Source organism: Anabrus simplex, chromosome 14, assembly GCF_040414725.1.
Source record: "Anabrus simplex isolate iqAnaSimp1 chromosome 14, ASM4041472v1, whole genome shotgun sequence".
NCBI lineage: Eukaryota > Metazoa > Arthropoda > Insecta > Orthoptera > Tettigoniidae > Anabrus > Anabrus simplex.
In genome coordinates, this window is record NC_090278.1 from 18327263 (window position 1) to 18399351 (window position 72089).

Sequence of the window (72089 nt, forward strand, 5' to 3'; positions counted from 1 at the left end):
CCCCTAGGTGCCCTCATAATAGCCTATATATAGCCGCCATCTTGCTCAAGCGCCCTTAATCCGTCTCATAAGGGTCTATGTATAGCCCTATCTTGCGCAAGCGCCTTTAGGCCTTCTCATGAGAGCTTATGTATAGCCGCCATCTTGTGCCGTAGGCCCCTGGGCCAGCTTTCTCCATAAGAGCCTGTGTACTGCTGCCATCTGTCGCAAGCGCCCTTAGGCCGTCTCGTAAAAGCCTATAATTGGCCGCCATCTTGCACAAGAGGCCCTGGGCCAGATTTCTCCATAAGATTCTGCGTATAATCGCCATTTTGCGCAAGCGCCCAGAGGCCGTTTTAAGAGCCTGTGTGTATCAGCCATCTTGAGTAGTAGGCCCCCGGGCCAGCTTTCACCATAAGAGAGTGTGTATAGCCGCCAACTTGCGCAAGCGCCCGTAGTCCGTCTCATAACAGCCTGTATATAACCGCCATCTCTCGCAAGCGCCCATATGCCGCCTCATAAGAGCTGGTGTATAGCCGCCATCTTGCGAAAGTGCCCTTAGTCCGTCACATAAGAGCCTATGTATAGCCGCCATCTTGCGAAAGTGCCCTTAGGCCGTCTCATAAGAGCCTGTGTATAGCCGCCATTTTGTACAGTAGGCCCTGGGCCAGCTTTCTCCACAAGGGCCTGTGTATAGCCGCCATCATGCGCAAACCCCCCTGGGACGTCTAATAAGAGTCTGCGCATAGCCTCCACCTTGAGCAGGCGCCCCTGCGCCGTCTCATACGAGCCTATGTATAGCCGCCAACTTGTGGAAGCGCTCTTAATCCGTCTCATAAGAGCCTATGTATAGCCGCCATTTTGCACAGAAGGCCCTGGGCCAACTTCCTCCATAAGAGCCTGTGTATAGCCGCCATTTTGCACAGAAGGCCCTGGGCCAACTTCCTCCATAAGAGCCTGTGTATAGCCGCCATTTTGCACAGAAGGCCCTGGGCCAGCTTCCTCCATAAGAGCCTGTGTATAGCCGCCATCTTTCGCAAGCGCCCCTAGGCCGTCTAATAGGAGCCTGTGTATAGCCACAATCATGATTAGTAGGCCCTTGGGCCAGCTTTCTCCATAAAAGCCTGGGTATAGCCGCCATCTTGCGCTAGCGCTCTTAGGCCGTCTCATAAGGGCCTGTGTATAGCCGCCATCGTGCGCAAGTACCCATAGGCCGTCTCATAAGTGCCTGTGTATAGCCGCCATCTAGTGCAAATGCCCCTAGGCGGCCTCATGAGACCTATGTATAAACGCCATCTGCAGGAAGTGCCCCTGGGCCCTCTCATATGAGTCTATGTATAGCCGCCACCTTACACAAGCTATAGAATTTGCTGATTACCTTATAATTGCAGTCAGGGCTGAATTTGAAACTGAAGCAGAAAATATTGTGAATATGGAATTACGGAAAGTTACTAAGTGGTCAGCAGACAACAAAACCCGTTTCAATGAAAGTAAGTCAAAAGTTATGAAAATTCAAGAAGAAGAAAAGCAAAGAAGACAATTGACATCTTTATGAATTGGAAACGTCTTGAACAAGTAGATAAGATGGAATATCTAAATGACCATATCAATAACGTCAGTGAAACATGTATTAAATTAATAAACGCATTATCAAAATCGGCAAGAATAAGATCGGGTCTAAAACACCAGGCTTTGGAAATAATATATAAAGGAGCAATATTACCAATGCTGATATATGCTGCACCGATCTGGATAGAATCCCAGGAAAAGAAATGCAATCTGATTAATTACGTGAGAGTGGAAAGGCTTTTTCCATCGAGAATAGCAAGATCGTACCGTACTGTATCTTATGAGGCTCTGTGCATCATCACAGGAATTACTCCAATAGATATCAAGGCTAGAGAGGATGTCACTCTATACAATATCAAATCAGGCAAAACAACTATGAATTTTGTCATTGATCACGCAGAAATACCTTTGAGATGGCTCCACCCAGCCAAGTTTCCTGGTACCGAAGATCCAAGAATAGCATCAAATGAATATATCCAATGGAAAATGTACACATATGGAAGCAAAAGTGAAGAAGGAGTGAGAGCTGGCATAGCTATATACAGATCTCATTAATTAATAGATCAATTGAAATTTAAATTGCAAGACAACTGTTCGAATAATCAGGCGGAGCAATTAGCCATATTAAAATCTCTGGAATTCTTAGTAACTACTAGGACAGAGGATGATGAAGATAAGAAAGCAATTATTTACACAGATAGTAAGATAGCAATTGACTCCATTGCGGACTTCAGAAATCATAACCAACTGATTGAGAATATAAAAAGACTACAGCTATTCTAAAAAGAAATCATTGGAGAATAAAATTTGAATGGGTTAAGGCACATATAGGAGTTGAAGGCAATGAACTGGCTGATACAATTGCAAAGGAGGCTGCAAAATTAAGTGAAATCTGTTTCGATAGAATACCCATCTCTACATTAAAGAAAAACCTCAGAGAAGAATCATTTCATGAATGGCAGCAAAAATGGGAACAACTTCAAAAGGCACACTTACAAACGAATTCTTTCCAACAGTTGCAGGCAGATTAAAATCCAAAATCAACTTAACACCAAATATGACTACAATACTGACTGGACATGGAAATATATTGCTTCGTACTTATGCAGACTTAAAATTATACGTAACTCCGAGTGTTCCTGTACCAGCATTCCTCAGACAATAGATCATATAATTTTCGAGTGCAGTGAAGTGAAAAATATTAGGCAATTCTTAATAAATAGTGTTAATAGAGGTGATAATTGGCCAATGCAGAAATCTGTGCTATTAAAAATGCATTTAAAGGAATTTTCCAAATTTGTTAATGCTCTGGACTTTCAAGCTCTTAGGAAAAAGGAAGACTGATATTGATTGATATTGGTAAGATTAACAGTCATCTAGAAATTTAATTATTCAAATGTAATTTATGTTTGTGCATTTGTAAGGAAATGTATTGTAAGTGCATGTAATACTACTCATGTAGTGGTGCATGCAGAGAGTATGTACAGTAAATGAAAAAAATACTAATAATATCACTTTGTTTTATTCACAGAATTATGAAAATTGAGCAGTTGTTGCACATCTGCATGTCACAGGTCATTTAGCATCAAATATACAAATTTCTCTCACTGTTTTACAGACACAACCAAAAGGGATAAAACTGAACACTTTTAGTGCTTTACAAATTTATAGACATCAGTTAACAGATCCTTAACACATAATCAGATAATATTGAAAATGAGTATATAAAACCAAGCTTTAGCAGTAACTTAGTATTTCTGAGATGACACACACCTGTAGTTGACTCAACTAACTCACAATGTACGTAGCCCCTTCTGTGGCAGCACCAGCGTGTATCACAGAACTTTAATTGTACTCCTTGGATCTCTTTGGTAGGAGCGAGTGCTGTTTGTTTCTGTGTGTAATCTTCGTTGTATCAAACCTGTATTTTAGAAGTTCTGTTCATATAGCATCAAACCAAACCAAACCAAACCCCATGGCACTACAGCCCTTGAAGGGCCTTGGCCTACCAAGCGACCGCTGCTCACCCCGAAATCCTGCAGATTACGAGGTGTCGTGTAGTCAGCACGACGAATCCTCTCGGCCGTTACTCTGGGCTTCCTAAAACCGGGGTTCATATAGTATGGGGCGGAATAATAAAATATAGATTAAATAAAAAGTATAAAGGGGTTATCTGTTAACTGCTTAATCGTAGGATATATCAAATTCGGCGACCGCGACCGGACACGTCTGTTGTATTGGAGTTGCTGTTTCACTGAACCTTGTTTGTGCTATCGGGTTTGGTTGTTATGGACTCTCGTCTATTCTTTCGGATTAGATTTGTTTTTCCGGCCATCGCGATGACGACTGTGGGAAAAGACATTTGTAAATCAGCCGTGAAGAAGCGTGGAATTTTAAGGTCAGTATTCACGAAGCACTATAATGCCGTCATTAGTAAGAAAGTCACTGTAGACGAAGTTTTCTGTACTTGAGATCAGGTATGACGATATTTAAGCGAGTGTACCGACGAGATAATCTTACAAGAGTTGGAGACAGTTGATGGGTATAAAGAGAAGTATTGTACACTGAAAGGCGAGGTTGGTGAACTGAAGAAGTCCCAAGTGAATGTGGCACGATCTGTATCCGAGTCATGTGATTCGGTAAGACATCGGCGTAGGTTACTAAAGTTGGCATTGGCGAGATCTCCCTGTGGATTGGATTCTGGGCACAGTTTTCCCACATTGGTACCTACCCGGAACTTAATAACGAGGAAAAATTCCAAATGTTGCAGGCTACAGTAGCTAAATTAAGGCCCAGATCCATTGTAGAAAGATTTCCACCTTCAGGCGAGAATTATGACAAAGCGATTCAATCACTGAAGGAGAGGTTCGGTAGTAAGGATATCTTGGTACAACATTACATTAGGGAATTGTTAAAACTAGTTACTGATCATAGGAACATGAAACTGTCAGTACTTTATGACAGATTGGAAACACAGCTACGTGCATTAGTATCGTTGCAGATAAAATCCGATAATTACGCTGCCATTCTCTTCCCGTTAGTGGAGTCATGTTTGCCACTAGAAACGTTTAAGTAGTGGGAGCGTACCAATGGAGATTGTGATAGGACCTTAGAGGAACAGATGGATAATTTAATTACTTTTGTCAAGAGAGAAGTACAGACGGAAGAGCGCGTGGCCCTTGCTAGTACCCGTTTCGTTACTTCTAACTCGCAACCGATGGATAGAAGAAATTATTCTCCTTGTGAGACTCAGCTATGTGCTACCGCAGCTGACTTAGCCAATCTCAGTCTTACGAATCAGTGCCTATTTCGTGAAGGCGAATATAGTACCACTGACTGCCAGAGGGACGTGACCATGTCTGTTGATGAGAAAAGGAAGCTTCCGGCTCAGGCTGGTTGTTGTTTCGCCTGCACCAAGAAGGCCATCTTGCAAATCGATGTCGGGCGAGGTGTAGTTCTTGTAGAGGGCGACACATGCTGGTGATGTGTAGCAAAGTCACGGCCAGTTCAGAGGTAGAAAAGGGAAACGTTGTGGCACATCCTTCTTCGGAATTGGATCTCCTTGCTATTAATCATAACTTGATGATTGGTGTCTCAAATGAAGTGTTCTTGCAGTCCTTCGCTGCTATTCTGTACAATGGTGATATGCACCGATGGGTTCCTGTTTTAATAGACAATGGGTCACAACGTTCCTAAGTAGCTTGGCGAGTGAAATGAAGTATAATGTCATTGGTGAAGAAAGTCTGATTCATTCTCTATTTGGAGGCTGTAACCTCGGATTGGTGAGGCACCGACGTTATAAAGCTCATCTACCAGGGTTAGATAGAGACTTTGCCTGTAGGTTTCCAGTACTGGACCAAGCGAACATCGCTTCGTTTATCCCGTTGTCCAGGCCCAGCTGGAAATGGAGGAAGAGCTTCAACAACTAGGTTTCAAGCTCATTGAAGACATGCCTGGGCCCATATATATACTGATAGGAACTGATATAGCGGGCAAGATCTGGTCAGGCTTGGCTGTTGAAACTTTATTTGGCTGGACTCTGATGGGCAGTGAGAAGAAGACACCCATTGCCAGCTGCTGTACCAATCTTGCCACAACCTACACTATAGTTTACGGGGACATTTTTGGTCTGCGGAAATTTGAGGCCATTGGTATCTGTGACTCTGTTGAGAAGCAGGATCGAAAAGCTAAGTGATCAGCCGTTTTGGAACATTTTAAGAGTACTGTTGAATATGTGGACCGTCGATACCAGGTTCGACTTCCGTGGTCCCTTGTTTCAGAATGCCCTCTAATCTTGAAGTGGCAGATTGTCGGCTGGTGAGCACAATAAGAAAAATGCGCCGTTCCAACAATTTATTTGAGGATTACGATTCAATATTTCGTGAATGGTTGAAGCTTAACATCACTGAGAAGGCGAAGGAGAATGGTTAGGGACACTACATGCCCCGTCGTCCAGTGGTAAAAGAGACTAACAATACCACAAAGGTGGTATTGCTAGTCTTTGACGCCTCTGCAAAAATTGCTGGTTTTCCTTCTCTTAATGAATGCTTGGAACAAGGACTGAATCTCATTAAACTGTTACCCGACATTTTGATGCGATTTCGAGAGAAAACCGTGGGTGTCTCAGCGGATATAGAGAAAGCCTTTCTACAGATTGCGATTCATCCTGTTGATAGTGTACCAGGAATTGATAGTGGGTTTTGGGCATGAGAAGGATCTCAGGTAGTGTACGGTGTTTTTGGAGCCGATACAGAGAAGGATAGAATCGCATGGCGAATAATAGATGGTGATACTTTTTCTATAAAATTTATTAATAATATCAAAAGATAGAATCCCCTGCAATCTTACTGTAGAACTCAAATCTATCATCAATATTTGTCAAAATCAAAGATTTATATCGTGGCCTTCTTCAAATCAGTTTTAAAATAAATATCACTCTTTCATGGGACACTAATATCCCACAGTCTTTATAAATCTCGTGAAAACATAAGATATCAATTTTGCTCCTAGAGTCTTTCTAAGTTTTAAATCGCACAAAAAATGAACACACACATTTATCATGGAAAAAAGTTGAGTAAAATATTTAAACTCTTGTGGAGTGTCTCTCAGTTTGGATTATAAGAAATGATAATAAAACACTTGAAAACCCTAAAGTTTATCTAGGTAACGTGATTTGAATTACTTATTAACTTTGAAATAAATTTATCACAGAATGTGAACTTCTTTGATATGACGAGAAAGTTATGGAATACTTTTCACACGAAGCACTTATAATATCACTGTATTGGATTATCTGTTTGGTAAAAGTGAGGCAGTTCGTAATTACTCACTCAGAATAGAAATATCTGCTTACGAATGTGGAAGTTGGAGACTCGGTGTCTGGAACATTCCGCGGAGTGCGGAAGAAGACTCGAACTCGGCGATGTTCCGTGAAGAGACCATGTTGACGTCCCTCGATGGGTACCATAGATGAAGAAATGATGTCCGATGTAGCAGGATTTAGTACTTCGCCAAGGTTTCCGTCACTCTTGGAGGTGATATTAGCACACGGAAAGTTCAATTGGCACTATTCAGTTCAGTAATGACGGAAATTATTACCACTCACTGTCGTGATACACAGTTCTGTTCTAACTCTAATTTTACGATATTAAACTAATATTTACAGTCCTTGCGGCACAAAACACAGTTCATAATCGTCACTGATTACGTCTGAAATTATGATTGCGAAGTAATAAGCACAGTTCAAATACTTGAAAATGTAACTTACAGTAGTTTTTATCACAGTCTCTGAACAATTGTTGTAGGCAGATTAAGATGATTTTATGGTCGTGTTTATACAACACTAGTCTGAATTATTTAATATAAGCATAAAAAGTTCTTAATATTCTCTGTGTTTTTTATAGTGTTGATCGAAAAATCGAGATAGTTCACTGGGAAAAATAGCAAAGTCTTGTCCTGTTATGGAACAAATGTTAAGAAAATAAGGTTACACACAGTTCCCTGTTATATTGTCTTAAAAGAATATGTCCTAGAATGATTAAAATTGTCGTAAATTATGATTTTCGTTTTGCCACACACGATAATTTAAAATATCGTCATAGTTCATAATTACACGAAATTAGTGAAGTGTACCAGTCCGTAAAATCTCAGATACTTGAATTCTCACTCCAAAATACGGTCTAATTCAGTTAATAATTTCACAAATGTTATACTAAGGAAACGTCTAGAATTTTACCGTCATCGCGGCGTGTTGGAACTTCACGTACGGTACTAATTCAACGGCGTTCGATCATGGCCTTAACCACGTCCTCGCGAATCGCGACCGAGCATACTCCCTTCACTAACGAGACTGCACTGACAGACTGTACTCGCCACACGGGTCAGACTGCTCTCTCTCTGGCCTTGGCCCAGGGGCATATATATACACGCCAGGTGGGCGGTGCTATGAATAAGCTGAAGAAGGGGTGTTCATTCTTCCCAAATTTTAAATCGTTATATTTCGAAAACTACTGGATGGATTGACTTGAAATTTGCAGGGCATTACTTCCATAATGTTAGCTATAATTCAGGGTTGGTCTCATTTAAACCGGTCCAGGCGTTAAAAAGTTAATGAGAAACGTCCAGAACTATCTGTAGGGGAAGTAAGCTGTAAGCGGCGGTGACGTCACTTTGCTTGCTTGCCTTGCTCGTGCAGTGTGGTAGGTACTAGAACATTCCTTCACACAGCTGCTCACGTATCGGAGTGTAATTGTATGCTGGAAATAAAGTTTTTAATTTATATGTGCCAGGACCTTGGCCTTCCTGGTACAATAGAGACTATCTCAAGTTCCTGTGGTGGGAACGTGATGGCAGGTTAATGAGATTGGGACACTCGCGCGTGGTTTTTGGGGTGACCTGTAGCCCTTTCCTTTAAGCCGCTGTTCTCGATCACCATTTCAGTAAATGTGTTGAGAGTTATCCTGTAGAAGATAGTGCAATGTTGAACAAGTTGAAGACCGGATTCTATGTCGATAATTTAGCTATGAGTGTAGGCAGTCCTTCAGAGGCTGAGTATCTGCGGACTATTGCTACATGTGTTATGGCTAAAGCAGGATTTAATTTCAGAGGGTGGGAGTTCTCAGGTGACTCTTCTGAAGAGTCGGCTCCTATGCTACGACTGAAATAGGATCGTAAGAGTGACAAGCTCAGTCTAAACATCAGTTGGTGGGAGAAAGCTACTCAGATGGGCTGTCTTACGAAGATGAGCGTTATCCCCACGACACAATGAATATTCGACCCAATTGGCTTTAGTGGACCTGCAACTTGGAGTTTGAAGCTGATGTTACAGAACCTATGGGAGAATAAATTGGACTGGAACGACCCTATAGATGATGAAAACGAAAATATTTTTAAAGCTTGGTTTCAACAAGTTCCTCTGCTCAAAACAATTACCATCCCTCGAAATATTGGGACGTCTCATAATCGTTCACTGCACCTTTTCGTTGACGCAAGTTACAAGGCGTATGCTGCGTGCGTATTTTTGCGCAGTGAAACTGAAGAAGGAGATGTTAATGTCAACTTGGTGCTGTCTAAGTCGAGGGATGCGCCATGTTTGAAACTTGCGATACCACGATTATAGTTGATGGCAGCTACCATCGGGGCGAGATTGCTGACTTCTGTTCAAGAGGCCACTGGTTGGACCACAAACCCATTCATGCATGGAGTGATTCGAGCACAGTGCTTGCCTGGATACAAAGAGAAGTCAGAAGTGGTCAGCTCTTGTCAGGAATCGCGTCAAGGAGATACGAAAATTAACTCAGGTTGTTGAGTGCAAGCACATTCCTGGACCTTTGAATCCCGTTGACCTCCCTTCTAGAGGATGTACAATTGAGCATCTCGTCGCTTCACATTGGTGGGTTGGGCCCCCATGGTTGAGACAACATCACGATTCTTGGCCACTGTCTTTTTGTATATACGTTGAGGAAGAAGTGATCAGTGAAATGCTTTACTGCATTCCTCGTTGCGCGGCTGGTTGTATCGCTACTTCAGCAAATATGAACAAATTGTTCGCATGGTGATCTGGATATTTCGCTTAAAGCATAATGCCGTTTGTCGGAATAAGAAGAGGCATGGACCGTTGTCAGCAGAAGAAGTTCTATTCGCTGAGAGTACTGTTTGGAGACTTGTACAAGAAGAAACTTTTCATTCAATAGATGACCACAGGATCTGCAACCTTTCTCCCTTCAAAGATGAAGCAAGTCTGATACATGTTAAGGCGCGGTTGACGGAACGGGATGATGCCTGCTCATTTGACACTCCTGTCGTGATTCCTCATGACCACCCGATTTTGAAGCGTTTCATTCTCCATCGCCACATAAAGGAAAAGCATGTTGGTGCTCTTACGCTGTGATCAATTTTAAGAGAAATGTGTGGATACTGAAAGGACGTCAGGCAACACGTCAAGTAGTGAGAAAGTGCGTTGTCCATCGACGCCATGCTTGTAAGAATTTCGACGCTGATTCTCCGCCGCTCCCTGCATCCAGAGTAAATGACGCCGCAGTGTTTGAGGTGTGTGGGATAGATTATGCCGGTCCTCTCATTCTGAAAGGCGGCCAAAAGGCATGGGTAGCCCTCTTCACGTGTGGAGTCTACAGGGCGATACATTTAGAGATTGTCACGTCTCAAAGTACTGATTCTTTTTTTGTTAGCTCTGCGGCGATTTATTGCACGTAGAGGAAGACCGAGTGAGATTTACTCTGACAATGCAACTTGTTTTCGAGGTGCTGAGAATACTTTTGTAGCTCTTGATGGGGATAGAATAAAGTTGTACTGATCAGTTGAAAGGATTCAAGGGAAATCAACCCACCGACTGCCTCATGGTGGGGAGGATTCTATGAGAGGATGGTTTAAAATATTAAGCGGGTTCTTCGACGAATCTTGGGGAGAGCATCATTGAACCTGGATGAGTTGTATACCGTTCTCTGTGAATGTGAAAGCATTGTCAATTTCATACCAATCACTGTTTCATCGGAAACCAATCAAGATCCTGTTGCCTTGACACCGGAGATGTTCCTCAAAGATATTCGCAATAGTAGAACCGGAGATATCGACGAAATTGAAAAGAACCATTTGAAGCGTCGTTTACGTTATCGACACAAACTCAGGGAGCAGCTGAGTGCTCGTTTCCGTTCAGAATACTTAGGCTCACTGAAGTGGATTCATCGCAAGAAGACTCGTCTGCCCTCAGTAGGAGAAATCGTGTTAATTGGTTCAGATGATACCAAAAGAATCTACTGGCCACTTGCTCGAGTAGAAAACATAAATCAGGGAAGTCATGGTAATATACGTGCTATTCAGTTGAGATCTGAAATGGGAACAATTACTCGCCCGCTACAACGTGTGTTTCCTTTGGGGATCGAAGGCCAATCTAACATGGATAGTGAAGAGGTGTTGGACCCTGTTGCGGCTTCTATTTCGGATACTTGTGATCATACTGAGTCATCCAATGTCGTTCAGATACCGCCAGTTTTTAGTATTGACCCTCAAGTTACTCGATCTGGAAGACTGGTGAAAGAGCCGCATCGTTTAAACTTGTAGAGAAGAAAGATGCCTTGTCACTACATTTAGTAATTTTCATTTCAGAAAATTAGGTGGGAGGATGTGGCAGCACCAGCGTGTATCACAGAACATTAATTGTACTCCTTGGATTTATTTGGTAGGAGCGAGTGTTTTTTGTTTCTGTGTGTAATCTTCTTTGTATCAAACCTGTATTTTAGAAGTTCTGTTCATATAGTATGGGACGGAATAATATAATATAGATTAAATAAGATAAAGGGGATATCTGTTAACTGCTTAATGGTAGGATATATCACATCTTCCATAAAATAGTATAATATTCGTTGAAAACAACAGTGTATGAAATACAAGAACAATAAAAAACATTTCACTACTTGGCAATAAACTCTAAGCTCTGAAACGCGTCGTGGAACACAAATTAATTAAAACTGTGACTGGTAGTATTACATAATGAATAAATTACCTGTATTTACCAATATTGACACACTTAACTCGCATAAGCAATTCTATCAACCACGACCCACAACTTTAATGGGAAAAGAACAGGATGAAGAACTGAGCACAAAGTAAATTACACAGTTTTTATTTTAGGTCCATAAGGAACAGATGGGCACACGCTGTTCACTCGTACTGAAAAAGATATTGGCGACCATTTATTCAGACTAGGAACACGTATACATGAAATCCTGTCCGTGTCACACATGCGGTCTTAGTATATAGGGAGGTACCAATCACGTTCATCACACAAAGTCACTACAGGAACTTGTCCAGCATGCAATTTACAATACTAGAATGACACTTCATTCTTGAAAGAACAAAATCCGATTCTATCAAATCACACTCAAATATTTAGAAATGTATATTTACTTTTATTTATGTTTAAATACTTAGGAACTTGAATTCTGGAACTTATCTTAATGAAGTCCTCCTTGTTAGGCCCCTTTAAACAACAATCATCATCATCATCATCATCACGAAGTCCTCCACTGTAACATAAAATGCGGAGAGTTGGCACGAGTCCAGCTGGCTAGGCTGTCCATTGACCTGGCGTGCCTAGGTCAATGATACGCTGTGATTTATTTTAGGTGTCCTATTTTAGCACTCCCACTCCCACAATCATTATTATTATTATTAATCTTTCTTAATCTGTATACCCTCCCGTGTTGGTTTTCCCTCGGACTCTGCGAGGGATCCCACCTCTACAATCTCGAGGTCAATGCCCTGGAGTGTAACACATTTGGTTGGGGATACAAGTGTGGAGGGGGACCACTACCTCGCCCAGGAAGCCCACCTGCTATGCTGAACAGGAGTCTTCTGGTGGATGGGGAGATCGGAAGGGATAGACAAGGAGGAAGGTAGGAAAAAAAGCGGCCGTGGCCTTATGTTACATACCATCCGGGCATTTGCCTGGATAAGAAGCGGGAAACTACAGAAAACCACTTCTAGGATGGCTGAGGTGGGAATCGAACCACCATCTATTCAGTTGAGCACCTGAGGCTGAGTGGACCAAGTTATAGCCCTCGTACAACTTTTCAAATTTCGTGTCTGAGCGGCGAATCGAACCCGACCCTACGGCGCTGGCAGCTAACCACACTAACCACTACATCATAGAGGCGGACTGCAGGGGTTGTTAATGAGCATACATCGGTAATTTCCCGTTATACCATTTACTCAGCCATCCTCGACGTTGTTTCCCCCTTCCCCTCCAGGCAAATGCCGGGATGGTACCTAACTTAACGATCACATGCTCACGCTTGCGCACTTCTGTATAGTTGGACTTGGTGTTATTCGTTGCGCAGTAATTTAAATCTCTACATCATGCGATCTGTATTACTATTGTCGTATTCAAAGAGTTAGTTTCTTAAATATTTATTCGTCAGTGTATACGAGCATGATTCTATATAAGTTACTCTTAAATAAAAAGTAGGATATATCTAGTCAGTTCGCATGGTACAAATGCTTTAGTCTCTCTCTTAAAGTTTCTCGAGCCTGACCCTAGTTCGAAGTTCGCATTGCATCCGCTACGGTCAGATTCAAATTCAATTTGGATGATCTGTGCTGCCTTCTTTACAGACTTACCTACTTTTAAGGTAGATTTTGATAGCAAGATGCCACTGATATAAGTTTTTAGAATGAGAACATTAAGGTTTAGGTACACTTATATTTGCTTAGGGAAATTCTGCCCTTGGTGCATTAACCCGTTCGGTGGGCGATGCGTGGTGATCCGCAGCTACAAGTCGCTTGCTCGGCGCGGAACGCGGATATATCCGCCGATTATAAATATACTTTTTCTCAGTTAGCTGCCAGCAGAGGTTTATTTCTTTTTCAGTAGCGTATTCAGGATGAATCTACCCTCTGATGTGAATTCTTCAACTATATTCTCTCAATTCCTGTGTGTCATCCAAGAGTTGGATCAGACAGAACGCAACTTACGTCTTGGCAAAAACAACCTAAAGCCCAATAGCCTCGCGCCGAAGCTTTAGGTCATCGCCTAATCGTCCCTTAGATGAAATAATATTGCAGTAGGAAGTATTTCTGGGATAATGATACTCAACAGACCTCTCTGGTGACACTTTAGAACTGTGACGGAGTTCTTGGGTTCTTTCTTCACGACTGGAGTGGGTGTTTACTGCGAGTTACACAACACTTATAATCGCACGCATGTGTTCCGTAATACAGGCAGAATACATGATTTTCCTCCAAATTGCAGAGACCAGGGTTCTATTCATTTCCTTTTCTTACATATTTTCCGATAAAATGTATGAAAGGAATCACCGGTCTCCACCGTTAGAGGAGGATGATTTACGGGTTACGATAAACGAAATGTTGATATTTGGTGGGGAACATAGTGATTTTAGTGAAGTAAGTTCTGCCGCAGGGGAATTCTTAAGTGGCCGGAATTTATACGGAACATGTACAGCGAGCTGAAATGTGCAGAGTTCGGGCTCAGCTGATGCGAAAATTTAGCAGTCGCAAAATAGATACCACGCGATCTATTCCTGTTCAAGTAACGAACATGACAGCGGTGACGATAATACTGATAAAAGTCCAGCCAGTGTAACTTCTTCGTCAGCCTGGACCGAAAATAGACAAAGAATGCCCCGCATTGACCAAAAATTCCATCATGATGTAAAGGGCGAGTTTTTAGTGAAAGCAAAACCAAGCGAAATATTTGATTACTTTTTGATGACGAGATAAGAGAGAACATAGGTGAATAGACAAAATGCGCCCAGCAGAAAAATGCACATAAAACTCGGGTAGATATCAAGACCGGGTCCGTACAAATAAGGACGAAATAAAGATTCTTTTGGGCGTAAGGTTGCCACAGGGGATTGTTCAGAAAACCATATAAGGTCATTATATTTCTCGCCATTGCTTGTTGACTACTCCTATTTCCTATGAGCTGATGATAAGGAAGACACTTTTTATTGCCAGGCTGAGTGGCTCAGACGGTTGAAACATTGGCCGGCCTTCAGACCCCAAATTGGTAGGTTCGAACCTGATTTGATCGTGCTCTAATACATCAGCCTCATGTCGGTAGATTTACTGGCATAAAAATGAAACCCTGCGCGACTAAATTCCAGCACCTCGGCATCTCCGAAAACCGAAAAATTAGTTAGTGGAACATAAAGCCAATATTATTAGATATTCCTCCACATCCTTTTACATTTACCTGACAATGAGGCGTATAATGAACAAATTCCTGCCAAAATATAAAATATAAAGCCAATATATGACCACCTGGTTGCAAAATTTTTGGAAGCTTATACCATTGATTGTAGAGTGTCAATTGATGAGAACCCCTTGTTATGGAAAGGGTTGGTACGGTGGAAAGTTTACATACCAAGAAAATGATCGCGTTTCGGAATGGAATCATACACATTATGTAAAGGCGATAGAGGGTATGTAACATGATCTGCTTCCGTGCATATCCCAATGAACAGCTGTAAAGGAGAAAACGCTGTGAAGACTACAAATATTGTAAATATTACCTGTATTTTAGTGTAATATAATTCGTTAGTGAAAATTATTAATTGTAGGTGTATAAACTGGATACATCAGAAGCTCTAAAGAACATAACAGATCCTTCCGTGAGTATCATTTATTCCATTTTAAATCTTTTAAGTACATAGAAATCTTGCAAATCTATAGTTTACACGCAGAGAAAAAATATTTCCAGGCAAAAGTTTTTAGTTAACCGCCTACAATATTTAGGTATGCGTTACTGTATAAACGAAAACCAAAGCTTTGTTACTGGGAAGAAACAAACTCGGTACCAGTCTGAAAGCAAGTAGTACGTTCGTCCATACAGAATTCAAAAATTAAAACAGTACGATTTTCAACAATAGACACTCTATATTCAAGTAAATATTTCTCTAGTGGCCCTTCAATTGATCATTTTCGTCTAGGATTGCCTTTTAGCAAGTAGTTAATATTTTCCTCAATCAGGGAAATCACTCCCCACATGGAAGTGAGCCAGTGAGTACCGAGCTTTGTAGAGTAGCAAAGACAGTTCAACGGCCCTCCAATCAGAGGCAGCGGAGCGGGTCACGTGATGCTGACGTCAGCAGCGCGGGAGATTTGAATTTTGGTGGGAAATTTGAATTTTGGAAGGATATTTGAATTTTGGCGGGAAATTTGAATTTCGGCGGGAGATTTGAATTTGTAACAAAGCTACGTCCTTTTTGACAGCTGTCAGCGGCCATCTTTAAACAACAGATGATCGCTAACCGCAGTGCTGCCATATTTGACACCAAACCTCATATTTGCCACATTAGCTACGTAGTGTTGGGCAATTTGAAATTCCACGTGCTCGTTTACAGCTGTCAACGGCCATCTTTAAACCAAGCCACGTTCTCTACAAATCCACGTTCTTTTTTGACAGTAAACAAGAACGCATCGCTAACCTCAGTGCTGCCATCTTGACGGCACTAAACCTCATGGTTGCCACCTTAGAAACGTAGGCACGCCACGAGCTTTTTAACCAGCTGCCATCTTTAAACAAGAACGCATTGTGCTGCCATCTTGAAGGCACTAAACCTCATTGCTACCACCTTAGGCATGTAGTGGCGGACAATTTGAAATTCCACGTGCTTTTTTTGAGAGCAGCCATCTTTAAACGAAACCACGTCCTCTACAAAGCCACGTGCGTTTTTGACAGTAAACAAGAACGCATTGGTAACCACAGTGCTGCCATCTTGATAGCACTAAACCTCATGGTTGACAGCTTAAACACGTAGGCGCGCGAAATTTGAAATTTCACGTGAATTTTTGACAGCAGTCTTGCTGACAGCCACGTGCTTTTTAGACAGCTGCCATCTTTAAACAAGAACGCATTGTGCTGCTATCTTTATGGGACTAAACCTTATAGTTGCTATCTTGGCTACGTAGTGCCGGGCAATTTGAAATTCTACGTGCTTTTTGACAGCTGTCAACGGCCATCTTTAAACCAAGCCACGTGTTCTACAAAGCCAAGTGCTTTTTTGACAGTAAACAAGAACGCATCGCTAACCTCAGTGTTGCCATCATGACGGCACAAAACCTCAGGCGTGCTACCTTAGACACGTAGGCGCGCGAAATTTGAAATTCCGCATGCTTTTTGACAGCTGTGAAGCTGACAGTTGCCATCATTAAACAAGAACGCATCGCTAAGTTCACTGCTGACATCTTTACGGTATTAAATCTTACAGCTACCACCTTAGGCATGTGGCGGCTGGGAATTTAAAAAATTCCACGTGCTCTTCAAGGCCACACGCTTTTTTGACAGCGGCCATATTTAAACAAGACAGCATCATGCTGCTATCTTTAAGACAGTAAACTTCATACCTTAGCCACGTGCTCTTAAAAGATACGCGCTTTTTCGACAGCGGCCATCTTACGATGTGCACATGGCCTACTGCTATCATGGTACGGAATTTAAAAAGACAAGGAAGCAAGCTGCTACTTGTTGACACACCACCATCTTATAGCAAGGTGTCCTTTTCAACATACTATTATCTCAAAAACGACCGGATGCCCCTTCTTGACGGTCCCCATTCAACGGAGAAATCTCTGACCTGGTCAGGATTCGAGTCCAAGCATGCACCGTACACGACGAGGGAAGCAAGCAGAAAACTAAACCTCTACAGCCTTGATCTACGATGCGACTGCTGCTCATCACGACTTAGGCTACTTGCATCTTCGAACTCGAGGACGAGAAGCAAACAACATGCTTTAACTTGTGCGGCAACTGTAAGAACGTCTACGAAATTTCTAACGTAGTAAGGAAACGAACTCAGAGTCAATGCATGCACGACGGGAGAGGCAAGCAACCTCTACAAGTAGAGGAAAAGGAATTAATCGTATGTAGTCTGCTCTGCGAGTTTTTGCTAATGCTTGCGAAAAACGTGAACGGAAGTAACTTAGCAAAAATACACATTACGTTGTTTTTTAAGTAAGATTGCGATTCAAAATCCCACTAACTTAATATCCTGTTACTTGACTGAAGGACATCCGACAGATTCTTGTGTTGTCGTCAAGAAAGCAATCCTGGATTCAGACTAAAAGCTCAGCGCACATTACTTGCTTCTTACTCGAAAGCGCCGCGTGCACAGGGCCTCGTGTTATTTTACGCTTATATCTGCTGAAAAACTAAGTTTTAATTTCTTTGAATATTCTTACGACTTCTTTTCTTTGTTTTTTAGAATATCATCGTCTGCTGTGAACATTATTCCAGTGAACATTCTTCAGTTTGAAGTCTTCAACGTGCACATCTTAAGGTAAGCCCAGTGTAAAACTGTTGGTTAGTGCTTGCATTTTTGGGAAGAAACTCGCTAGCTGTTGAAGATCTGCGAGTTGCATGTATTTTAGCACAGCTACCTTACTTTCAGACCAGCTGTTGACGAACCGACTAATCTTTGAGCCCTTTCGTATCCTATCATCACTACCTGCAACGCAAATGCTGTGCTTGATGGTGTAGACAAGTTCCATTACGATGAGTATGTGCTCACGCTATCTTCAGGCAGTTATTTAGTAGACGATATTCATGACAGGCTAGCTGTTGACAAACCAACGAAACTTCGAGCCCTTTCCTATCCTATCATCACTACCTGCGACGCAAGTGCTAACTTTACTTTAGGCTGCTTCACTTTTCTATGTACACCTACGCTATCTTTCAAGCTACAGACATACATTAATATTTTTTGTTTTCTCTAGGTACATCAAGAATTGTCGTCATTCTTCCGAGTCGCAGTTTGCAGTCTTCAACGTGTATATCTTAAGGTATGTTTCGTTTTTATAATCGATCTCATATGTTTACGTTGTTTTTTAAAAAATTCTAAAAAATAGTATTTCGATTTTTTGTAGAAAAATCAAACGGAGTAACCAGGCGGCTCAGCAATCTTCTACTAAATCAGCGATTTAAAGACCTTGAAATTTAGTAAAATAATTTTATGCGTCTGTGAGGACTTCTAAGTTTTCTACACAGTGTGCTGATTAAGAAATAGAAGAACTAAATCAACGTTATACCGTGGGTTGGAGAACAAATCTTGTGTCATTAGTTTTGTTGGTGCGTAATTATGACAATGAATTGGGAAACTATACATACATGTTTTTCATCGCATATTCTAAGCGACATTATACGAAATTTATCAAACATTTCAGATCCAAATTCTTTCTTACTCTCTTGCGATAACGTTACCAAAGAAAAAGTCACTTCTTTGCTGTCTATACATACGGCGCTTAAACTCAACGCTAGTCTTGCTTGTTCTTTCATTCTTTTTAAAGATCATTAGGAAATTAATGAAATATTTTACATTTCTTCTAAACTGACGAAACTCTCATGTTCAGACAATATTTCGGTATGGTTCCGCAAACACATCGTGTAAACATTGCTGGCTAAATTTTAAAAGTTTGAAGAAGGAGCTAGTAGAAAGGCACTTGAAAGTATTTTGCATCTTCAAATTAATGTGTGCAAATTCGACCCTTGTAATTCAGGTAGGCGATACATAACATCCTCAAACGATTATACAAAAGAAAGCAGTCATCAATATTGAGAATAACGATGACTATTGTTTTTATGGTGCATCGCAACGGCGTTGAAACCGGCAACACGTAATTATTCAAAAACTTTTCAGTATAAGGATATGTTTATTCAGTTGCAACAGTCATTACATTTTGAAGGTGTTTCATTTCCTATGGATTTAGCAAACATTTCTACGTTTGAAAAAACAATCCGAATTTTTCCTTATCTGTATACAGTGTTGGAGACCGTATTGTAGGACCACTTTACACCGTTTCTTCTCCGAAACAACACCATCTTCAACTTTTATATGTTTGCAATTAAAACACAAGTCACTACTGCTGCATATCCAATCCTTCCCGTCTGCTAAGTTCTCAGCTTTCATTACACGATTGGAAAATGTATATATGCGACCGTTGCATGCAGTACTTTCCAACAGAAATCATATTAGCAACACATGTCAATGATTGTAAAAACATCCTGCCGTAAAACTTATTCTGCCAACCGAGGAAAATGCAGAAATGAAGTTTGAGAATTATCACCGACAGGAACCTGTTCCCTACAAAGTTTATGCAGATTTTGAATGTTTTACTGTACCTTTTGATCGCTGCCAACCCGACATGAGCAAACCCTACACGGATTATGTGCAAAAGCACACTCCGTTTTCAGTAGGATACAAAGTCGTTTGTTCCTACGATACAACTCTATCCTTGTTAGGATGTATCGAGGCGAAAACTGTACGGCATGGTTGTTGAAAGAATTAGAACAGCTAGCACAACGCGTTCATACCCTTATTTGGCAACCCGTGGCCATTCAAATGACATCAGATGAAATGATTTTGCATGATGAAACTGATAAATGTCACATCTGTAAACAGCCGGCTATTTTCCGACAGTTTAAGGTTTAAGGTCAGAGATCACCGTCACATTACCCTGAAATATCGCGGACGTGCACATGATTCGTGCAATATTTCATACCGTGTACCTAAACTTATTACATGCTTTTCCATAACTTGTCAGGCTACGACAGTCACTTCATTGTTCGTGAATTTGAACAACTAAATTGTACAAAGTTCACTTTGATTGCGCAAAATCATGAACGCTTTATTTCATTCAGTTATCGTGTAGGCGATATTAGCATTCGCTTTCTAGATTCCTAGGTGGAGCTGCAGAGGATCAAACCAGCCTTTGGGATGATTACCCAACATACATATACAACCTCTTAGAAATATGGAAAGAAATCATTTAAGTCGCTGCATGATATTTGTTAACTGCTGAAATGTGTCAGGATAACACCGCGTCAAAGTTGAGATATAATACACAAAAGGCTTGTCACATTGCTGGTTCGAGAGTGTTTCTGCACAAGATACGTTTAGGGAGAAGAAAGTGAGACCATAATTTACGATACCCTCATTTGCTGGACATGTATATTTGTGTGTGGGGACCTTATCTGCAATTCTCGGCCATTGGTTGCATTGCCGTTAAATTGTGTGCCTGAAACTGTGGCGATTTAAAATTCATCTTCTTGCCATTGTTACGTCGGTTGCTTCGAAATTCTGATTGGCTCAATAAGCAAATTTTTTACTTGAGCGTGCGCAGTGTCGATTTCAACTGAGCGACGCGCGGCTTGACTGGACTGAAAGCCAGTCTGTTCTTGGCAGATCGCCAAGATGGACGCGTTTGAAGGAGTTGTGTACAAAATGCGATTAAAAGTTGTTGGAGTGGAGTTTGATAAACCAGGCTAATAGCCTTGTTAATTAAGGCATTGCCTTAATTGTAGCGCAATAATGTTGTGTGTTTCATATTTACAGTTTTTTTAATATTAGTGTGACCGAACTATCTGAAGGAGGGTTTTTCAGTACAAAATGGGCTAGAACGTAAGCTATTGGATTACAGTACATTAAATTGGACACCCAAAAATGTAAGTACAAGTATCTTCTTAATTGTTTCAAAACTGTTCTCCTGCCGGATTATTTGGAGAAGAACGTGTGTATCAAGCTATCTGCGACAACTATTATATTACAAGAAATGTTTTGGCAACGCTGTTAATATTACTTCGTCTCTACTCCGCTACTGTAATTGAAATTAGGCCTATAGTGTATGGACATGGCGACCACCGTTTATTCATTAAATTAAGCTGGAATTTCTTCTTCATCGGACACTTTAATGATATAAATTATATCTGCTAAATATCAAAATGTAATTTAACGTGATTTTGGTAATGTTCTATACCCAAATTATTATAATGGAGTAATTCTGGAACATGGTATATGCGCGGGTGAGAGACCTATTATTCCATTACTTTAATTTAACTGAGATTATGGTTGTGCTGCCTTTTCTGTTTCTTAAAGTTATTATTATTATTATTATTATTATTATTATTATTATTATTATTATTATTAATTTTGTTGGTAGATTTCTTTCTACTTTTCTTGGTTCATATTTGTGGCATCCGATGGACTGTTGACAATGTTTTGAAAGACGTTATGTACTAGTATTGTTTTCGTAATGGCTCATTGTTTAATTACTTAATGGGATGGTTTATTTCCGGTCTTATTCGGCCATTACCATTTCCCAGGGCCTCCTAAAATTAAAATTGTATACCCGGCATTTAAATCCTTTATTAATATTTTGGTTGGAGGAAATGTTAAAATTAAAATACTATACATAATTATTGTAATATCTTGGTTACAGTAAGCTGGGATTTGGTTCCTTATTTCTTGATGATACTTTGCCCTCCTCAGATTATTCACGTCCGGTTTTCTTTCCTTCTTCTTTCATTATTGCGTGCCATGTTTTTATCTTTTCTCCGGTAAGCTAATTTTGGGTGGGCTTTGCCTATTGTCTCTTTAAGTCGGATGTTGGCTTCGGTTTTGGGAAGCAGTATGCTTCCTGTGTACCATTGTTTTGTTGTCTGTGGAATTTTAAGTGTTTCCCTTCGTAAATTGTAGTTTATTTGAGACATATTTTTATTCGGGTTCATGCGATTTTCTCTTGTGTTCTTTCAATTATTTACGTGTGGAACGATTTTTTTGGGTCTGCTATCGTTGCCTTAAATATTGAATGTGTTTCCGTGTTTCCGAGTGACTGAAATCCTTGTGTACAGGTACCGGAAGCAAATTCCAGTTTATTGTGATTAATTGTAGTACACTTACTTACAAAGAAAAGCTGGCCAGTTATGAAATGAATATTTAATGCACGGATCCGTTTTAACATTTGTCATTCATTGATTTTAAGGCAAGCTGTAGCCTGTAATCTGAGTGTATTTTCACGATTTTAATTATTCTAAAAATAGACATTTCTCTCCTAATTTAATGAGTTGAATTATTACAATATTTATCTTTCTTCTATTTATTTATTACAACATAAAAATTATTTTACGTTGTTATCCGAGTGCGCACTCATAGTATATTTTGCTTTAAAAATTGATTATCTATAATTTAAAGACATTACTTACAAATTTATTATTTGTTCTACAGTTTTTATTCCTAAATTCTGTTTAAATTTTTCCTAATTTAAAGTAAAGTTCTAGTTATTTAAACATTAATCTTGCTTTCATTTAGCAATGTTGACCTGGCAACCCCTCAGGTAGTTAGTTTGATCCAGTCCTTTCCCTTATGTTCTGTGCCCTCCACGCTGGTTTTGTTAATGCTGCTCCTGCTCGATGGTAAGTATTTTGCTTCTTGTGCTCATTTGGTTATATTTATGGGGTTTAATTATCATTCCTGTTTTTATCTTTGTCGGTTTGCAGAAAGCAACTCCAACCAAAAATAGTAATTTTAATCTTGTGTGTGAAACGTTTATTAAGCAACATTTTTATTGGTGGTCATTTTAAAGATTCTTCTCTAACGTAGCCTACTGTGTCATGTTAAACACAAGAATTACAAAGAAACAGAAAAATCTGAACATCGAAGAGATGACGTATTTGGGCGTTCTTCGGTTTTGTGCGTGGTTCTGCTCTGACTATCGAGAGAGTGTAAGCTCGTACTGGTATTGGGCAGTTCTGAGGTACACTGTTGTAGTCGTAGATGTGTTTTCCAATTATACGATGCATCTACGCATATAGAAGGCCAATGTTGGTAATATTCTTCGCAGTATTAAGAAGGATGTCATCCCAGAAATGGGAAAACCAGAGTTTCTCTTCACGGATCACGGATCACCTCGGTGGAATTTCAGAACACTCTTGAGAAACTACACATTCATCACTTCATGACCTCCATCAGGCATCCTGAAGCCAATCCTGCAGAAAGGGTTATGCGAGAATACGCAAAATTCTGCGGAATCTACTGCGGTAACCAACCTTGGAGGTATTGCCGATCATGCAAAACATCCTGAACTCCACTACTCACGAATCAACTCGTGACATCCCGTTAACATTGCTTCGGGAAGTAATTCCAAATCGACCATGGGATCGATTACTGAAAACACCGCCAGATGTCAATACATCCCAAGAGAATAGACTCACAAACGCCTTCAATCATCCGAGACATAGAACAATACTCAGGGAGGGACGGCAAAGAGGCAAGAAATTCTGACTGCCACTACAGGACTTATCTTGAACCGTAAACCGCCAGAGTCTCTTCCCGAACAGAGGATTTACTCCAAGTTTTGCCCACTCCTTGCTGGACCGTTTTGCATTGTGGAAATCCTTAGGAATGGAGCATACAAGATTGCTTATTTAGACAATACCATCGAAGGCATATGCAAAGTTGCCAATTTTAAGGTGTATCACAAGGTGACAAAAGGAAATCGTCACCGAATTTTTTTACCCCGACAAGGGGGTCATGAAACAATTTTGCAATTGGCTTTACGTTGCACCGACACAGATAGGTCCCATGGCAACGACGGCATAAGAAAGTCCTACGAGTGGGAAGGAAGCGGCCGTTGCCTTAATTGAGTTACAGCCCCCGCATTTGCCTGGTGCAAGAATAAGAAAACACAGAAAACGATCTTCAGGGCTGCGGACAGTGTGGTTCGAACCCTCTATCTCCCAGGTGCAAGCCCACAGCTGCGCTCCTCTAACTGCAAGGCCAACTCGACCGGTGGTCGTGAAACAGGAATAGCCCGGGATCGAACTGTGGATCACGCGGTCTGCTTCATCCACTCAAATTGTGCGCATTGTGAGTTATGATGCAACGCTTCCGGCGAGCGAGCTTGCAGCAGCCTGCTAAAACACGAATACGACGTCACGAAAAGCGTGGCCCACACATCAGAGGGAATTATCTGAAGCCTTCTTTTACATCTCTGCTTCCAGATGAGATATTGATTAAGAGACAACGGGACCATGTAGCTTACAGTAACAGATAGCTCATGTCAAAGTATCATGTTAATAATTATTTGATTTAAGGAGATATCGCAACATCAAGATTTCAAGTAATCAAAGACATGCATGCTCAGTGTCCAGTCAGCGTATGTAAGTCGAACGAATTTCTCCTACGAGGTCAGTATAGGAACACAGTACAGCACGGCAAAGCCCTGCTGTCCGAGGTTGTGCTGGCAGTAAAGTTCAACTTTGTGTTCGAGTGCCGAGTGCGAATGGTGAACGAAGTACCCGCGAGGAACAGCCGAGAACTTATAATTCCGACAGTGGTATAAAACCTGCAAAATAAGTCTTTCAAAGTACTTAGTGGAACTTAGTAAATTCAGTGTCTCATGATAAATCAATCACCTTATTAGTGGACTTGGTGCAAAATTACTGCATATTACACGTGCTACTTGCAACGAACAGTGTAATAGTACTCGAAGTGGTGTGTTTAAACCAACGCCCCATGCATACTCCGACCGCCTGTATTATCACGTGAACTTCCGCCGATGGAGATGTGGTAAATTTGAGAGATCTATGGAGTACGTGGTAAGTTAGAGGGACGTGGTGATGGTGTTCCAGTTTATGGTGGATACGTGGTGATAGTGTTCGTGATCCATGGTAGACATGGTACTACAGTCTGTGAGAACTCAGTCAAATGCAGCCAGTTCTTCAATAAAGTGATATCAATCTGTGTCATTAAAGAATATTGTGAACTGTGCCTTACCAAAGAACTTTCAATTGACCAAGTCACTTTAAACTTTCTAGGAACTTTAATTCACATTAAATATGATTTCAGACTCATACATTCCCATTTTTTAATACCTTGCTATTTCTTAAAGCCAGTGTAATAGTGAGTCGTACAGAAGAAATTGATAATGAGTGGGCATTTTGAAAGTTAGCCAATTTGTTAATATTTCTATGAATCAGAACTTTGTTTATCACCATATTACATTAGTTAGTTAGCTAATTGAAGAGAGAACTTTAGCTTGAATATTGATAGGCACATCAAGGTTGAACTTTATTACCTCGCACCAATTAATCATTTGAAAAGAAACTCTAATTAATTTCGTTATTTCAATTTTCAAGAATGATCTTTCTTTTTCAAGGTGAACTTAATTAATGTTGTAATTTATGAACTTAAAGATTGAACATACTCACATAACATAACTAATTATTTCCCTGTGATCTTAATTAATGTTGTCATTTATAGACTTCAAAAATGAACTTCTTTTATCCAAGTTAATTAATTATATCAAGAAGAGATTTTATTAATTTCATTGGTGAACTTTATTCTAAATATTTGTCACTAATAAGATTGACAATCTATTATCAGTTTATTGAGTTCTAAGTGTGAATGGAGTCAAATTTGACAAATATTGAAGGAAATGATAGGCCATTCATCTACTTTGACTGATTTTAATAAAGTTTATGTAGTCAGCATATACAATCTTTTATTCCCTCTTTGTACAATCTCCTAACATATCACCGCACATGCCCTGCAAAACCCCCATGCTCAATACAAGTTACTGGTACAATACCTTTATACACTTACAAGAATGTGAAAGTTTTATTTGAAAACTACGATATCTAAGATGTAGGACTACTGAACTGATTGTCTTATTTTTACAAGTCGTTATCTGCTTTAGCGTTCACAAATGGAGAAATTTAACTTGACACAAAATAGAACTGGAAGGATCCTAAAAAAAAAACGTATCTAATCAAATCAATAATTTAAAAAATGACACTATTTGAGTTAAAACACTACTGAACTGAGCAATCAATACACTGATTAATGTTGCTAAATTATATTAGTATGAAATTATTAAATGGTTCGTGGGTTACTGGAGTCACGTCCTAGTTCGTGAACCATGGGCAATGCCTGAGTGGCCTAGTAAGTGGCTTGAGAGTCGGGATACCAGTTGCTATGGATGGCAAACGAATAAGGGTAGAAAATCTCCAGGACGAGGAAATTAGACAGAACTTCATGGATATGATTAGTGGAAAGTTTCGAACAGTAGACAGTAAGCAGGTTCGGGATATAGAAAGAGAATGGGTGGCATACAGGGATGCTGTAGTAGAAACAGCAAGGGAATGCCAGAGAACAACTGTGTGTAAAGATGGGAAAAGGCAAACATCTTGATGAAATGATGAAGTGAGAGCAGCTTATAAACATAAAAAGAAGGCTTATCAGATATGGCTCCAAACAAGGGCCAAGGCAGACTGGGATTTGTACGTAGATGAAAGAAACAGAGCGAAACAAATAGTTGTTCAATCCAAAAAAGAAGTCCTGGAAAGATTTTGGTAATAACCTGGAAAGGCTAGGTCAAGCAGCAGGACAGTAATAAAGAATCATAGGAAGAGAGGGAAAAAGGAAATGAACAGTGTTTTGAGTAATTCAGGAGAACTCATAATAGATCCCAGGAAATCACTGGAGAGGTGGAGGGAATATTTTGAACATCTTCTCAACGTAAAAGGAAATCCGCCTTATGGTGTTGCAAACAGCCAAGCTTATGGGGAGGAGGAAAATGATGTTGGTGAAATTACGATTGAGGAAGTGGAAAGGATGGTAAATAAACTCCATTGTCATAAAGCAGCAGGAATAGATAGAATTAGACCTGAAATGGTGAAGTAGAATTGGAAGGCAGGGATGAAATGGCTTCATAGAGTAGTAAGATTAACATGGAGTGTTGGTAAGGTACCTTCAGATTGGACAAAGGCAGCAATTGCACCTATCTATAAGCAAGGGAACAGGAAGGATTGCAACAACTATCAAGGTATCACATCAATTACTATACCAGGCAAAGTATTCACTGCCATCTTGGATCAGAGGGTGAAATCAGTCGTTGAGAGGAAGTTGGATGAAAACCAGTGTGGTTTCAGACAACAGAGGAGCTGTCAGGATCAGATTTTCAGTATGCGCCAGGTACTTGAAAAATGCTACGAGAGGAATAGGCAGTTGTGTTTATGTTTCGTAGATCTAGAGAAAGCATATGTGACAGGGTACCGAGGGAAAAGATGTTCGCCATACTGGGGGACTATTGAATTAAAGGTAGATTATTAGAATCAATCAAAGGCATTTATGTTGACAATTGGGCTTGAGTGAGAATTGATGGTAGAATGAGTTCTTGGTTCAGGGTACTTACAGGGGTTAGACAAGGCTGTAATCTTTCACCTTTGCTGTTCATAGTATATATGGATCATCTGTTGCAAGGTATAAAATGGCAGGGAGGGATTCAGTTAGGTGGATATTTGGTAAGCAGTTTGGCCTATGCTGATAACTTGGTCTTAATGGCAGATTGTGCCCAAAGCCTGCAGTCTAATATCTTGGAACTTGAATATAGGTGCAATGAGTATGGTATGAAAATTAGCCTTTTGAAGACTAAATGCATGTCAGAAGGTAAGAAATTCAACAGAATTGAATGTCAGATTGGAGATACAAAGGTGGAACAGGTCGATAATTTCAAGTATTTAGGGTGTGTGTTCTCCCAGGATGGTAATATAGTAAGTGAGATTGAATCAAGGTGTAGTAAAGCTAATGCAGTGAGCTCACAGTTGCTATCAACAGTATTCTGTAAGAAGGAAGTCAGCTCCCAGACGAAAAAACTATCTTTACATCAGTCTGTTATCAGGCCAACATTGCTTTACGGGAGCGAAAGCTGGGTGGACTCAGGATATCTTATTCATAATTTAGAAGTAACAGACATGAAAGTACTGAGAATGATTGCTGGTACAAACAGGTGGGAACAATGGCAGGAGGGTACTTGGAATGAGGAGATAAAGGCTAATTTAGGAATGAACTTGATGGATGAAGCTGTACACATAAACCAGCTTCGGTGGTGGGGTCAAGTGAGGCGAATGGAGGAGGATAGGTTACTTAGGAGAATAATGGACTCTGTTATGGAGGTAGGAGAAGTAGCGGAAGACCAAGACCACGACGGTTAGACTAGGTTTCTAACGATTTAAAGATAACAGGTATGGAACTATTTTTTGCTATGAGGCTTTACATCACACCAACACAGATAGGTCTCATGGCGACAATGGGAGAGGAAAGGCCTGGGAGTTGGAGGGAAGTGGCCATGGCCTTAATTAAGGTACAGCCCCAGCATTTGCCTGGTGTGAAAATGGGAAACCACGGAACACCATTTTCAGGGCTGCCGACAGTGGGATTCGAACCCCCTATCTCCCGGATGCAAGCTCACAGCCGCGCGCCCTACGTGCACGGCCAACTCGCCCAGTTGGGTATAGAACTAAATGAGGCCACAGCACTAGTTGCAAGTAGAGGATTGTGGCGACATTTAGTGAGTTCACAGAGGCTTGCAGACTGAATGCTGAAAGGCATTACAGTCTATAATGATAATATATGTATGTATGTGAAATTATTACATTGTTTGCAATGTACATAAAACATAATTTTGAAATTGCAGATTTTGTTTATAATCTACAAACAAGCCTTTTTCTGTGTGTCACTGTTGGTACAAACATACAAAATTACTGCGAATATCTGGAGACAATAGTTGCAGATGGCATTTCAGATGATAAAAATGTGATGAACAAATGATGCAGTGACAGTGAAATAAAGAATGCATTTTTGATGGTTCTTTAAAGGTATTTAAGAAGATGTACAATATTAGATGGATCCACCTTTCAATACTCCGTTGTAAGTTGAACTAAAAAGAAGTCACAACTTGTTTATTGGGACCGGTTTCGACACATTACAAGTGTCATCATCAGCCAAATAGTAAAATACGGAACGATCGTGAAGTTTTTACCTTAAAATTTAACTTTAAATGTATTGTAAAAAATACACTTAAGAAATATCTAGTTTTATCAGAATTTTTTTTTGTAGATATACGGTATTCAATAAAACTACATAAAGGAACAATAAATTTGATCTTAAATTGCCTGAACATTTTAGATAATTTATATCAACAGAATTTTAATATATTAGTGTTTAAATGTTCCCATGTAAAGAAAGGATTCAACAGAGACAAATGGTAAGTTCCAAAGATAAAACAACCACTGCTGAACACAACTGTGAATAGCTACAACATATTCCATATTGTATAGGGTTTGTAGTGTACATACTGTGTTTCTTCTTTGATGTACGCCAGCAGCTGATTATCAGTATTTTGCTCTATAAATATTTCCTCCTTAATGTCCTTGGAAGGCTATAAGTAAGAAACAAGAAAAGTAGAATAAAGATGTAAAGGAATAAAAATATTAGTATATAGGCCTGAACAAGAAACATCTGAGAAAACAAATTTCACATTGGCACAATAAGAGTATAATTAATTATCTCCCAATTTAAAGTGTAAACATTTAAGAATGAAAAGTAACAATCAAATCAAATTGGATCAAATCAACGGCACTTTATTTGCAAAAGAGGTGTCTACTTCGGTGGCAAATTGTACACAAAATACATTATCAGGCTCTAAATCTTAAATTGACAAGAGAAGAAAATATATTCCTAAAATACAGTGTTATACAGTACAATTTACACTAACAATTTCTTATTAATCACACACCTTATCTTCAATAAATTTATATTATTTAAAAAATTCTACTCATAACATCCTCTGCACTTACAAATATATAGTCAACTCATGTACAGTATGTGGAAAGACTTTAAATAACACTATACAACTGCCACAAGATTAAAATTGCATTGCATTTATTTATTTATGTATTATCTTTCTTTCTATTACCCTTTTTGGAACCTAACAAGCATAACAACCTGCTGCCTCCCAACCAGAGCCACATTTGCTACCACTTTCTAGATAAGTGATAAGAGAGATAAGAACATGAAAAAGTATATACAATAGGATAGCAGTAGAAAAGGTAGTAATAGAAAAGGAGGAACATGAAAGGACCAATACTATCTCCTAATCCTTACGCAATACCATTCCTTGCTTCTCTTTTGCTTTCTCTTGATCCCCATTTCCACACTGACTAGCAATTTTCCTTATCCTCTTACATCCACATTCCCCTGTTCCAATCTTTCTATACATGGCTTGACTTGTCACCTCTTTGTTCACTTCCATGCTCCTATACACTTTCATTCCCAAAACACCTCACCTTACTGCAATAACAAATAATCCCCCATTATTCCTATCACTTTCCAACAAGTGGACAATGCTTAATTCATAACCATAGAATTATCCATCACCCTCTCTTTACATCATATTAAGACCAATCAATCAATCAATCAATCAATCAATCAATCAATCAATCAATCAATGTCTCAATCAATGATTCAATCAACCATAAAATCCATCCACCACCACTGATCAGCATTTTGTGCTGTCACGCAGGTGGCAGTTTGTCAGTTGTTCATGTAGAAAAAGATTGTGGACATACACGAAACAACTCCCTTGGTAAATTATTTTAATCACTTAATCCTATTTGTATAAGCAAACATTTGCCAATATATGTCCCCCTGAATTCCAAGCCATCTCACCAATGACATCTCAGAATATATTACCTAGCCGAACAGCTTGTCTTCTTCCTCCAAGTCTTTCCAGCCCAAAATATGCAACATCTCTGTAACACGACTCATATGTCAGAAATCACCTACATGAAATGGAGCATTTCTGTACATTATTTCCTGTTCTCCAATCAAGTAATGCTGGTGAGAGTCTTTTTTTTAAATTGTAGCATTGTTCGAGATTTATATGCCCTTTCCTTTAAAACCCCCAAATGAACCATTAATCATATTAAGAGAACTGTAAATTTTGTATTTAATATGGTTTACATGATTACCACAATGAAACTCTATTGTTACTATGAATACCAAGGTATTTACAGAGATCCCCATGTGGAAAATTTCACCCCAACAACACAATAATTAAAACAGAGAAGACGCTTTCTATTTGCAAAAAAAAGACCTGACTTTTCACCCTGTTTACCGTCATACCATTGCCCGATATCCATCTCAAATTATTGAGAAGGTCTTTTGCAGTCGTTCCCAATCCTGAAACTTGTGTATTACATAAAGCCTTATCTCTGATTCCAGTTCATTATTCATATTGATCATATATGTAAGGAAATAAAGGTCTCATTATACTGCCATGTGGGACTCAATCTCATAATTATTACAGGATCAAATAACGCTCCACATACTCTAATGCACTGAGTCCTATTTTTTAGAAATATTGCCACCCATTTAGGCACTATTCTACCTAGCCCAATTTCACTTAATTTTCGTCAGTAGTCTTCCAAGATCTATCCTATCAAAAGCCTTAGATATGTCCATCGTGACATGTTTGACCTCCTGAATCTACAATACCTGCCATATCTTGCTGGAATCCACAAGATGAGCTTAAGTTGAATAATGTTTCCTCAACCTGAACTACCTTCTATCAAACCAGTTGGTAAATTTGTGAATTTTTAATTATTTTATTTATTTATTTATTTGTATTTAACAGTGGCGCAGTTAGGACACATGGTCCTCTCTTACACTTAACCACGTCACTGTACAGAAAAACCGTAGAGAATATTAAATATTTTAAAAGAAAATGTGTATAATATAATTAGAAAGAATGGATTCCAAGAGCTTGCATGCAACACCAGTCAATATGAGTGCACACAGGGTGCTACTACACCAATTCTTAATTCATCTGGTATAGCTGCTTCATACATACACTAATAAATTAAGCACTACACATTTTGTTCCATATCCTAACTAATTGACTTTAGTACATCCCCTGAAATTTTACCACTTGCAGCAACATTTCTAGTTTTATATCTTTGTACCTTATTTTCAATATCTTTTTTTAATTGTAGGTGCATGTGGACATTGCAAATAAATTTCAAAGGATTAAGTGAAACTGTCAACTGTGTCAGGTACTGCAAAAAGGACATGATCATACCATTGGAGACACGTCCTATGCCTCACGAGTGATGGATGCGATGCGTATTTGTTGGCGAATCGTGTCCTTTTTACATAATGCAGGACTGCGATACCCTTCAACTAATGGAGTATACACATTCCCATGTTGCATAATTGGTAATCCATACCTTTCTTAGTCTGTCGACAATCAACAATGTACACAGAGCAACAGGACATACTACCATGCACTATACTCAGGACTTCAGAAGTACTGAATCCTTCTGCCACAGAGATTGCCTGTGACTTCTTCATCTCATCCACGCTGACATTATCATAATTCACACTTCAACAACTACCTCACTATCAGACGGTAGGCATGATCCTAGATACCTGAATCGACTTGGATGGAGCCATTAGATGGTTTGGATGAGTCCAGGAATTCACTCTTTTTTATGCTCATTCTAAGGTCGTGTTTTGAGAGACAGATATTTGTATCTTCACCTTGAAGAAGCACTCCTGTTCTGGGTCTATCAGCAATTGCAACATCATCTGCATATAAGAGAGTCCTAGGAACACTCCTTTACTGGTCCCATGTAACTGTGCCCATGCTCAGGACAAAGGTCAATGGGGACAGAGCAGAGCCTTGGTGTACACCAAGTTTCACTGAGAAGCTCTCCGAGATGCTGAGGGCGCAACGTACACAACTTCTGTTGTCTGTGTATAGCATCTTGATACAATTTTTTTTTTGCTAGTTGCTTTACTTCGCACGAACACAGATAGGTTTTATAGTGATGATGGGACAAGAAAGGTTTAGGAGTGGAAAGGAAGCGGCCGAAAATGGGAAACCACGGAAAACCATCTTCAGGGCAGCAAGCAGTGGGGTTCAAACCTACTATCTCCCGATTACTGGATACTGCCTGCACTTAAGCGACTGCAGCTATTGAGCTTGGTAAGGATACAAATTAGAAGCATTTCTGGTATACCACGGTCACAAGTGAAGACCAGATCACACAGCGTGGAACAAAGCCGATAGCCATTTCAAGATCAAGGAAGGCAGCAATTCCATGCAGAGAATGCTTTCCTCCCTTGAAGCCAACTTGGGTTGCCTACCGATGCTCTACAGTTCCAGGATCGAGGTAGCCCTTACTTCTTCATGGCTTCCCAATATGTAATCATCCAGTATCTCTTTAAGAGATCAATCAAGCATATCGGCATTGAAATTATGACACATTATGCTTCCAAGTTCATGCTTATATTCTTGCAGCTCTGTCCGAAGTACCCCACACAAGCACCCTACTCAGAAACACCGCCAAAGACATGATTCTTGAGGTGATTAAGCTAACGCAAGTTGATCCTTACAGAACACCAGTTGGTGTAAAACACTGAAAATAATTTTTAAAAAATCATTTCAACTAACATTTGTTGACACAGCAAATGTTCAGTACAACAGGCTACAACAAACAAATCCTCCCACTGAGGGACAGAGAAAAAGAGAGAACAATCAAGAAATAGTTTTATCACAATAGTTCCTTGACCGTCCAATATCAACGCAGATCTATCCGTATTAAGAAATGAAGCGTACACTTATTTTAAGTGAAACCATCGTCCAGATTGGTCCCATGAAATATTTTGAAGCTAATACTCAGAGAATTGTAAGAAAACACCAGAAAATTGAAGGAAATATGCTGTAACAGGGAATAACGGATCAAAAATATCTGGGCATAGAGAAGCGCACATGGCTCAATTCATCTCAAAAGGGAAGAGTTTGGGTTGGATCAAACTCATTTCAATGACACTTCAGTGAATGATAAATTAACAAATAGTAAATTTAATGATAATTATTTTACTGTAAAGCCAATTATAGTTGATATGGGGTTACCCGTGGAATGCAGAGGTGAAAGAAGGTGCAGGCTGGAATGGGTCTATCCACAATATGAAACCAAAACTTAAAATTTAACCGAAGATTATATTTTTAATAGACAACAAGATTTAACAAATTTTCACTAGGTGAAATAACAATGAAAAATCAGGTACTAGGTATACTTTTTACAAACGAAAGCAAAAGTTCAGGGATCTTAACAAGTTCTGGGCTTCGAGCCCCAATTTACAATCCTTGAGCTACTAGCCCAAATTTACCCAGGCATACATTTGTTCAAAGGGCAGAAAACCCCTTCATACAAGGAGCATTAGCTCCAAAAACCATGTCAGGCCTCCTAGAGGCACTTTTACCACATATACGAGGGCTGACCCGCTCTCAATTTTTCACGCCTATTACAAGGCCATATCAGATTTTTACACTTAATTGCCCACAAGTCAACCTACTGGTTAGTTGAAAAATAATAGGTTAAGTAAATGGCACAAGACACAAAAATGAATGGAGGCGTGTACTTGCACTCCTAAATGAAACCTTTTTAAAACCTAAGAGGCACTAGGCCGAAGGAACAGGGGGTTATCCCAAACTATGGAGGTGACTCGTATGAGAAAAATTTAAGACATTACAGAAGGGAAGAAACAGTTACAAAAAGTAGTCACCTCAAACCAAAAATGAAGGGGAGCTCAAGAGGGCAAAGCACTCTCTATCCCCGGTTTACAGTTAAAGATATTTGAAGTTTTACAAAACATCAGAAGATTACATGTTTGAAAGATAGGTTACATCGTAAAGGTTTCGGACCTTCCCCGAGGGTTAAACTGCTGAGCTAGCAAGAAATAAAGATGTTAAACGGCCATTACCTTGTTGAAGAGCTGCTGCCCGAAGGAATAGGCGCTACCCGCCCCATGCTACACGTCCATACACTAAGCTAGATGTTGAAGAAGTGGCCGAGAGACAAGAAAATCAGCAGTTTTTATACCCTCGAGGAAAATTCGAGATCTTTCATGAATAAAACAGCCACACCCACAGGCTTTTATTGGCAAGAGTACACAGTTACATACAAATTCAAAGAAGAAAGACACGAATGGTCAAAAATTAATTACAGAAATATTTGATTGGCTAAGTTCAAAACAGGCGGAAAGAAAGTATTGATATTGCCAACCCACATACGAAAAAAGTGAAATTTAGTAAAAACGAAAACTTATGAATGCAACATTTCTTCAGGAAAGTTCCTTCATTTCGCACCAGGGTGGATGATCATAGTTTTTAGGCGGTGACATCTATGAGAGAATGTGCACACTTCTTGATTAATGGAAAACAAAACAAGTTGAAATCCACACAGTATTGACAACTTTGTAATCACATAATTTATGGTAGTGACTTCTTCTGAGAAACTTATGAGTTGATCCAGTTTTAAGTTCACAGTTTATCCTGTAGAGGAGGATTTATTGGCAGAAGATTTAAAATTGAGGCGTACAGGTGTACCACCCGGTATAATAGTATTAAAATTAACAGCTGAAATATAGCTGGGCAACTCAGATAACTTAACTGTTAATAATGTAGAAAGATACTGCATACGCACTGTATAATCTACAGGTAGCTTCAATTCTTTCAGTTCTAAACAACAATTTATATTGAAAATGAGATTTTCACACCAGAAATAGGATTTCTACAAACCAATTTAACTAATTTAATAACACATCAATATATCAAAATATTACATTTTAATACCTCTGTATCATTTATACAGTTGTATACACTGTTTAACCCTCTAAGTGCTGTTCGTTTCACTCTTATGTGCTGAGCATTTTTAAGGCAGCGTGCAGATACATTTAAAAAAATTACGATAAATACCAATTTGTAACTACATATGGCATATTTTATATCAATTTGTTCAAGAAGAATTAGAGAAGAGTACGAAGTTTTACTTACAAGTATCCAGTAAAAGTATAATGGATGTTTAGTCTTAGTTTAAAAAACTAATCAATAGATATTACAAATTTTGTGGTTGGTCACAAGCACTACATTATCTGAAATTAAATTTCAAAATATTCAAAAATGTGCCAAATTTAATTACAAGCACAATGATATATAACATTCAAAACTTCAATGAATATTAAAAAGTCACGGGTAAAAAGACTCGGAGAGAGTCTTTCGTGGTGGGTCAATAGGTCCAGATGTGCCTGATAGGGTTAGCAAGCTTGGATTGTCTGCATCACTACTTGATGCATCACTATAGTACCAGGTATCTAAATTAGAGTCATATTCTTCCCTACTTCTAGAAGAAAAGACATATAATGATAAATCATCACTAAAATCTTCTACATTACCAATGTTGTCTTCACTTTCATCACTCTCATGCTCCTCCAATGCTTCTCTAATTGTGCTTGAAACACTTAGTTCACTCATGTTTACATTATATTAATCACTAAACTAAAATAAACCAATTAAAACAGAGTAAATCAGGCACACAATTATCATAAATTGGCTAGAAAACAATCATCTTCAAACGCTTGAAGCAACTGAACAGTTTGAGCAGAAGTAAACAAAGACCAGTTCACATCTGACAAGATCGCTGCTTCTGCTTTCCTTCCCCAACTAAAGACCTACTTGCACTACCTACCAGATAGAGAATTTCATTTTACAGTGAGAATATTCATAAATCAATTGTTATACCGATTTTGCGAGTTGTTACAACGTTTTACGAATCCTCTCACATCAAGATGATAGCACTTGAGCCGTTTGAGGGTTAAAGCAATTTTTCATCTACAGCATATTCTACCTGTATATTTCAGCATAATTGGAGTTAAAATTGAGATTACCACAAGAGCCTGATTTAATTCAGTCAGTGGGTCATTTGTAATGGCTGTGGTGAAGGCCAGGATCAGAAAACCTTGGAGCAAGTCAACCTTAAGCTCATAAATGCATGACCACGTGGGGATCCATTCCTTTTCTCTTATTGGTCAGGAGCGAGAGACATGAACAGTTAACATTTTCAAAGCTGCACCACCCGGCAACTTCTCAGAATAAGAAAGTTATTATATTAATAAAAACCACCTTTTGAATACAAGACAATGACTATGGCTATATCTTTTTCTTTCATGAAGTCAACCAGTTCTTCTGCCTTTCACATCAGTGCCAGGACATTTACTGTTGCAATCTTAATGTAGTATGGTGCTGGTTGCCCACTTCTCACAGTTCTCCCAGCACCCAAACAGCTGTGCGTTGGTTTTAGCAGGGGAAGGCCTAATCTTTTCTGAGACACCATGTCTGCTTTATCCATGTAGGCTGTTGTTACAATGGGCTCGCCACACTCAAAGGCATTTTATGCCCACCGCCAGGTTCAAAATTAGGCCATCCCTAACAAGGAGGCAGGTGCCTTTCTTAGCCACTTCTCTAGAGTACAGGATCTATGGATTTGGCCATTCTGCCATCTCGACCATACTGAAGTTCACCTTTGCTTCCGTAGATGCTGCTGAGGACTTCAACCATAACCCAGGGCAAGGGCCCTCCATATATTTGACCCCTCGAGAGAGAGGATGTCCCAGTATTTTAATGCCCCCAGGAATTGGGCTACCTGTTGGTCCACAGGTTGTATTGGGTATTTCAACCAGCCCTACATATTGTAGGGGCCCCTATCCACGACCTGCAGATGCGCTCTGTAAGGGTCAGGTTCCGATTGATTGATTGATTCATTGATGTTTCTTGTTTAAAGGGGGCTAATATCGAGGTCATCGGCCCCTAATGGTACAAAATGAGATGACAAATTAAAAGTCCAAAATCCTCCACTACCAGAATTCAAAGCACGAGGACGAAGAATGAATGGATGGATTGATATGAAGTTAAAACGATCAGTGGATCCGACCCAGAGTGTCTCATATTCACAGAAGCTGGCAAAAAACAATAGTAGTACGGACCAAGGGACTGCTTCTATAGTGCGATGATAAATCGATTAGAATATGCTCGTTCTTGAAATGGGTCCAAAATCCAGGTCTTTGGTATTTATCGCTAGAAAAGTAGAAGCATGTTACTTCCCATGTTCCGGCATTAATCAAGAGTAGCGTAGACTCGCGGTATACCATATATTATGGTACGACTCACAGGTAATGAAATTCGCACATGTATTGGAGACCTAATGTGTTTCGCACATTGCCGCGTCCTTGATAGGCAACGCAAACCTATGGTGTTCATCACCTAAGTGTACTAACCTCAGGGACTCATACTATCACATGGTTTCCTCATGGAGTGTGTACTAATCATAGGCAAGCCAGAAACATGGGTTCCTTCATCCCATGGTGTTGCTCAAATAGTGCTATTAATCGCAGGTACTGTAAAAGCTGTTGTGCCAACATTTGCTGCTAATCACAAACCTATTTGGTACCGAACATAGTGGTACTACGCGCAAGTAAAGGCGACTAATGGTGTTCCCCGCATGGTGGTACTAAGCACAAATAGTTTCATGGTTCTAATTTGATCATCCCTTGGTCGCCCCTTTTAGTCGCCTCTTACGACAGGCAGAGGATATCGTGGGTGTATTCTTTGTCTGCGTACCCCACCCACACGAGGTAGATAAAGAGAAAAATGAATAAAGTAGTGATCCATCACTTCGAAAAATGAAGCAACGGACGAAGAAAGGCAAGGGCCAAAAAGGGCGCGGAAATGAAAGACTCCCTAGGCATCGAATACTCTAATACCGTTTCGGGGTCGGAAAAGAACAAGAGTTGACCAAGGGAGGTCAGACAGGATAGATGAAGGTAAGGAGCCTGCCACAAGTGGAAGCAATACCCGGACTCAGCTAAGGGCCCAGTGGTCACCAACCCACACTCCCAAGTTGAGAGCCCCTTGGGCCCCTTTTAGTCACCTCTTACAACAGGCAGGGGATACTGTGGGTGTATTCTTCATCTGCGTCCCCCACCCACAGGGGGTAGTGCGTTTGGTCTGCAAGAGGTATTTTATTTCCCTCAAGTCCGCTGGCAAGCTGGTTAGGACCACCCTGTCCGCCACCTGGGACGTGCCACGTGGGAGTATCACCTCTCCCCCTGCTACGCCAGTGTAGTAGGTTCGTGGGGATCAGGTTCCAATGGTTACTTTTGAAAGTTAACCTCACCCACAAAGGCTGAGGTTTTTCCTTCATCCCTAAGGTTAAAAGTCTATCTAATGAATTGTAGTGTAGTGTCTACAGACGCAACTACTATATAAGGACCTTATTTAACATCATTTTTAGTCTTAACGGAATGCAGATAAAATGACAAGTTACACCAACATTTATTACAACTTCAAACATGAATATATTTCATGTTATGTCAAAATTCTTTAAAACATTTGTATGTGTTATGTTAAAATTGAGCTGGTTGGCTGTTGATCTAAAGTATTTTGGTGCGGCATTATTTATGGTCTTTCATAGTCCCACCACCCTTCTTGGGTCCCAAGTTGTTATGCTTAGTGTTGACACTGTCTGCTTAACCAATAATGTATCTTAACAGAAAATAATTCTATTATTCATAGATCAAGCCTGCCAGGTTAAATTGCACTTTCCATTTGTCTATAAGAAAAATAAAAATAACATGTAATGTTTCTAAAGGCAACATGTTGAAATGAGAGGCCAACACTGAAATTATAAGTGACTTACTTTGGATGCATTGGCCTTGCAAGTTTGTGGGCACTATGAGCTTGATTGGCAGACTGTCTTTTTTTTTTTTGCTAGGGGCTTTACGTCGCACCGACACAGATAGGTCTTATGGCGACGATGGGATAGGAAAGGCCTAGGAGTTGGAAGGAAGCGGCCGTGGCCTTAATTAAGGTGTGCCTGGTGTGAAAATGGAAACCACGGAAAACCATCTTCAGGGCTGCCGATAGTGGGATTCGAACCTACTATCTCCCGGATGCAAGCTCACAGCCGCGCGCCTCTACACGCACGGCCAACTCGCCCGGTGGCAGACTGTCTAGCTGGTGGGTTGAACATATGGAGGGGTGCAGTGGGAGGAGTCTGCAGCATAGGAGGGGAGTTGACCTTTACAAGACCACTTGCGCTTTTCTTAACTGTCCCCCTTCTAATTGCACTTTTTCCCCCCTGCCTCTTTCTAGAATATTGGATTGCTAGTTTAAATAACTGATTATCACGTGCGAAGTGTTCGTTTAGACTATTTTCCCTGGCAAGCTTCTGCAATTTATAAATTTCCAACTTCTCGGGAACAATCATCTGTTTACGCTTAGCCTATTTAAAGGATGTAGCAGAACCATATCTCTTTTGATGTTCATGAACTGGTGATTATTACCATGCATGTGTTCACCAATAGCAGAGTATCTAGCATATTTTCTTGCACTGATTTTCTCTTTGTAAAGTACTGCTACACCGAATTTACTATAAGTACTGCATGTGTTCATGCTGTCAGAAATGAACAGGATTTTATCATTATTGTTATTAGTCCTAAGAGACGCATTATTATAAATTGGAAACAGTTCGGCAAGACTAAATGAGTGCCTATTGATATAAGTAACCCACAAATTTCTTCTTTTATTTCTTGTTACGAGGAAAGTTGTAGGTTTAACCATGATCTTCACCTTGATCCTATTTACATAAATTTTGGAGTAACCATTTCTTTTAGCAATGCAGTATATGATATTCAGCTCGTTATTGAATTCAGTTTTCTCTAATTGTATGTTAACGGCTGTATTAATCATGCTATAGCATACTGCCTTCTTGTGCTGCCCAGGGAGGTCAGAAATGTTGTTAATTATGATATCTGTTTGTGTGGGTTACCTATATACTTGATAGATAAGATTTTCATTATTTCTAGTTACTGTTACATCTAAGTAGTTCAAACTTTTGTTCTCCTCCTTTTCAATTGTAAACTTGACACTTTTATCTATATTATTTAACTGGTCTAATAAACTATCTGGTTTAATAGAATTATTTTCTGTTAAGATGTTGTACTGGATAAGCAGATGGTGTCAACACTAAGCATAAAAACTTGACATCCAAGCAAGGCGGTGGGACTACGAAAGACCATAAGTAATAGCACACAAAAACACGTTAGATCAGAAGTCAACCGGCTAAATTTTAACATACCACATACAAATATTTTATACAATTTGGACATAACATGAACGATTTTCATGAGTGAACTTTAAATAAATGCTGCTGTAACTTATTGTCATTTTATCCGCAATGTGTTAGGACATAAAATAATGTTAAATAAGGTCTTCAAATGCATGGTATTTTATCCATAATCTACAGAATAGAATTTTACATTTCTCTAAACATGTACTTGTGTGTGTATACATCATTGATCATTTACATATATAATATATTCTTGAATTGTATTGACAAGTAAGACCTACCTGTAGACATAATTAACTGTATTAAGTGTGTTTTCGATGTTGTATAAAGGATCTTCCTACCATCTGCTGGTCGTCTATTTAATCACGTGCATAGTCCACCTTTCATTCGTCAATTCCTCCTTTGGTGCAACCGCATATGGGTACGTCAAGAGTGCTTTTTAAGGTGACAAACTCACTGTCTATTTCGCGCACGGATTGTTTATGTAGGTGTGCACGGCTGTGAGTTTCCCTTTTCTTTAAGTCATTATGAGTAAATCGAGCAGTAGAAGACTTAGTGCAGATAGTCTGGACGATATACTGAACACGGTGGACAATGATGATGTAGACGAAATATACAGTTGCAGTGATTTTGCACCCAGTATAAAGCAAATAGCGATCTCACACATCCATCCACATTGATTAATTACAATCTTCAGCATACACTTCTCCACTGTACTCTGGGTTTCCAAGCCACCTGCAGCAGTACTTTTGACTGATTTCAACTATCTTCAACCATTTTCAATGACACTGGTTCCCCATTTTGCATGATCATAACTGCTAGGTCCTCTTACCCAAATTAAAAGTTGTACAAACATAATTATATACATATTCAATATTTCCAACTACACATTATTCTTATAATATTATACTCTTACATTCTAATTTACCAAATTCACATGCTTTTCAATACTTTATACAACAAAATTTTATACGTAAATTTTTCAACCTTAAATCGTGAGGTTGTCATTTACAAATATTTCCTAATATAAAATTGGGGATCTCACATTTGTATCGCTTCAGTATGAGAAAGCTAATTAGTCTCTCATAATCAATGACATATAACGCGCCCCTGTAAGGGAAAAGGTAAGTATGGTCGAGCGTTGGGACAATAACTACTGTATAAGTGCTACTCCATATGGGGGCGCGTATACGTAATATTTGAGCTTATATCCATAATAATTTTACTTAATGAATCATAAATATATCCTCATTTCAGCAATTACTTGCTTGCTAAAGGATGCAAACATTTCAGCACCAGGGAGTAACTTGATGTTATTAGCCCACAGCACTAGACAGAAATCACATGAATATCGGTCTGGCACGCAACATGTTAGCAGGGTACAGAGAATAGCTGCATATTGTACGTCATTTATCTCAAAAAAAATTTAACAACCTATGGAGTGAATTGTCACGAGCGTGTGTCACGCCCCATTCATGTCTCAGTGCCGAGCGAACAGACTTGAGTCAGTCTTTAATACACGACGTCCGAGACTAAGGATATTGAGTATTGATTTAGAGTTTTTATGATCATGTAACAGTGGCAAGAAGTTATAGTGTTTCAAAATATTGAGTGATAATTTTATTAAGTGGAAGAGTGTTATAGGTATACAAAGCATAAGACTTCATACAAGTTTTACCTGAAGCAAGCTGGTGCAACATGAAGTGGGTTTATGTGTAACGTTGTGCGATGGTCAACTACAAAGCGTCAGTGTAAATCAGAGAATGCAAAACAAGTTCTGTAAGTGTTTCTAGAAGAAAATCGAAGCAAATATTGCGTATATTCTTGATGCAGCAAGAAGCAAAATTGTTTGAGTGATTTCTATGACACACCCTTTTAGTTAGTGGGAGAAACTCGTGAACGAAGCAGACTTAAAAATGCGTAACTTCTATGGGAGTAGAGAAAGAAAAGCTTCATGAAACGTCGAACGTAACATATAGGGAATGATACTTCGGCAGATCGGAGAGAATCTTACCAACTGCTAAGCTAACAACATGTATGTGGCTGTACGTTTCAAAGGGAGACTCTGACTGACTACTTGTGTTTGTGGCTGAGCGCCACGAGGGTGAGAAACTGCCTAGCTTCAGTACAAGTAATGTGTGTATGGCTGTGAGCAATAGTAGGTTATGTACGTAGCAGTGAGCCGCAGATCTAGTTAAATGTGACTTAGCAAACAGTCTAGAAACTGTCTCGAGTTATGCAAGGCAGTGAGGGAAACACTGTGTACAGCATAATTAGCAGGCTGCTAGGGCAAAGACTTGAGCTGCAATAACACGAACATCGAACTGTTTGACAGGTGTGCTGAGTGTCATAGTGAGCCTGTCCTATCAGTAAACCAAACCTTGTAGTCAGAACTGTATGGGAAATAGACTATTCTGGTCAACAACAGAGAATGCAGGTGGTGTGTTCCAATCCCGGAGCTACACATCCGTGAGAGCTAAACAGCTAAATGAGACTACGGTATCATGTGTGCAGAGAAGAATTCAAGACAGAAGAAGACGCCGAAGATTGAAGAAATTTTCAATCAAAAGCTAAGTAACTACCAAGTTTATATGGTACAAACTTACTGTATTATAGATTGCAACTGAACAGGAGCTAAAAAGTGTATCAGTACAAAGAGTTTCATGATTCTTAATTGTATGTAAATATGTAATGTGTGCTTTTTTATTCAATACAGGTGAAATGAAGAGTGTGAATGTGTAAAGGTAATCTTATTATTTTAAGATTTACCTCCCGAAAACTCGAGCTCAAGTCCCCAGCCTGCCGAATCCTTAGGATCATGACAGAATTTCAAGTACGATGTTCATATTGGAGTTGAACCCTGCTGTCAGATGTTGCATTAATGCTGTGTAGGAAACTGTCAACTCATATTAAAACTACAAGCCCAATCATAGATCAAGGAGGGAATTTTCTTGTTGGTGCACAACTGCACAATACCATAATTCTAGAGGCGTGCATACATTACATCATTCTGTATCCATATTATCATCTCACAAATCTAATTAAGATGGCAAAAAACCTTAGACAACTTCATCCGACCACTCAATTCTTCATCACAACTCTGACAGACAAGTTTCGGATTTTCACCAAGGATCACGGTAAAAATGCCACATTCATGCATGTCCCAAGTGTTGTAAGTTGAATGCAGATAATTCTGAACAATTAACGCAAAATACACAAAGGGTACATGTATCCCTGATCTGCCCATTCCTTAAAACTAGAATAGACTATGCTGTCCAAATTCGCATAAAAATTGGCATGAGATTAAACAAGACCAGTCTATGTAGCTACCGAGTCTCTCTGCAAAGACATGATACCTGATCTCACCACAACTACATTTTCCACCTCTCTTTGTTGACATAGTTCCCATAGAGGTCAACCCCTGAACATTTACAGCGATAACGGAACAAACTAATTTGGAGCACCTAAAGAAATCAAGGCCTTTCTGCAAAACAACCCTGAGGAAAAACAACTCTTCACTGATACTGTAGGCATGAGACTGACGTATTTAATCCCTACTGCAGCACCACACATTGGTGGAATTTGGGAAGCAGTTGTCACCTCAGAAGAGTGATGGATTCTTATTGCTTCTCCAACAAAGAATAGACCACTCTTACAACACATACTCATGTCCACTCACTAAAGTTAAATGATGGCCCTTTTGACACTCCATACCCTCCATACCATACACTCTCTGATCATGACTGTACTTCCTCTCCCATCACCACCTTGCCCAGATGGTTATATATTCAGCAGCTAACCCAGAAATACTGAAGGAGATCATCACTTGAATAACTCAATAAACGGGCAATTAAATAACCCATAGCAACATAGACACACTGAAAGAAGATGACACACACGCTATGCAGTGGATGATGGCAGTGATCAAATATGTATCCAGGTAGTGATGGATTAATCCACGTAACAAATGTTTCAGTGTGTAACGGTGAACATACGAGGCCTAATCACAAACACTGTCCCTTACCACACTTGAAACAGAAAGGCAAGATCACTCCTGAAGGGCTTATTAATTTATTGCAAATTTAAGTAATATTATAAGTCACAATAGACTAGTAACACCACAGACCACATTAGCAAGAACAAGAATTTTTTCACTTGCCACGAGATGGTTAAAATGCGTGTAGTATATAACTGAACGCTCACAGTAAGCAAGAATATCACCTGCAAATTGTATCTACAAATAATTGTAATGATATCTAGAAATCAATAATTAATATAAATAATAAGATCACAAAAGTGTTTCATTTGGACGTAACTAGTAAAATACCCAGGAACAGTAACAAAAGAATGTATGTTATAGCAATTTCGTGTTCGAAAATATTTACAAAGTCAAAAGTATTAGTAGCAATGATACCAGCTTCCAAATGATATACAGTAGAAATCTTTGGAGCTATCCCAACTGCTACATGATACATAACGCAGGATCTGGGAACAACTTGAGGGAAAAGTGAAAATTAGGTAAGTAAACAGTCAATCTCATAAAAATGTGTATTTTCTGTAGGACTATCAATAGTATGCATTGAAATGAAGGGTCAACATTGATATCTGTTGAGATATTTTCTAACTATTTTCACTATCTGACAATGGCTTATCAAATTATGTGCATTACCTCAAATGAGTTTTCCTGTGTTGGTCCTGGCTCTGTTAATTCTGATTTGGCTTCTTTTTTCAGAGGTATCATTTCTGACACATGTTCAATATTTTCCTGTGGGAAATAAGATATATTAGGTACGCACAAAACACACATCTACAAATATTGCCCCAACAAAAGAGCATGATAATTCATTATTCATAGTATTACAGTTACCTTCAAAATTTCACTGACGTATAAGGAAGATTTCTACCAGCAGAGGATTTTTTAAACCAATACTGTACTGAGAATGGTGTTACTACCCTCGCTCACACTTAAAGTCAGAGTTAGGACGGGTCTGAGAACCAAATATAAAGTGAGAAACATTTTCTAGCCATATCAGAAGATATCCTACCAGAGATGGAATTAAGGGATCTCGCAAATAATTTTGGAAGGAAGCTGCCACAGATATAAACACTAAATCGTATTAACTGTTCTCATATGTCCAATTATATCAATCAAATCATAGAAGTTGTTGAACCACTTCCTATTGTTAAAAATGTTCTATATATTTTGCCATATAGTGAGAAAAATTAATACTATGTTCCCAGCATAGAGTTTGTTTACAGATATATTAAAAACCCTAAATATTTTAATCACATTCTCTGCTCTATTTTTGCAGAGCTCACAGGGGCTACATAATCCATTGAGACAGTTCTGTTTCAAACAGCATTAATTGCAATGCTTCCAAGTGTAAAAATTAAAAAAAGGAAAATGAAAGAAGCAGGCTTATCACAGTCGCATACCTGGGAAAGATGTGATGTATGTCAAACACAAACCAACTACAAATGAAATGTTTTACTAATACAAGGGTGTTATGTAGTGTTCTGTAAAGAACTGTGGGGATGAGAACACCATCGCTGGTGAGCCAGCAGTGTTGGAGTATACATCTGCAGTTTCAGAAGCTCTTTCATGATCTACTTCGAGACCTTTAAATTTCTCACTTGGATTCATAAAACCTTGTCAGCACTAAAGGGGTGCAGGACGGACTGCGATAAAGAGCTTACATTCTAATATAAGTTAATTTACTAATGAAAGAGAATTTAAGTATAAAATCCCATTCAGTATAGAAGAAAGCAAACAGTAGCCAAACTAAGAAAAGGAGGAAAAACGATGTACAAAATGGAGAGGTTATTAAGAATAAAGCCATATTTTCCATTGTAGACTTAGTTAAATGTAAGATAAAAACTTTCCTGTCTATTGAAAACACAAAAATGTATCATATATTATAACACTCTAAACATAGCTGTAAAAAATACACATTATTATACAAAGAATGACATGTTTCATACTACAGGAACATCCCCAGATTCTATCAAATCACTTAAAAAATGCGTACATATGTTGTATTGTTTACGCTGTGTAAACTTTTCAATGATAGAGAGTTTAGTGATAATATGAACCAGTATTGAGAAATAATATTTTTGCAAGTATTAACATAAAGAAAAAAAATTCTGTACTTATCTAGACTACCAATGCTAAGTCCGCTGTCACCAAATACTATTTCAGGACAGTGGCCATGGAAAGGCAAATGTAAAAATTTTGGTATAGCACACTGCTCACGGAGAGTGAAGGCAAAGCATGGGAGTGGTGTGGGGAGCATTATGGATTCCTCCTATTGGATATTAAAATCTAGTATACAGTACCGTGGAGAGGAGAGGGAGAAATAGGGTGGAGCGAAGGAAGCGCTGTCGAACCTTCTTTTAATACTGCAGAGGGGAAAGAAGGTTATTTATCTACTTCATGTTACAACGTACTTTATGAAAATTGGATGAATGCAAGTTAATCATTTTAGGTAAATAAAGCATGGAATTGAAATAGAGAACATGTATTGGGTATTATTATGATAAATGCTAATTTAAGGCGTAAGCGCTGTCCAGATATGAGGGTTGGAGCAAATTTTTTTTTACGATACCAGTCCGGTTGGAAAATGTGACATACACAGACGAAAGGACAAGGTGTTAACTATATGTGTGGTCAATGAATAGCACTGAAATATCATAACACACTAATTTATTATGGTAGTATACAGGGCAATATGGCCTTCCAGTTCTGGTTCGAATGCCATGGACCAAAATACATCGATGGCGATTATTTGTGAAAAGGAATGATCGCCGTCCTGCTGCCAGCGTGCAAGGTGGTCGGAGCATATTGTATAGCGCACCCACCTTCGAACTTCTGTCAGTGCATGAGGTACCCGTCGCAATGCGATTTTGCGCAGCTGCAGCTCATTACGCAATATCCTGTGGACGGTGCATTTCTCGATGCCACTTGCCCTCTCTAACTCCAGTAGTGTCCATCGTCTGTCTTCATCCAGGAGCTGCTCGATGACGGCACGTGCCACGTCGGTCCATACACTGACAGGTCGTCCCGTACGTTGCTCATCATTGGTTGACACACGTCCTTGCTGAAACTTTCCTACCCACTGTGCTACTGTACGATATGGTAGGGCATTATTCCTAAGGGTTTCCACTAATTCACTGTGACATTCCATCGCATTTTCCCTTCAGAGAACAGCTATTTTGATGTAAGCATGCTGCTCAACACGGGTTACTTCCATCTCGCAGGACACTCACCAACTGACTGATTTCACAGCCCTTACTGTGTTACTACCAGCTATCACACAGCCATCTGTTGTTCTGTACACACACTATGCCTGCAGAACGTCCACACGACACATATATGTTTGTGATCCCTTCAGATATCTACAAGAAAAAAAAATTGTTGCCCTGACTTTTACCCCAATCCTCATATTATGTTAGTAGAGCGAATATCATGGAATTAAGTGTGTATGATCATTTAGGTTTATTACGTAAGCATTTCTTGTGATGTGGATTGCGATTGCTTCCTTTACAGTCAAAGATTTATCTTTATTTTTGATACATAAAATGTTTAGATCTGTGTTGATGTCTGTGAAATGGTTTGTACTGCATCATATTTGCTACCTCAAATGCTGAATGCCAATTATATCATATCATATTTTTGTGTTCTATGTATCTTATGTGGAAGTTATGTTTCGTTCGACTTATATGCACAGCGTTGCAGTTAAGTTCTTGGCACTTGAGTTCAAAGACTCCTGACTTTGAGAAAGGGTTTTTTTTGTATAGATTGCACTTGCTGTTATGTCTCTGCAGTGTAATGTTCATTCTAAAGGCTACTTTAAAACCTTGCTTCTTGAAAATATCAACTACTTTTTATGTGTTCTTGTTAATGTAGATGAGAACCATGTATTTTTTCTTGTCATGTGTGGTAGCTTTCCAGGGATTATTCTTATGTTTATTTAATGGTTTATCTACTGTGCCTTGAGGGTGCTTTTTTGTTATTTGTTTAATGATTTGCATCTCTTCATTTAAGTCCACTGTGCTCATTGGTATGGAAATTGTGCTGTGTATCACTGTATTCACTCCTGCTATTTGGAGTGTGTATGGGTGGTTCGACATCTTGTCAATAGTGTGTGACGTCTGAGTGGGCTTTCTGTATACTTTTTAAGATAGGTTGTCATTATTCCTGCTGATTGTTATGTCTAAATAATTTATTTTCTTGTTACTTTCTGGCTCCATTGTGAACCTGATGGATTTGTGTAAAGAATGTAGTGTGTTTAATAACTGTTGTGCATTACTGTAGTAATGACATTATCATATATGCATATGATGTCATCTATATATTTGCTCAAGTGTAAGATTCCTTTTAAATGCTGAGAGGTTCAGAAGATGTTTTTGAAGTTATCCAGAAGATTGCTTGCTATTATACACTATAATGGTGAGTCCATGGCTAACCCTCCCCTTTGGCAACAGATTTTGTTGTTGAATGCAAAGCAATTTTGGTTTACCATTGTTCAAAAAGGCTTTTGTTTCTTACAGTGAAGCGTTTTCTTTAAGACAATTTTTAATAATTTTAATGCATTCAACTATTGGTATGTTGTACATGTTAGAGATGTTGAAAGATATCATGTGTGCTCTCTCTTATTTTAAGTTCATTTATTTCTTTAATTTGTTCTAGGCTGGTTTTAATTTATCCAACTTTTTAAAGTGAGTTTTCTCCTTTAAAATTTGGTTGATTTGTTTGCTTAAATTATAACTCGGCACATATTTAAAATTTACTATTGCTCTAATAGGACATTAGTTTTTGTGTATTTTGGGGAGGGCTCTTAGTGTGTGGAGTTTGGGATTTTTGATGGTGAGGTTTTGTTGTTCATGTTTTGTTAGAATAAAGTCAGTTTCCTTGACAGCTTGTTTATTCATTTTGAAATTTATTTGTAGGGTCAAGTTATAGTTCTTGAAATCCATTGTTGTTGATGAAATCTTCTGTTTTTTCTATGCACCCAAGAATAGAATACATAAAGAATAATGGAATTCAAGAATTACAACGCGACCCAACAAATAAATTTCAAAACAAAATAAAATAAGTTTTCTTTTTGCTAGGGGCTTTACGTCGCGCCGACACAGATAGGTCTTATGGCGACGATGGGATAGGAAAGGCCTAGGAGTTGGAAGGAAGCGGCCGTGGCCTTAATTAAGGTACAGCCCCAGCACATGCCTGGTGTGAAAATGGGAAACCACGGAAAACCATTTTCAGGGCTGCCGATAGTGGGATTCGAACCTACTATCTCCCGGATGCAAGCTCACAGCCGCGCGCCTCTACGCGCACGGCCAACTCGCCTGGTAAAATAAGTTATAAAGGCAACAGACTATATTCTCACAAAACAAGAAAAGGAAATCCACACCATCAAATATCCCAAACTCCCCACACTAAGAGAGCTCTACAAAATACGCAAAAACGCGAGTCCCATTACACCAAAAATACATTTTAAAGATGCACCAAGTTACAATTTAAGCAAACATCTTAACCAAATTCTAAAAGAAAACATCTCTTCTAATGAGGACTGATCAATTAAAACCAGCCTAGAACTAATTAAAGAACTAACTAAACATAAGACAACAGTGAGCAGATGTATGATATCGTCTGACATCACTAACATGTACACCAACATACCAATAGATGAATCTGTTAAAATTATCAAAAATTTTCTGAAAGAAAACACTTCACTACAAGAAACCAAACAAATTATATGCCTTCTTAGAATAACATTACATCAAAATTGCTTTGCATTCAACAACAAAATATATTGCCAAAAAGAAAGGTTACCCACGGGCTCACCATTATCAGGTATAATACCAATCACTTGTCTGAATAACATCAAAAACAGCTTCATAACAGGTCAGCATTCAAAAGGATTTTTACAATAGAACAGATAGGTAGCGGACGTCATATGCATTTTTGATAATGACATCACTAGTACACACCAGTTATTAAACACCCTAAATTCTTTACACAAGTCCATCAGGTTCACAATGGATCCAGAAAATAACAAGAAAATGAACTATTTAGACATCACAAACAGCAGGAATAATGTCAACTTGCCTTAGAAAGTATACAGAAAGCTCACTCAGAAGTCGCACGCTACCGTTATTGGGTTGAGCCACCAATACACACTCAAAATAGCAGGACTGAATACAATGATACACAGAGCTACTTCTATACCAATAAGTACAAAGGATTTCGATGAAGAGATAAAGATCATTAAACAAATCATGGAAGAATACAACCACCCTTCAGGCAAAGTAGATAAACATAAGAAAAATCCCTGGGAAATCACCACACATTACAAGGAAAATATGTGGTTCTCAACTACGTTAACAAGAACGCATACAATGAAATTAATATTTTCAAGAAACAAGGTCTTAAAGTAGCCATTACAATGAACAACACACTACCTAAAACTATTATGTGCATTCATCCATATTACATAAAAGTACATTTTACAGGGCACCAGGAAATGTGCTCCAAAGCGCCTACGTGCTGCTCCATGAGGTGGTATCAACAGTTATGTTGTCAGAACGGCTCCTGCCGCTTGTATCAACACAAAACAAACAACAAACCGTAAAGTTTGTACTCACCACATCAATTCATAACAGATGCTGGAAGTGTTTATCTTATGTCCGAAAACAGACTTGAACACGTCTACACATATTGTCGAAGACGTTCACTAAAGTGTCTTGTGTAATGGACTGCACTCAACCCATTTGTACCCTACATATTCAATTTGAGAATCTTTTACACATTCACTTGTGAAATAATTAATCTCAATATAAAAACAGGTATTTGTGATATTAGTCCATTATGACGTCTCTGACCTTTTATTTGAGCATGATCCATTATTGGAACAAAAGGCCCTGGAGGGTGACATGATCTCCCCTGTTCACTATATTATTAATCTGAACTTCTTGTGGAAAACAGTGATGGGGTTTCTTATTTTTTAAAGGATAACAATTTAAGAAACAATACTTTATAATACAATTCAACCATAATTATAAATAGGCAGTTAAAATTTACATTCTACAGTGGTCACTAATACAAAAACACAAACACTAATCAGCTATCAAAAAAAAGTTGGATATCACATTGCTTCCAACAGTTTACTTTTAATGGAATAGAACAAAGCAGTTTGCATGTAAGGTGACGTCGCATTTTGCACACTTCATGGAGGAGTTCTTCTTGAATTGGCCGCATCGAGATTCCTTCTCGGACTTTATGAAGAGGTGTCCCTGGTTGTCATAACGCACTTCGCTGGTGACCCTTTGCTCTACCGACTGCACCTGCTCATTCATAAGTGGTCTGCCAAATTCATCTTTGCTTGTATTTCTGCAGGTAAGTCATTGTTATGCGGCATGTAAAAGGAAGAAGATCTAAAGGCTCTGATTTGTAAGAAGGTGTCCAAAGATATAAAAACCAGGCACTATTTACCGAAGCATTGAGAGGAAATGCAATGAGCTGACAGTACCACTGATGCCAAAATTACTATCAGTTACTTGCTCAGAGGTACCACGTGGCCTTTTTGAAAGCTGTTTTTGTCTGATAAAGTGCCTTCTCAACTCTGTTTCTCCTAATAGTTCCAGTTCCATTGTGTCCCAAACTTCTGAGCTCTCTCAAGAGGGGAAGTGAGGTGAAGAATTTATCGAAAAAAATATAAATCCGATCACCTGGAAACACTTTCACCAAATCCACGACAACAGATCCACCAACTCCAAGCTGTTGATTGGTGTTCCCTGTAATTGCCCTATGGTATGGTGTAATGTGGATGAGGTATCCCAAGTGACTACACATACGCCACACTTTATACCCAAATGTTATGGGTTCACCAAGTAAATGTTGCTTGGTGCCATGCCTGCCGTAGTACAGTATCATCACTTCATCTACTGCAATATTTATGTCTCCTTGGTAAAACTGAAACCACCTTTTGTTCAGTGCGCTCCACAAATGTGTGACCTTGACAGACTTATCACCTGCTTCTAAGTCGTTATTGTCACAAATGTGTAAATGTGTCATAATTTGTATGAATCTGATTCTGGACCTAGCATCAGCAATGGCTTTGTAATGACAGTCTGGACTCTGTTTCCATTACATTCTAAGCCTGGAGACCTGAGATTAACCAGAAACTAACAGTATTGCAAAAAAGACACTAAGTTGTTCAACTGTAACATTCTGATTTGCCAAGTCCTTCTGGAAAGCATACAGATTTGTATTGTTTTGAAACCTTTCCAAAACGATGTCATCAAAGAATAGTTCGCACCAGGAATATCATTTCTGCAAACCAGGTTTTCTTCTCTTAATTCACCATCCCTTACAGCTGTCATGGTGGCCTCTGCATTAGCAAGAAGCTGGTTTCTAGAAAGCCGATCAATATCTCCTTCATCTTTCTCACCGCCATCTTCATCTGATACCTCCCAGGTATCTGGTAATGAGATGATTATGTTAGCTCCCAATATGTCTTTGTCTACTCCCAGAATGCCAGCAATTTTATCTACTACTAAGCCGGGCTGAGTGGCTCAGACGGTTAAGGCGCTGGCCTTCTAACCCCAACTTGGCAGGTTCGATCCTGGCTCAGTCCGGTGGTATTTGAAGGTGCTCAAATACGACAGCCTCGTGTCGGTAGATTTACTGGCACGTAAAAAGAACTCCTGCGGGACTAAATTCCGGCACCTCGGCGTCTCCGAAGACCTTAAAAAGTAGTTAGTGGGACGTAAACCAAACAACATTATTATTTATTAATTTTATCTACACTCAATCTGTGGAAAGAAAGAGTCAGTAATATACGTACCATAAAAGCAGTTACTATAAATAAATTTCAGTTACGCTATTTATTAATACGCATTTTAACACATTTAAAAAGACAATACTGAGTCTATTTCAACTAGTTTCTATACCAATTGTGACATTTTCTCTTAAAATGAAGTTTCATCACTTGTAAAATGTTTGAAAGGGAAACAACTTTTCATGGTACATTCTCGTGCCCGTTGATCGTATATTGGAAAGTTTATGTTTGAAGGTAATTTAAAAGCGTATTTTTCAACTTACCAGAATTATCCTCCTGAATAAAGAAACATCTACCCACTAAAGATAAAATTCCAAAGGAATCACAATTTCAAACACAAAAGTTAAAGAGTTATGACTTACCTTTCCAAAGAGCACATGCTGTTCTCAAAATGGGACAACTAATAAAGGAGTATTCAGGTGTTCATTCCCACAACTGTTAAACATTTGAATTGTATAGCATTCTCTTCTGTAATGCCTGTAATTTAGAACTCAACAAACACATATTTGTTTTGAGAAAAAAGGGCATCAATTGCAGAATTTTTGCTTTAAGCAACTCTTGGCTAATATCACATCAATAAATTAGCAGTGCACTGTGTTTGGAAAAGATTATTACTCTCGGATCACAGTTAATCATTGAACACCCCTCTTCCAACTTTCAAGGTTTTCAATGACCCTGAGGTGCCAGATGGATGTTCACGAATTTACTTTCATGCCCGGATTACTACAGACATGTGCTGGGATAATTCAGCTTCGTCAAATAACTCTAGACCAAACGTGAACATCACGCACCTACATGAAATTTGCACGTTATCATGTCACCCTCTCAACTGTCAGATGATGAGCCACTGAAATGAAAGTCACACACTGAGAATATTGCAATGGACTGAATTTAGAGTAGCAACAGATAGAGCAGGGAAAGATGATGAAAATATCTTGCTTCTTCTCCTAAATATTTCGCTGCTTCTCTGCCTCCATGAGGGTGTTTGCCTTAGATTTCCTATACTGACAGTAAACCCCCAAGGCAGAATTTTAGTACATGCTCACTTAACACTAGTAACATTTTAAAGAAATTTAAATGACGCAAATCTCACCTGGAATTTCTTTTGGAGGAAATGTATGTTCACTATGAGAGCCAGGGAGCTACCAGACATAACCTAATTCAATCTGGCACCCAAAAATGTCCTTCAGTTCAGCAGCTACTAGCACTGCAATTGGCTAACATATGATAGACAATGACGCCAATCCCACAACGATACCATTACCAAACCATGCAGAATAAAAATGTAACCACACACTCTCCAGAAATCTACTTCAATTTTGATGGGTACTGGCACATGAAATGCCCTGATGCTTCGATCTGAAAATACTGGCTGTCACAACTTCGTCACTAGGTTGACCTAACGGAGATTCCTTCACTACCAAGCCCACAACATTAATTCAGCTTTTGCTACTATCAAACATAGAATGCACTGCAGTCTCCCTAGTAAATACTAGAGGCCAATTGTCCACTCAGCTTAAGCCACAAGAACCCTTTTCCTTGTCCCATGAACAATTTTTTTGCCACTAGCCAGACCTGTAGATGTACATCAATAATGTTCTTTGCAGTTCCTAAGAGTTGGCAGCATTGTGTAGTGCGCTGTGGCATATTTCAAGACCAACAAACAAAACAGAGACAATAACTTACATGCCCATGCAGCAAATGGTGACTGCTGCTGTTAGTAATGGGGAAGCACATAGTACATTATGCACCTAACTAACTTATTCACCAACTTTTGTTTAAATTCTGATCCCTATAAAGTTATCTGGAATAAGACTTACAAGTGATGCACTTAAGGTTCCTTCAAGCCCAGCTTGTTCCTCTTTGATCTTTACTTCCAGATCCATTTCACACTGCAACTGAACTAGTTGGAAGGTACTGGGGTTGTTCATTACTTCTAATGAACTTGCACTGAAACACAGGCCAGAAAAATATATTACTTTATTGCTGTCATTACTACTTAGGTTATTTGTCAGCAGACTAAGCAAAAAGCTTGTAATTTTACATGACCATCAATATAACGATCATACAGAAAAGATCAAAATTTTACATGACCTCTAGGACCTCAAGTTTTCTATGACTGATACTACAATCATAGATGGCATCAAATCGAAATGTCTGCAAACGGTAGCTGAGGCCATACGATTATTATTATTATTATTACTATAATCATAGCTAAGGACCTCCAGTTTTACATGATTTCTAATACCGTGATCACTTCTATAGGAAATCTAATTGAACATATCTGATGATATCGAGATCATAATACCAATATGAATGGTCCGTTATTGGACTTTATACATTTTTGAGCTAACTCATTCATGGTTGCCAGTGCTTTCCCCGGTGTGCTAAGTTGGGCTCATGAGTTGGTACTTAGCACACCCACCAAGACGCATGGCTAATGCATACCATGGAGGCCACTGCATAGGCTACTTGGAGCCACCGGCAGTGTCAATGCACTATGATTACTTTGGCTCATTACCAAAAATTGATGCCTGCTTGGCCATCAGATGATATAGATATAACTATATTATCTATATCATCGAGATCGTAGTCAAAGGACCTCTAGTTTTACATGAAAACTTACATTACATTCATAGCTATATAACATACAGTTTTATATGGAACTGTAGCCACAGCAAGATGACTTTTCTTTTTAAAAATCCAATGTACATTGATTGTGATTGAATCACACAAAACTTTTTGAAACTTCAGTCACTATTCCATTTGCGAATCACCCTGATCACCCAGGTCTTGGAATCATTCTACAATTTTTATCCTTTGCACTTTGTTACAGTGCCTTGAGATTTGTCTCATCAAAATTTTCCTCCTTAGGATCAATTTCTCTCAAACCATTCTTATCTCATCAAGCTGATTAACTATCTCTTTATTTGAGACATGTTCTATTGATATTCAACAACTTTGGATAACATGGCATTCTGAAGGCTTCAATGCTGTTTTCCTTGGCACCAGTTTTTATCCATGTATCTCTTCCATGTGGTGCCATACACCACACTCATCGTAAAGATAATTTTTAAGTTTCTAAGTCTGTTGAATCAAAGAACATGATGGAGAAAAATGGAAGTTTAGGCAGGATTTAGTGATGACATTTATAGATACCGAGAAAGCATGTCACATTGTACCACAGCAAGTGGTCTTGGATGCTTTGATAAAAGAGAAGCCAGGGAGAGGAGAAGAACAAATTATAAAAGCCGTAAACGAAAAGCGAGTAATTTGTATGAAGACTACCATATGACAAACGAACTGATTCAAAGCAGAAACAGGACGTCGTCAAGGACGTGTATTATCCCCTCCAGTCTTCATAGAAATCCACAAGGCAGATAACACATAAATATGGGGAGATGAAAAGGAAGTACAAGAATAAGACACTGTAGGGAATCAAGAGAGAGAGGAATATGGAATGAAAAAAAGTGTGGAGAAGTGCATGATAGTAGTGGTGACGAGAGTTAATAGAGAAAGAAGTGGGAATACTGAAGTAAATGGTAGAACATTAGAAGTTGTGGAAAGCTTTAAATATTCAGGGAGGACAATTGCAAAAGATGGGAAATAAATTAACAAATTGGAAAGGGAACTGAACAAGACAAAGGGTTTTACATATGTGTGAAGTATAGTCTGGAACTGGGACGTCTCAAAGGAATGAAAGAAGAAAAGAAAATTTTGCACCCAATGTATTACACACCAATTTTGACATACACAGCAAGCACACGGACAGCAACAAAACGTGATAAAAGCAGAATCCAAGAGGCAAAGATGAAAGTTCTTAGAGGAATAAGAGGGAAGACATGAAGGGATTAAATCAGAAACATACAAATCAGGGAGAGTATTAGATTCCCAGAATTGTATGGCAAGATAGAGAGCAGTAAGCTGAAATAGTATGCGCACATGATGAGAATGGAAGAAGATAGAGTTCCAAAGTGAGTATTTACAGAGAAAGTAATAGGAGAAAGACATCAGGTAAATCCCAGAAAGACGTGGATGGATACGGTGAAGGAGAGTTCAGAGAAGAGAGGAGTAAATTTAGAAGAAATATTGGAGGAAGAAAAGGAGTGGTGGAGTGAGAGAACTGAGAAGGTCCTTGAATAACAACTCAACCCACAAGACTGTAAATGGAAAATGAAGAAGAAGATACTGTAATTTAATTTTGCACTAACAAATCGAACGAAAAGGGTAGGTAGGAAGGGGTAGGAAGGAAGGGGAGTTAAGTAATGAGAAAATGGGAAAACACAAACGATTTTAAGGGCTGCCGATCCTGGGATTCAAACCAATGCAAACTCACCGCCACTCACCTCGGACGAAGATTTTTTACACACCAATAAATCAGGAAATATCTTACGAAAGGGAGGCAGTCTACTGTTAACTAAAACATCAGGAGTAAGTACCAGATATAGCTGTTGTGAGGTAATGATGTGATACAGAAGAATATCCATAACAACACTGATATAACAAGAATTGTACATACAGTATGATAATATTACAGTTATACTAAACGGAGCAACTCTCAAGATTTCGAACCCTGCTACCATATTTCACAGCCTACAGTGTAAAGAAAACCACAACATTCACAGCGTCACTTTTAAATAGCACACAGAGTTAAATAACACATCAATATAATAATTAAAATTATACACTACATCATGTAGTTTCTTTCTTAACCTACCATCCGCATCTCTTCACCGGCGTAGATGTTCAGAAAAACTCCTCATTCCACTAAATTTAGATATACGTTATATTGTTACAACACACGACTTGCCGGCACCTGCAACTCAAAGGCTAGGAGTTTTCTAAAAGAAAGCTAGTTACATAGGCCTACATACACATTGTTAACGCTTGATTAAAAATATAATGTAAGAAATTTAAAAATATTTAAGAATGCATGCAGAAGGCTGAAACTGAGAAATATTAGTATTAACTTCTTACGGATTTAAATTGAGATCTATAAGTTTAGTAAATGCAAATTATTGAAACTTGAACATTACCAACGATGTGTTCGAGGTTGTGGACACAGTGTAAAATGATATAAATCACAATTCCTCAATGATGAAAATCTGTAGCACAATTAACGGAATAAGCTGTACGGCTGGCCAATACGCGTCTTATATAACAACATACCTGACAGTTCGAAACAAAACCTCATATTTTAATGTAGTTTAACCACTTAAAACAAATTCTTGTAAAACAAATTTGCTTTGCATCAGTCAGCAGAACAGCTGAATTTAGGAAAGGATGTATTACCAGAGACAACTATTGAATATACGACACATATTCTTCTTCTTCTACTTGTGTTGTTTTGTCTACTTGATTTAATGGGCTTCGCTTGAGAGCGGTATACCCAGCCACGTAACCGAACAGAGAGACCAAAGTATGGAGGAGGCGGACAAATAAAGTCAAAAGTGTAAAAAAGGTGGGAAATTAAGGAATGAAACAACACGACTACACAGGAAAAACACAAGGACACAAGGGGACTAATCTTCACGCCAAAGCGACCGATACTTGGCGACTTTCTACTAATCACAAACAGACCGGGTCAACACCGAGGGGAGAAAGAGAGGTATCGAAACTACTAGACCGGGTGGGAGATAGAAAAGAAATGGATAAAGTACCTACGGTTAGATAACGAGAATCGAACACGTCTATATTGTGGTACCGCGAAAGTGGGAATGAATAGGATATGAGGTAGATATACAACAATCATCAGAGGGAATACGTGTTATTTGGTTACATTACTACCGGCTTTCCTGGTAGACCTATTCTGTGAAGCAACAGAAGATTCGAGGTTGCGTAAAAGAGCCACAACTTCCTCCTGTAGAGTAAGGAGCCTTTTTGACCATGTGGCATCGTCCTCAGCTGCCTTAGCATACGCCCCAAGTTTATCGGAAATAGCTGGAATGAATTTCGAAACCGGGTTCGAAGCCCGGGATGTTTCTGGCTTTACGGTGCAGGCGACACAGCCTGCTGGGAAGGAGAGGGAGTGTTCGTCCCGGATACAGAGGCAGTGGAAGTAAGATGGCGAATACTGTGTGTGAGTCTGTGATATCCGTAGTAGATAATGGTGTAAGATGCAGTGAAAAACGTGGCAAATGCAGTAGAGTAGTTAGAAATGGGATTCTGTGTCGTAAGTGTGATGAATGGTACCATTTTCGTTGTGCAAATATTGTAAATAGGACTGATATTGAAGAAAGTGAGTGGCTGTGTCCCGAGTGTAAACAAACCGATAGTGAGGCAGAACAACAAGAAGGAGAGACATACGAAACTATAATTAAGATTTTAGGAGTGCTACAAGAAGACTTATGCGCTCTGAAACATGAAAATGAAAGCTTAAAGGACAGAATAAAGAAACTGGAAGATAAAGAAGACATTGGAGAAGAAAGATCGCCGTGGACGGAAGTGACGCGTAGCCATTTTAGGCCTAATGTTAAACATATGGGAGAAACTACGTACAACTTAAAAGCGGGAAAAAAGTCTTTGCAGTGCCAAAATAGATTTCAGTTACTTCAGCAACTTCCAGAAGAAGACGCACCAAGTTTTCCAAATAATTTTAAATCCAGTGGAGGTAACCTACAGAAGAAGAAAACCAACCGAAAGTCAAGATCGCCAAAGATTCATCTCTACGCAGACAGTCAAGGGCGGGGTATGGCAGAAGGCATCAAGGATGAGCTGCAGAATCCAGAAACTGAGGTTTTAGGACTAATAAAACCAGGTGCCAAAACTGAAGACGTCCTTTCAAGTTGTGATCCTGTGTTAGAGAAGGACAATTATGTGGTAATTGTGAGTGGTACAAATGACATTGCTGCTAATGAAGGTGAGGAACTAATTACGACTCTCAGAGGTAAGATTTCCAAACTACCTGACTCAAAAGTACCGTAATTATAGTTAATGTGCCACCTAGGTATGACCTTTTAGAGGACTCATGTGTGAACAAAGCTGTACATGATGTAAATATAAAAATCAAGAGATTATGTAAGAGTTTTAGAAATGTCTATGTAGTAGATACTTTAGGTCTTGGCAGGCAAATGTTCACTAGGCATGGGTTACATCTGAATGGTAATGGAAAAGCAAATCTCTGTAGACAAATTGCTACAATTATCAACAGAGATTTGCAAACTAATCTGTACTTAAGAAAACCCATACCACTAAACTGGCACATACAGGGAAACTTGCCAGAAAACCCAGACCCTTAAATCAAGATCTATGTACAAGGATCTGGGTTCCAGGGACGTTCTCAACTCATGAGTCAAATGTTACCCAATTGCAACAGTCAAATTTTAGGGAGGAAGGAGGTCTGAGATTGCTCTTGGTAAACTGTCAGAGTGTAGTAAATAAACAATTAAAATTCGGTACATTGATGGAATCTTATGAGACTGATGTGGTGATAGGAGTAGAATCATGGTTGAGAGAAGGGGTGGGTAATAGAGAAGTATTTCCAGAAGGGTACACAGTCTATCGTAGAGACCGAGGAGATAAAAAGGGAGGGGGGGGTGTTTATTCTGGTGAAGGAAACTTATTGTTCACATGAATGGTTGACCGATGAAAGGGATGAAATATTAGGGATAAAATTAGTTTGTCATAATATGAAGGAGGTGGGAATTATAGGAACATACAGGCCTGGAAGAGAGGAAAGAGACATGGAAATATTTGAGAAAATAATAGATTATACTCATAAAAACAATAATAATGATATGGTAATAATTGGGGGAGATCTAAACTTGCCTGAAGTTGAATGGAATGGAGCTGCAAGTGAAGCCCATGAACAGAAACTGGCAAATAAGTTAATTTGGGAGGGAGGATTTACACAAGTAGTACAAGAACCGACTCGTCTCAATAACTTACTAGATGTATTCTTAGTTAAACCATGGGAAATTGTTGATAAAACTGAGGTAATTGAAGGAATAGGTGACCATAAGGCTGTAATAATGGATGTAGGACTGGTACCAAAAGGGCTTAATAAGAGGGTCACACAAGACAAGAAATTATACAGAAAAACTAAAGTTGATGAATTTGGGACTTACCTTAAATCACAATTCAGTTGTTGGATAAGTGAAGGGAGTAATGTGGATACACTTTGGGCTAAATTTAAAGGAATCATTTGGGAAGGAGAGAAGAGATTTGTACCTGTTAAGAAGGGTAAAATGACCTCAGACCCTGTTTATTATACAAGGGAAATAAGAAAATTAAAAAGAAAATGTAGAATAGTAAACAGGAAAATCAAAGAGGGTAGGGAGAATAGAGAAACTAGAAAACAGCTAATGAGGGAACTGAATAGAGTGAAAAAGGAAGCAAAAGAGAATTATATGAATGGCATTCTTCAAGAGTGTAATGACCACAAAGGGAAATGGAAAAAGCTGTATTCATATATCAGGAATCAAAAAGGAAAAGGAATCCAAATTCCTACAATGGTGGGAGAAGGGGGTGAACACTATTTAACAGATACTGAGAAAGCAAACCTCTTCAGTAGGGAATTCAGAGATTCAGTAGAAGATTGTCAGGACTTGGAAACCATAACAGAAGATAGAGAGGGAGATACACATAGGGAAACAAGAAGCTTCTCATTCACAAATGAAGATATTTTCAGAGAAATCCAACTTCTTCAGCAAGGAAAAGCAGCAGGATGTGATCAAATTACTGGGGAGGTATTAAAGACAATGGGGTGGTACATAGTGCTTTATTTAAAATTTCTCTTTGACTATGTCATAAATAATAGTGTAATACCAAAGGAATGGAAAGAATCTATAATAATACCAATTTATAAAGGAAAGGGTGATAAAAGGAAACCAGAGAACTACAGACCAATCAGCCTGACCAGTATAGTTTGTAAAATACTGGAGAGTTTAATATCAAAGTACATCAGAGGGATATGTGATGATAAAAATTGGTTCATGAGGAGCCAGTATGGATTTAGAAAGAAATTTTCTTGTGAGGCACAACTGGTGGGATTTCAGCAGGACATATCAGATCAGTTGGATTCAGGAGGCCAGTTAGATTGCATAGCCATAGATCTTTCCAAAGCCTTTGATAGAGTGGAACATGGAATATTATTAAAGAAATGGGAGGGAATAGGATTGGACGTAAGGGTTATACGTTGGATAAGAACATTTCTAAATTCAAGGGTTCAGAAAGTAAAAGTAGGAAATAATATATCACAGGAAGAGAAAGTTTGGAAGGGAATTGCACAGGGTAGTATAATCGGTCCGTTACTTTTCTTAATATACGCAAATAATTTAGGGAACAATATAACATCGAAAATAAGATTGTATGCAGATGACATAATTGTTTATAGGGAAATAAATAACATTGAGGATTGCTCAGAATTACAAAGGGACTTTGAGAGTATCCAACAATGGGTTGAAGAAAATAATATGAAGATTAATGGAGGCAAATCAACTGTTACAACATTTACAAACAGGAGCTTTAAAACTGAATTTGAATATACTTTGGATGAGGTAGTTATCCCTAAAGATGGCAAGTGCAAATACTTAGGTGTAAGATTTGAAAGTAATTTGCACTGGAAGGGTCATGTTGATGACATTGTTGGGAAAGCATACAGATCGTTACATGTCATAATGAGGCTACTTAAAGGATGCAACAAAGAATTAAAAGAAAAAAGTTACTTAAGTATGGTTCGTCCATTATTGGAATATGCAAACAGTGTTTGGGATCCTCACCAAGAATACCTAATAAAAGAACTAGATGGTGTGCAGAGGAAAGCAGCAAGGTTTGTAACAGGGGATTTCAGGAGAAAGAGTAGTGTATCAGAAATAATAAAGGAACTTGGTTGGGAAACTTTAAGTAAGAGAAGGGAGAAAACTAGACTTATAGGATTATATAGAGCCTATACAGGAGAAGAAGCATGGAGAGATATCCGTGAGAGGCTTCAGTTGGAAAATAATTATATTGGTAGAACTGACCACAAGTACAAAATTAGAAGGAATTTTAGCAGAAGCGATTGGGGTAAATTTTCATTCATTGGGAAGGGCGTGAAGGAGTGGAACAGTTTGCCAGGGGTAGTGTTTGATCCTTTTCCAAAATCTGTACAGATATTCAAGAAGAGAATAAACAACAACAGAGAAAATAAATGAAATGTTAGAGGGCATTCGACCAGTGCAGGATATTGTAAATAAAAAATATGTGTGATTAAATTAATTCCATCCCCTGGTCTATGGAGTTTGGACAGCCCAAGTAGGAGACTGCCTGTAGGGGTGAAGTACAGTGGGGACTTCGTGGGCCCTGCGACCGCTACGGTAGCTGTGAAGGCCCTTCAGGAACTCTGAAAAGTGGTGGCAAAAGGGGCTCTGGCTAAGACGCAGCAGGTCGTTATGCTACTTAGGTTCCAAAATGGGTAAAATATAAATATGTAAATAAATTCAATGTTAATTTTAATCTTATACCAGTTGTATATTATTATTAGAAGTAATTTCACATACTGTATATGAGTTGACTATGTTTGTAAGATATTATAAGTAGAATTTTGTAAACAATATAAATTTATTAAGGATGATGTGTGTGTTTAATAGAACAAATTATTAGCATAAATTGTATAATATTGTATTCTAGGAAAATTTTCTTCGTCTCTTGTTAATTTAAAATTTAGTGCTTGACAATAATGTATTTTAGTGTACCATTTGCCACCGAGGTAGACACCTCATTTGCAAATAAAGAGATTTTGATTTGATTTTGATATGGCAGGCGTAGCCGAGGGAGGTATTTTGAGGAGTTCACGGTATCCCTGGACATCATACCCTGGTGACCTATCCGGACTCGGAGTGGGGGATGAGACAACCGCCGTAAATTTACGTTTTCTGGGCTGCTGATTCTGTAGAACCGGCGCAGATTTCTGAAGTGGAGAAAATTGTTGTAGGGTCAAAAGGGGGCTGAATCTATTGGATACTGGGGTAAAAAAGGACTCGGAGGATAAAGGAGAAACGTCCAAAGCCTGCTGTTTTTTCATAGCCTGTTGTCGTTTATGTTCTGGGCATTGTAGAGATCCCACAGAATGCTCCCCGGAACAATTGAGACAAAGTCTGGTAAGATTCTTACATACGGTACTTTAATGATCTTGTGCGCAATTGGCACATCGAGGGAGTTGAGCCCTACAGTTTTTTCTGGTATGGCCGTATCGTTGGCATCGCCGACAGATCGTCGGTTGAAAGACAAATGGGTCGACCTGGGTACGAACCCGATAAATGGAGACGAAGGCAGGTAAAGTCTGGCTACGAAATGTGAGATTAATGGTGCCAGTTGGAATATAACTGACCCGGCCATCCTGAACGGAGCGGCGGTTCATTCTCTGAGCTCCAACGATAGGGGCGGTCGATTCGGCAACCTGACAAATTTCCTCTAGGGACAAATCTTTATCAACCCCGCGAATAACTCCGATCTTATAAGTGACGCGGAAAGAATAAAAGCTTTAAGATTTTTTCCTTTAAGAGAGGATTGGTGAGAAAGTTATTAGCTTGTGTGCTTGTCTGAAACTCAATTTGAATCCTATGGTGACCTCGCCGAGCAATTTGAGTAACACCTGAAAATCTACGGTCATAAAAAAGTTTTCCCAAAGCCATGTGATGTATACTGCCCAATTTCTTACTTACATCAATGGCCTCCACAAATACTAGATAGGGGCCTTTATGGGTATCATCGTATGTCTGCGTTTCAGGTTTAAGAGCATATACATCAACCTTAGTAGAGGAAGCACGGTTACGATCCGTTGGGGGTGGGTCATTTAACACAAGTGTGTTTTCCATAGAGTACTCACGATTATCAACTTCTACAGACTCCTCCTCCATACTCTGTCCTCCACTCGACTCCGCCATGATGTGGGGAGTGAGTTAGAATTTAAGACATATAATACAAAACCTCGTACCGCTCCCAAGGAAGCTAAGTAAGACGAAACACTGAACACCTGAACCTACTCGCACCACACGGAGTAATATACTAGCACCGATAGTCACACGTCCATTCTCCAACGTGCACCACAGGCGACTGCTTTCTTCTTCTTCTTCTTCTACTTGCTGATTAATTTTGGGCTTCTATTTACATCTATTCACTTGAATCGATTCACAAAAATGATTCCTTCATTCGATCACCACGTGACGGAGAACCGAAAGCGAAACTATGGACTCAGATGAACCATTCCGTTATGTTATTTATAACTGCTACTGCTTTACAAGTTACAAGAAGTGAAATGTAGGTAATCGCTAGCATTTTAACTATATTAATATACTTTTTAGAGGTTACAGTCGAAAAATGCTACAGCACTGTCCGACCAATCCTTTCCAAACTTAAGAAGCTACCATTCGAAATTATACGACAATCGAATTTGAAATTTATAGTGGATATGAACATTTTTGTGACAATTCGAAAGTGAATATTGACAGCAGCTCATCATCAGTTCTTTATTTTTTATTTTTTTTTCTGAAGAATTATTTTTAAAATATATGAAACTAAATGTAGTAGGGAGTGAAATAATAGGAAACGAATCTGTGCCCAAAGGTAAGTCTATGGAATGGATGTAATGTCATCCTCAAACGGATCATGGTCTATTTGGCAAGATTAATGGTTCATAAACAGTAAATACCGGATGACTATGCCGGGCTGAGTGGCTCAGACGGTAGAGGGGCTGGCCTTCTGATCCCAACTTGGAAGGTTCGATCCTGCTCAGTCCGGTGGAATTTGAATGTGCTCAAATACATCAGCCTCGTGTCGGTAGATTTACTGACTCGTAAAAGAACTCCTGCGGGACAAAATTTCGGCAGCTCGGCGTCTCCGCAAACGGAAAATGTAATTTGTGGGACGTAAAGCCAACACGTTATTATTATTATTATTATTAAATAGTGCATTGCCGCCAATAAGACAATGCGTTATAGAAGTAAAGCATCTGACTGTCTTTAAAAAAATACCTTTGATCTTCTTTACGTTGCACCGACACAGATAGGCCTTATGGTGACAGTGGGATAGGAAAGGGCTAGGACTAGGAAGGAAGCAGGGCTGCCGACAGTGGAGTTCAAACTACTATCTCCCAAGTGCAAGCTGACAGGTTCGTGAACTAAATAGCGCAGCCACTCGTTCGGTGGCTTGCCCTTTTTTTTTAAAGTACGGTTGTCCCTTAATGTACTGCCGCTCCTCAGAGTTACCATAGAAACCAGAAAGGCGAACGCCAAAGGGGGAAGTATGGAACAATTTAGGAAAATGCTTAAAAAATAATTGAGGTTATGTGTCAGATAATAACTGGTGTATATATCACATTCAGAAGAATCTATCACTTGGAGCATTTATGCCTTGCTTTATTTGCTCCCTCCGTCATCATGATGAAAATTACTTTAAGTATTCCACCTTAATAGTCTTGTATTGCCTATCTACTTCAAAGAAATCATGGTTAGCTATTCCACTTCCACTTGCATATACACTTCATGACATGACAAGATTTAAACAATAAAATCGATTCTTACTAAGGGCTGAGACACTGGCGTAGCCAATGGGGGGGGGGGGCAGTGGGGCCGCCCCCCCAAAAATATTTCCTGAAACAAGAGCGAGGATCAGCCGTTGTTTTACGTACGGTACGAACAACTTAAAAACGTACGCCGAAATGTTAATTTAACGTAGCGACAAGAATCTACTAGCAGGGCTCAATAGGGCCATGCATAATTCTCCATATTTGTACCGCTTGAATGAAAGGAAGACACTTAGGATTGTGATGCGCGGGGTTATTTCCCTGTAGAGGCCTCAGTATTGAGAATGTAACCGTGTGTTGGCAAATGTCAAGACATGAAGAAAGGGGCAATTAGCACGGGATTACTCAGTAGGGGGCCGGAACGTGACCACCGAGATAACGGGGGGCTACGTCCAGAAACAGTTGCAAGCTTACAACATCGTGTCAGCTTTTGCATATCGGTTCCAGGAAACAACAATATCCTAGGGAACCTCGGGTTGTACCGTGGTTGAGAGATGTGCTGTGTTTAAGTTGCAGCGTTGGAAAGACTGTGAGAGGATTGAGAGCCGCACGTTAGTTCCTCATTTTGTGCTATATAAGTAACTTTTTTTTGAAGAGGGACCGTTTTGTAACTGAGAAGCCAACACTATGTGAATCCTCGGTAAGTTATGAAAAAGGTTTTTTGTTACTTTTAAAATAGCAAGTCAATCGCGGAGTCGTGCCTAAGTTCGATAGGTAGGCCTATATATTTTGTCAAATGCCCGGGGACTGATTGGAACCTCAAATGGCACCATCAAAAGTGCGGGTAACTATTTTGTAATTGGTGGGCGTGATAACTAAGTTCCAATGGTTCTATCTTCTCATCAGGACGGCCCAGGCTTGAATCGCAGTCGATACATGAAACATTTTTAAAATGGGAAGTCACGTTCTATTGATACGGATTCTACTTAAAACACTATATCCCGTCCCTTACGTTTCCTTACACTTTTGAGCCAGAACCGCAACATTTATGGTGGCTTATTTTGAGTATCCAACCATTCTTCGGACTTACCTTGTACCTTAAATGGTGAGCGGATGCAGTGGCGTACCCACAAAATAATTTAAGTCCAGTCCAGTAGTGTGGATACAACTTTTCCTTGGAAGGGCTTGTGAAAAGATTTTAATTTTGTATTTAGAATTTGCTTTACGTCGCACCGTAGGTCTTAAGGTGACGAAGGGAAAGGAAAGGGCTGAGAGTGGGAAGAAGCGGCCGTGGCCTTAATAAAGGTACAGCCCCAGCATTTGCCTCGTGTGAAAATGGGAAACCACAGAAAACCGAGTTCGCAGGTTCAAATCCCGGCTTGGTTCGGTGTCCCTTAAAACGGTGTTGAAATGGCAACAGCTCAGTATCGTTGGTTTCTGACACGTTAATAAAAATTATACATACGAATATTAGCGTCAGAAAACTCTAACTTTATACTACTATATTCTGTATCTCAGGCTTGCGAGGAAAGCAATTAACAATTTACTTTACGTCGCACCGACACAGATAGGTCCTATGGCGACGGTGGGATAGGAAGGGCTTAGGAGTGGGAAGGAAGCGACCGTGGCCTTAATTAAAGTACAGCTCTTGCATTTGCTTGGTGTGAAAATTGGAAACCACGGGAAAACATTTTCAGGGCTGCCGACATTTGGGTTCGAATCCACTATCTCCCGGATGCAAGCTCACAGCTGCGTGGCCCTAACCGCGTTGGAAACTAATAGGACAAGGTAAACCCTACCTAGCATATGTTGTAACGCGTATTTATCTTTACCAACTAACAAAACATCTATACCCATACGCTTTACATTATTTATTTATTTATTTATTTATTTATTTATTTATGTATTTATTTATTTATTTATTTATTTATTTATTTATTTATTTATTTATTTATTTATTTATTTATTTATTTATTAGTGCCTTCAGTACAGTGGCGAAGTTAGGGCTGCAGGCTCTCTCGTACACTTAACCACATACTAATCAGAATCTTAAATAAAATACTGAGATACTTAAAATAGTTAAAACTACAAAAATTAATATAATTGAAAATAAATTTAAATAAATTACTTACTAAATTAATATTACAACTAATTAATATTCAAAACTCTTAAAAATGGCTAATCCTCAGGAACGCACACATTTATACTTCAACCATTCAGTCAGCTGTCCTCAGCTGGTAGTCTCGGCAGGTGGCCTTAAATCGTGATTTAAAAAAAACTAGTTTCTCTGACCTGAACTTGCAGGGAATTACATAATCTGACAACAGTCACCACAAATTATCTATTAATGTTATTTGTGCGGTGCTGTGAAATAGAAAGAATGAATCTAGAACGTGTATTTAAGTTGTGAAATGATGATAAAGAGATGAATTTACAAGAAATATACATTGGCTGACTTTCAGCTACCACTCTGATCACCATCGTTAGAGTGTGTAGGTGCCGGCGTTTATCAGACATCAGCCATGAGACAGCCTGATAGTATGGGGTGATATGAACATCGTACCCGATATTGTAAATAAATCGCAGGCGGGAATTCAGTGCTCGTTGAAGTTTAAATGTTTCTTCTCTCGTCATGTCAACTAAAACACCGTCACAATAATCGAAAATAGGGAGAATGAGTGTCTGTATTCGTTTAGCCTGTAGCTCAAATGGAAATACATCCCTCTGCCGTTTAAGAGGGTGAAGAACTCCAAAAATCATTAACGTATTTGTTTCGTGTGATCAGACCAATCAACTGCTTCATTCATAATTACGCCAGGATTTTAAACCGTTTTACTGTAGGGAATGATTCAGTAGGATAGGCGGGATTGCGACATTGTTTGAGCAACTCAGTAATTTTCGTGATCCAATTATAATTGTCTGAGGTTTTTTTTTTTTTTTTTTTTTTTTTTTTTTGCAGTTTAGTATAAAAGAGTTTCGTTGTGCATATACAGTACACTGAGTCGTCGGAGGTTCCTGTTAATATCTTGTCTTGCAGTGTCGATATATTTGAAGATCGTCAGCACAGAGGTCATGTGTGTTATTTCCTGTCACAAATGGTATGTCATTGACAAAAATACAGAAAATTAGGGGCCGTAGAATACTGCCCTGGGGGGCAACACTAAGTTTCATTTTTCATTTAGAGGCCTTGTCGTTTACTGTTACACGCTGTTGACGGTTACTCAAATAAGAACTAAAAACCTTAAGCACAGCCAGGTCGAAATTAACAGTTCCATTTTCTTTATCATAGTCGGAATTACTATAGTGTCAAAGGCGCTACTGAAGTCAAGAAGGATACGTATAGTGAGCAGTCGTTTGTCCATAGCGTTTCTAATGTCTTCAGTAACCTTCGAAAGTGCTGTCGCGGTACTGTGACCCTTCTCAAATCCAGATTGTAAAGGGTACAAAAGAGCATTTTTATTTAGGTATTCCATAACTTCCTCGTATACTAAACGTTCAAAGTTTTTAGAAAGCGCAGGGAGTACGGACATAGGACGATAGTCAGAGGGTGATTGTGGGTCTAAACTCTTAGGTACCGATATAATATTGGCTGTTTTCCAGACAGTAGGGAAAGTTCCGTTTAGTAAACAATAGTTCAGTATGTGCGTCAGTATAGGCGAGATAGCACCCATAATGTTATGTATAAAAGTAATAGGAATATCATCTACACCTGTAGTCTTTGATTTAATCGAGTACAGAGCCTTTTCACCTGATTTTCTGTGACACTGTGAAATGTGAATGGTGGATTGGCTGGAGGAGAGGGCGGTGAGTCGGTAAAGTTAATTTGGGTAGGTTGATTATTTATTCTACTAAAGTAATCGTTCAGTTTGTCAAGTGGAATGTCAGGAGTTGTCTGTCTCTGTTGATGTTTTCCTATTCCCAGAGCTTTAAAGTTGTCCCGTGCGCGATTAGAATTAAAATTGTTAGCTAAATTCCGAAAATATATACATTTTTAAAAATTTCTGATTAACTGCTTTGTGCGATTTCTTAAGATGCGGTTAGATTCGAAGTCGGTGCCATCTAGGGTTTGTTTATAATATCGAAATAACGAGTCGCGGTGGGCCATCATTCTCTTGCCTTCATCATCTATCCATGGACAAGAAGGACGAGAAACCAGTATTCGACGGGTGTGTGTGTGTGTGTATATCTTTACCGCATTATTTGTATAAAATGTCACTTCTTTATTACTTATCACATGACCATTATTATAATAACATTACCGTATTAATTCTAAACCAGAATATTGCTTCCTTACTCAAACTGTTTATTCTTGCATTCATTTCACTTGTACTCGGAATATATGAAATGCTGCAGTTATGTTGGGATGGGAGTAACAGAGGTAGCCGGGGGGGGGAGGGTTGTCGTCCAAGAAGTCCAGACACCCCAGGAGTTTTAACGAATATACTTTTATTGAGCATTTTATATATAATTGTACATTAATATTAACTTACGGAGTCCGACTCATTGGCTGAATGATCAGTCTTGAGGCCTTCGGTTCAGACGGTCCCGGGTTCGATTCCCGGCTGGGTCGGGGATTTTAATCGAGTCTGATTAATTCTTCTGGCTGGGGATTAGGTGTTTGTCCCAACATATTCATATTCAG